The sequence below is a fragment of the Boleophthalmus pectinirostris genome, unplaced genomic scaffold, assembly GCF_026225935.1.
Source record: "Boleophthalmus pectinirostris isolate CB_2022bp ecotype Guang Dong unplaced genomic scaffold, ASM2622593v1 HiC_scaffold_2, whole genome shotgun sequence".
Classification (NCBI taxonomy): Eukaryota; Metazoa; Chordata; class Actinopteri; order Gobiiformes; family Gobiidae; genus Boleophthalmus; species Boleophthalmus pectinirostris.
The window spans coordinates 5,805,256-5,871,346 of NW_026571152.1; the positions used below are offsets into that span (position 1 = coordinate 5,805,256).

The following is a 66,091-nucleotide window of genomic DNA, read 5'->3' on the forward strand; positions in this document are numbered from 1 at the left end:
GAACAGTGACCAGCCAACGTACCACAGAACACACACTTCTCAATCCACGAGGCTTGACGCCGAGCAGCCGGGATGTCTGACAGTAGAACCGACCGAACAGTGAAGAGGGGGTAACAGCGGCACTTGTAACGATCAACATCAGATACACGCAGGAGCTTTACATGACGGGCCACAACTCAGACTCTAGGAGTAATGGCACTATAATAAAGCCAAACATTAAATTATAAACTCACAAATTGTGATTAGAGAACAGCGGTTGTTTACCTGTGCACGACAAGATGGCAACCTATCCTCGAAGTGCGCTGGAGTCAGAGAACGAGACGCTAGAGAAACAGACGCGCACTGCTACATTTAGATTTACAGTCCAGTTTAGTCCGATTTTTCAGTCAGTCAGTTTCCTAGATTTTTTCAAGTCAGGTCAACTTATCAGATTTTACAATGTTGTGTCCTTAGACCCCGTTTACACTGAAACAAATCCACGTATCACCGTATCAGAAATGATCTGCGTCCAGACACATTGTTTCTGTGTCTGCGATCTTTCCTTATCCACACAGCTTTGAGTATATTTTTTTACGTTTTACAGAAACAAAACTTACAACCACATGGCTAATTTGCAAAAACTGAGTGCTCAAAACAGCTCGTTATTGTGCACTGATGCGGTTCATCTTATGATTGTCGGACTAAAGGACATGACTCAGTAGATTATAAGTGTTCTTTCTGTGACAGAGGGGTGTTCTGCTGATGGTGAGTCTGTTCTGTGCTTCTATCACGTTGGAGATGGTTCATGTTAAACTTTTCAGAGATTATATGTCTACAGGTTGTACACACAGACCGTTTATATGAATGAACATATATGTTAGCCTCTTAGCGTTTTGGCAGTGAATTACTTCGTGGCACATAGACCCACATCAGCATATCAGCTTTTTCAGTTGTTCACATGGTTCATCTTACATTCGTCGGACTAAAGGACACGACTCAGTGGATTATATGTGTTCTTTCTGTGACAGAGGAAGTGTTCTGCTGATGGTGAGTCTGTTCTGTGTTTCTATCGCGTTGGAGATGGTTCATGTTAAACTTTTCAGAGATTATACGTCTGCAGGTCATATGCATACACCGGCACTCTGGGTTCCACCATCAACCCAAAACATGCTACAGGTCTCCAGAAAGAACAGTTGATAGTCAAGGTCAGTCAATGAACCTGCTCAGGGACAACAGGTGGACATTAACACTGGTGCTAGTGGCAATAGCTGTGTCCTTAGGCAAGACACTTCACCCACATTGCCTAGTATGAAAGTAGTGTGTGTGTGAGTGATGGTGGTGGTCGGAGGGACCGATGGCGCCGATTGGCATGGCAGCCGCGCTTCAGTCAGTCTGCCCCAGGGCAGCTGTGGCTACAACAGTGTCTTACCATCACCAGGTATAGAGTGAATGAATAATGCTGAATAATGCTCTGTAAAGTGTCTTTGTGACAAAATGTCTGTGGAAAGCGCTATATAAATAAAGACTTACTCACTTACCGTATATATATGAATATATTCTAGGCTCTTAGTGGTTTGGCGGTGAATTACTTCGACCTACATCAGTGTATCAGCGGTTTCAGGCGTCCACACAGTGTTGGATCAGATCCGTACACAGATAAATTCGCGGGAGCTTTTGGTACCAGATCGTTCCGTCTCTGGAGCCGTTTTCAATCGGATTAGTGTGAACGAACACTGCATCCACAACCTCAACGAAAATGGCTCGAATACGTACCAGTGTGGACGGGGCCTTAGGCAAAACACTTGTGTGAAGTACTCGGCAATGTGACTGTGCCGAGTATGAATGAATGTGTGTGGGTGTCGCTTGTGGTTGGAGGGGTTCATGGTGCGGACTCAAGTATCTCACCACCACCGAGTGTGGAGTGAATGAATGATGCTCGGTAAAGACATTTGTGACCAGCCCATTTGTCTCTGTAATAATCAGGTAAATAAATGATAAATAAATCAAGACAAGTTTATTTGTACAGTTCATCCAAAGTGCTTTACAGTAAAAAGAAATAGATTAAAATCACAAAACAAACAAATCAGAACATAAATAATCACCAGAATATGAGCCTGGTTACTTCTTGTTTATCCATTTCTGCTAATCTTCATCCTCCAGACTCTCCTTCACCTTCTTCTTCTTCAGACTGATGCTGGAGAACACACTTGTGGTTCTCCAGCTCCAGAAGCTCCAGGACGACACGCTTTAGCCTCCTCTCGACTCAATGACCCCCTCCCCGGTGCATGTCCAAGCCCCTCATCGACACAAACTAAACAAACCTTACAAAGCCACTGATTACTGTGCCCGTCACACACGCCCAGACCAGCAGATGAATGTTAATGACCAGAATGTATGCACAGGAGAGGAGGAGAGGAGAGGAGGAGAAGAGAAAGATGAGGAGGAGAGGAAGAGAGAGAAGAGAGAAACAAGGAGGGGAGAAGGAGAGAGGGAGAGGAGAGCGATGAGGAGGAGAGAGGGAGAAGAGAAGAGAGAGAGATGAGGATGAGGAGAGAGGGAGAAGAGAGAGACGAAGAGAAGACAGGGAGGAGAGAGAGAGGAGAGAGGGAGAAGAGGAGGGAGAGAGATAAAGAGAGTAAGAGAGAGAGGGAGACAAGGAGGGGAGAGGAGGAAGAGAGAGGAGGGAGGGGGACGAGAGAGACGAGGAGGGGAAGAAGAGAGAGGGAGAAGAGAGGAGGAGAGAGAGGAGGAGGAGGAGAGAGGGAGAGGAGCGAGGGAGGGAGAATAGAGAGATGAGGAGGGGAGGAGAGAGAGGAAGAGGAGAGTGATTAGGAGGAGAGAGGAAGGGAGAACAGAGAGATGAGGAGGGGAGAAGAGAGAGGAGAGAGGAACGAGAGACGAGGTTGGGAGGAGGAGTGAGGGAGAAGAGAGAGATGAGGAGAGGGAGAGAGGAGGAGGGAGGGAGAGAGAGAGACGAGAGGGGAGGAGAGAGGAGAGAGGGCGAATGGAGAGACCAGGGAGGAGGAGTGAGGGAGAAAGAGAGAGATGAGGAGGGGAGGAAGAGAGAGGAGGGAGGGAGAAGAGAGAGACGAGGAGGGGAGGAGGAGAGGAGAGAGGGCGAATGGAGAGACCAGGGGAGGAGGAGAGAGGGAGAGGAGAAAGGGAGGGAGAAGAGAGAGACAAGGAGGGGAGGAAGAGGGGAGGAGGAGAGACGGAAAGAGAGAGACAAGGAGGGGAGAAGAGTGAGGAGAGAGGGAGGAGAGAGTCAGGTCTCGGTCTCAGTCCCGCTCTGGTCCTGCTGTGGTCCCGGTCTGGTCCCGCTCTGGTCCCACTCTGGTCCCGCTCTGGTCCCGGTTATGGTCCCGGTCTGGTCTCGGTCCCGTTCTGGTCCCGCCCTGGTCCTGGTCTGGTCTCGGTCTGGTCCCGCCCTGGTCCTGGTCTGGTCTCGGTCTTGGTCTGGTCCCTGCCTTGTCCCTGCCTGGTCCTCGTCTGGTCCCGGTTTCAGTCCCGTTCTCAGTCCCGCTCTGGTCTCGGTCTCAGTCCTGGTCTGGTTCCGGTCTGGTCCCGGACCTGGTTCAGTCCTGGTTCAGTCCGTATGCGGCGCAAAAGTCCGGCATCGCAGTCACGGAAGTGGGAAACGGCCTTTATCCGTTTTTTCATTCTTCATTTAAACACAAAATCAAAAACTGAAAAAAACGAATCGTTACCTGAAAAACTGAAGAAAACTGTTGTTTTTTTGTTTTCTTATTTTTGGTTTTATATGATACATGGATTTTCCTGTATTTTTGTACTTTTATTCTCAACTTTGGCAGAAACATCTCAGTTTCAAAAACACTGTCCACATGACTTTGACACATTTTCTTTGTGGATCTCTCCTGAATGAAACTCCTGAATACACCATTATTTTTTTTATTGGGAAAATGATTCAGGTTTTAACAGGTTAAAATGCACAAGTCTATTTCTACATATGTGCGGTGAGAGGAACAGCTTGTGTCACTCATCGTCTGGATCACACAGCCTGATCATGTCGTATCATCTGAACAGCAGCAGGCCAACAGCTCATGACGCAGCTCAGAGGACATGATTACCAAACCAACCCATCAGATCAGTAATGACTACATACTGTACATATACTGCTATGGGAGGAGGAGGAGCAAACGTACTACTGTATGAAAAGTGTTATTTCAAAATATTATTACACAAACAGAGGAGAATCATTATGTACCATTATGTTTTGAGGGAGATTTCAAGTTTTGCTGCAGAAACATTTCCGCTGCACGTCTCAGTGGCCTTTGAGTCTCGGTCAAAGGTCTCAACAGGAGGATCAGCGGCAAGTTGGCTGAGTAGATAGCACTCATGCCTCACAGTGAGAAGGCTCCGGGTTCGGTCCCTGAGTCGCCTGGGCATTTCTGTGTGGAGTTTGCATGTTTCTCCCCGTAGCCGTCCTCTGGGCACTCTGGTTTCCTAGCCTGATTCATCAGCCAGGTTTCACTTCTTAGAAACCGTCTGACCTTGCAGTGTTAGAATTGCTTGACGGTAGGTGCGTACTTTTTCATTTAGTCAATCGCTGCTATTTGGTCGTGATGTATGTAATGCACCAAATCCTGTAGGAAGAAGGTCAATAACATCTGTCTCCTTGATAAAATTCACCAAACATTCTCTTTATTCTTGCTTTAAATCCTTGATCTCAGGAATCGTTGCAAAGACAGAATGTATGGCTCTTCGCTGATTGGCTGGACTCATACTTCCAGGGTTTTTGAAAACCTAGTCTAGTGTATTCTGATTCCTGACGTAGTCGCTGGAGAGAAATGAAATTGAGTAGAGGCACTAGGTGGCACCAGCCTGATTATTGGTTTCCCCCGTCAATCCAAAACATGCTACATAGGTCTCCAGGAAGAATAGCTGATAGCTAAGGTCAATTAAATACAATCAATCAATTAACATGCCCAGGGACTACATGTGGAAAGGAGCACTGGTGCTACAACCTGGTGCAATGCCATCCATCCATTCATTCATCCATTTTCTTCCGCTTATCCGGGGCCAGGTCACAGGGGCAGCATTCTAAGCAGGGACTCCCAGACTTCCTTCACCCCAAATATGTCCTCCAGCTCCTCCGGGGGTCCCCGAGGCGTTCCCAAGCCAGCCAAGAGACATAGTCCCTCCAGTGTGTCCTGGGTCTTCCCGGGGGCCTCCTTCCGGTGGGACATGCCCGGAACACCTCCCGAGGGAGGCACCCAGGAGGCATCCGGAACAGATGCCCAAGCCACCTCAGCTGACTTCTCTCGATGTGGAGGAGCAGCGGCTCTACTCCGAGCTCCTCCCATGTGACTGAGGTCCTCACCCTATCTCCAAGGGAGCACCCAGCAATGCATTTATTTATATTGTGCCTCTCTCATCAAATAAATAAACTAAAGTAAACTGGTCAGGGAGGATCAGCAGATCTGTGTCAGGGGGGACAAAACACTGACCCACAAACAAAGCAATGTGGTCTACTCTATTCAGTGTAGTGAAGACTGCAGTGTACGCTACATTGGCCACTTCACAAGAGGATGAACCAACACAGATGAGAGAGCAGCAGTGGACCTCAGTCTGCTGTACATCCACATAAAAGTCTTGCGCCACCCCTTTGAGGTACAGATCTGAGTCAGAGAAAAGAACTGGTTTGAGAGGGGAGTTAAAGAGGCTGTTTTTGTTAAGAAAGACAATCCATCCTTCAGACACCATCTATCTCCCATCTACAACTCCATCCTCAGAGGTGAGAAAACCCTCATTTTGGGCCTGAATGATTCTGCTAATATGACCCCTCACTCTGTACAGTTGAATAGGCCGAGCTAACAAACAGAAACTGTAAATAATAAAGTGTGTTAGTTTCAGAGTAGTTTCAGTGTAGTAAGCTCCTCCCTACAGGCAGAAATAAGGAAGTGTCCACCAGTGTCTGACCAGAACTGACGAAGCAGCTAGTCCAGGTGACAAATTGAATTTCTCCTTCGCCATTACTCCACTGTGATGTTTCAGTTTGTGATGAAATTGTTCATTTCTTCAAAGTATTTCCTCTGGAAGATCTTCTGCCATGTTTAGTGTAAGAAACCTGTAGCAGCTCAGAGGTCCATAAGCCTCTTGCAGGGTCTCCATGGATACAGAAAAAAAAAAGAAAGAAAAGAAAACAGTGGTAAATGCAAAATCTCAATTATCATTTTTTCAAGTAGAGACAAAAAGAAATAAAGAAATACAATTAAATATAATAATTGCTCAAATAAGGACGAAAGTTGTACTCAAGTAGAGTATTGTTCATGAGGTACAAGATCGAGGATACAAGCACTCGAAATGAGTTTCCTTCATGTCCCACCGGAAGGAGGCCCCGGGCAAAACCCAGGACACACTGGAGGGACTATGTCTCTGGGCTGGCCAGGGAACGCCTCAGGGTTCCCCCGGAGGAGCTGGAGAACGTGTCTGGGGTGAAGGAAGTCTGGGAGTCCTTGGTTAGACTGCCGCCCCCGCGACCCGGCCCCGGATAAGAGGAAGAAAATGGATGGATGGATAGAGTACTGTTCTCTTTAATATAATATTACACAAGTAGAAATACAAAATAGAGGTTCAAGAAATTACCCAAGTAAGAGTAATTATAAGAGTGCAAAACGGTGCAATAAACATGTTTGAATCATTTCCTACTGCCAACACAAAGCTTTTGTCACTTGTAAACTTACTCACAGTGGAAGAGAATTACAATTTTTACTAGAGTACTGTTACATTATTACGTAGAAGTAAATGTATGATATCTGAAAGCCACTCAGATAAGTACAATTGTTCTAAAAAATAAATGTAACTGAGTATGCCCACATCTGCTCAAAAGAGTCACAAAATGAAAATAAGTAAACTTTAGTATTTTTTATGCACTGCTTCCTCAAAATGACCCATGTAATTCATATAGAAGTAGACTTTATTCAGTAGACTGTACAAAAGCAAACATAAACATGGCTCTCTGTTCACAGCGGTACGTGCTCGGTTCTGTCTCGTTGCAGGCCTGAGTCTCGGGAGCGCTCGTATCTGCAGCCTCATTATTCTTCATACACACTTCATTTTCTCCTTTTCTTCTGGCGGCCTCAGTACACGGCGCTCCGCTATAGGCCCTTCCCTGGGATCCACAATACGCACCTCTTCAATACTTAATACTCACTTCAAGTACTCGCCACTCAATCTCCCGGTTTTCAGAGGTGATTGACAGGCGGATGAGCCAATCAGGGACGTGTGATTGAAACAAATATAGCGGCTTATGAGGAAAAAAGAAAGAACAAAATATGACAAGGGACTGAAAACACTGTGTTCCAGGTCATACACAAAAGATTTGAAAATGTCTTGTTACCGTTTTTTCAATCCAATCCACTTTATTTCTATAGCACATTTCATAAACAAAACAGTTTCCAAAGTGCTGCACAATACAAACAGAACATATCCAATAGAAGTTAGAAAATAAAGCTCTACTTAAATTAAAAGGTAAAAAAAAAAACATTAAAATAAAGACAAACAAGACACAGAGGACCACACATGCACACGGTGTTAAAAGCCTGAGAGTAAAAGTGGCTCTTAAGACGAGATTTAAAACTCTCCTCTGTGGGGGCTGTTGGACGTAGGGGGGCAGAGCGTTCTACAGTTTGAGGCCATACAGAAGGTCTGGTCCCACCTGGTTTTAAGTTTTATCTAGGCACCATGAGCTGGAGCTGGACCTCGGACCTCAGAGCACACGCTGGCAGGAGTGTAGTGGGCGTGGTACGTGGGGGTTCATCGTCCACACACTTTTGCCGACATATACAGAGATATAAAAAAAAAATAACAAATATAAAATGGCTACAACTTTAATGTCAGGTCTAAACCAGAACTAAACCAGGACTGAGTGTCAGGACGGGCCCAGCGGTGCGCCTGCGTAGACCGTCGGGTGCCCACAGACGAAAGGACAGAGCTCCACGCCCCATGGAGCTCAGCCCAGCCATCGCCCGATTGTGCTTTGCGGACACCTTGCTCTACGGGCTTGAGGTTCACTCGAATCACATGAATCGTTACATGTTGAGGGAATATTTTCTATGTCCCTTTAAAAACATGAACGTTTTAAAAACATGAGGTTCTCCAGCAGGCTGTTCCATAGACGAGGGCCATTGTACTGGATAGACGCCTCTTCTCTCCGTGAGTGTGTCACTTTGGGAATGACCAGGAGCCTGCTGCCAGAGGAGCACAGTGTCTGTAGGGTAATAGTAGTTCTGAAAGATAAGAAGTCCCCAGACCATTAAGACATTTAAAAACCAGTAAAAGAACTTTAAAATCAATCCTGAAACTCACAGGGAACCAATGCAGTGATATTAAAACCAGTGGAATGTTGTCCCGCCCTCTGGTCCTAGTCAGGACACATGCTTCTGAATTTTGTAATAATTACAAACTTGAAATACTATTTTTTTGGAAGACCAGAGTGCAGGGCATTACAATAGTCTGTTCGACTGGTGATAAAAGCATCAGTGTCTCCGTCATGATGTGGTAGTTTTCACGATAACAGCTACTTTTTACCTTTTACAACATTGAGTGCATATACATGCGCATCAGTGTTTCGGTTATGATAGGGTTTTTTGAGTATCCTGGTTTCGTCATGGTGCATGAAATACACAGTATCCCGGTTTCAGTATCCAGAATAAGGCAATATCCCGGTTATTAGAAACTGGGATACTGTAGCTAGTATACTCTGATAGTAACTGGGATACTGTGACATGTAAACGCAGTATCCCAAATACTAGAACATAAAGTTGAGTGGTATGCGTCCAAAAGACAACAGTAGAGGCAAAAATAAAGTGACCAACATAAATAAAGTGACCACACGAGTGAAATGACTGTGCTAAACCTGCACTTGTATGACCTGCACACGTATGATCACTGAGAAGTTAAACATGAAACATCTCCTATATGATACACGCACAGAACAGACTCACCATCATCATCATCATCCCTCTGTCACAGAGAGAACACTCATATTCCACTGAGTCATGTCCTTTAGTCCAACAGAAGTTGAACCACATCAGCGCACAAAGAAAGTGCTGTTTTTTTTTTTTTCAGCACTTATAGTTTATGCAAATGAGTCATGAGGTTTTAAGTTTTGTTTCTGTAAAATGTAAACAAATGTGCATAAAGCTGCATTACATTATCAAACCTGCTGATGTGGCTTTATAGTGGTCATGGTTTATATGTTGTGTTGAGTTTATTTATGCAAAAGATTTTAATTAAGAATCTGATTAAGAATCTGTTGCAGTGTGTTTGGAAACGGTCGGTTTGATCTGCGTAGTGGATCATAGCTCCTCACTGCTGAGTAGAAACCTCCTGAGCTTCCTCTGCTGAAGGAACTCATGGTTGTTTGTATTTTCCCTGGTTTATTAAATTAAGTTAAGTTCATTTCTGTGCTTGCGCATTTATACGATTGTGTCAGGAAACCAGGATACTTCATTTGATCATGTATACAGGGATATGAGTGTCCCGGTTTCTCAGCGTACATGTAAAAACAGTATCCCGAATACTGACAGAACCGGGATACTGATGTGCACATACATACACACACACTCATTGATTTAAAATGGTGTAATATGGGCCTTTAATACTGAATAGTAGAAAAAAAAAATAATAATAATCATGAAACTTTAAAATGTATCAAAATAGAAAGTTGTAAATTTCAGTCTAAGTCAAATCTACTGCAGTATAGTCTTTGTACTGCTCAGGGTGTTAGTCCTATCAGATTGGCCCTTGTTGTGACGGAGCCCTGACAGGAGCAGAAGGTGCCCTGACAGGAGCAGAGGGCGCACCTGTCTCTGTTTGAACTCAGAACCTGTGAACGCGGCGGTGTCTGGAGGTGTTTGGAGGTGTTTGGCGGTGTGAGGTTACCGAGGCGTCAGTCTAAAAACAAACACGGGGCTGCGTGATCAAACAAGCTCAAAGTGCATGACAGGGTTTCATGCTTCTCTAATGATTACTTTGTTTGGTTGGATAGAACCTGTGGTCAACTTTTAAATCATTTTTTTTTATTAGTTTTATAACAGTTAAGTGTGGAAAAAAGTTGAAAAAGAAAAAGTAGAAAATACAGGAAGCAGCAGTACAGAATCCATCCAAAAACTATGTCCAAAATGCAGGGACAATTTATGTACAAAGAAACACATTTTTCTGAAATTGGCTCCCCATCAAGCACACACCTACACAAAAGCTATGTCAATTGTGTGTGCTTTGATTGTGCTGCAAAAGTTTCATTTGTGCTGCTTTAGTTTTGGAGATATTAACGATTCTTTTGTAGATCAAATTGGGGTCAGTCAGCGCCCAGGAAGCTTCAAAATGCTCTAAACCAGGGGTGCTCACACTTTTTCAGCATGCGAGCTACTTACAAAATGACCAAGTCAAAATGATCTACCTAATACAAAGCCAAGCAAACTGCACTGAAACACTCTGTGGCCCTTTTTTGGACCCTCACCCACAGTTTGAGAACCTCTTCTTTAAGAGAACTTCTTCTGGCACTTTACACAAAACTGTGAAAAAAAGTGAAGGAAGATTTTTAAACCTGTTTTTTAAAGTTTCCAAACTGGAGTTGCATTCTTTTCTGGTTTTGCAGTGATATTTACCAGCCTCTGCACGTTTACCAAACCAAACGCACATCGTGACAAACACAGATGCATTTGTGCACTTTTGTTAGACAAACTTCAGCCAAATGTGGCAGTAGGTCTGTTCTGTAGATCTGCTCTATGCTGTAGACCTGCTTTGTGCCAACAAAATGTAACACAAATTTAGACTCGTTTTTGCTTCACGTTTGGTCTTGCTCTTCTAATCAGCCGCACTGTGGGAGGGGCTTGTGTTCGCTGTACGCAGGAAGGAGCGAGAGCGTGAAAAGGCGAGGGGCGGCGTGCTGACGTGAGGCAGATGGACAGGTAGGATGTTTAGGAATTTGAACCTGCCCTGTGATGCACGCTGGTACACGAGGGCACACGCTGTTGCAGACGAGCCGTGCATAGGGAGCGTGTGTGTTTGTGATGTGTCGTAGAGTCTCCGCGGGTTTCAAATGAGCGCACAAGCTGCACTGAGACGCCCCACACGCTCCTGCACCCGGCAATCTACCCACATGACCTTGGCGATCGACTGGTAGATCGCGATCGACGTATTGAGCACCCCTGCTCTAAAACAACACAAAATGGAGTCAGTCATTTGTGCTGCTTTGTGCTGCAAAAAGTTACTACAGCTACAGCTTCATGACATCACAAGGTGGAACAGAGCATTTTGAGCTTTGGAGATGTAGACTGACTAATAATAAATGATTACTCAAAATTGTGTGAATGAAACAAAACAGGAGGTAACAACATTAGAACATGAAGCAGTTGTGTTTAATATAGGACCTTTAAGGAACCTGCGTGAAGTTGGCCCCGCATCAAACACAAAACCTACACCAAAACTTTGTCAGTCGTTTGTGCTTCGTTTGTGCCATTTTGTGCTGCAAAAAGTTCCGTTTGTGCTGTTTTAGTTTTGTAGATTAATGTTTCTTTGGTCAAAGTACGGTGGCCGACAGGGGCCAAACGCACTGCAAACAAAAAACGTGGTGCAAATGGAAAAAACGCGCTGCAAGAAACAAAAACAAATGCATCATCATTAAATGCGCTGCAAATGGAGAAACGATGCAAAGCACAAAACGACGCATACCAAGAAAACACCTGCAAAAGAAAAACGCTGCATAAAAAGTCACCACAACGGAAGTGCTCCAAACCTGCAGGGGGCGCTCTCAGTGTAACAGCTCAATGGAGAGACACACCGGCTGGAGAGAGACAGGTACTCCTTATGAGAGAGACGGAAAACGACTATAAATTACAGCGGGAACAAATTATTGTTACGGTAATGTGGCTTTTATTTTATTATATTCATGTATTGTGTTTATAAATAATATAAATATCGCTGTACAACGCGGTACTTCACGTGCCGGTTATTTTATTGTATTTCACACCAGACTTTACAAGGCGATACATTAGCATGTCGATTAGCTTGTTTGCTAATAGCGATCAAATAAGAATAAGATAAGATAAAAAGATTAGAGATTGATACAAAACACCTGTTTTAATAGTACAGTCTTCTATACTTAAACCCTTTCCTTTTCTTTCCCCTTGCAGATGTACTGTCCATTTTGTGGATCTGCGCTTACAGCTTCACCTGCCTTTTGCCGTGCGTGTGGCAAAAACGTCACTTTTTTTAAAACGCGTCCAGGAGGAGACGCCTGCAACTCACGCACATATTGATGTTGCACAACCTTCCACCAGTCAAGGTAAACAGATTCATGATTTTGTGACAAAAATTATCAGAAGGGAGCCTGAGAGGTTCAGATCTTGTTCTTGTATATACAAAAAACACTTTTCTCTTCACTACCCTGGATTAGTAACTGGCATTAGAGGTATATTGAAATGCCCTGCAGAAAGTAATTTTATATGAACATAACTATGAACTCAGTAAGAGCATTGAATCAGTATGTAATTCCTATGTGTTTTTTTTTTAGCAGGAAGCATAGAAACATTTCTGAGGTTTAGGGCAGTTAAAGACAGGGAGAGAAAGTCATTCTTTTCAAAGAAACGTCAGGCCTCTCAGAGTGAAAAGCAACAGAAACCAGTGAAGGTATGATATGTTGTTTACATAGGGTGTTGCATAGGCTGTTCAGATTTGGCTGTCAGTGCAGATCTACACCTTGTTAAGTGACATATCATATTGATTTGTCATGTTGTATTTCTGTTTTATTTACTGTCATTTGTTATTTTGCAGATTTATGTTGGAGTTATGAGGTTGACAGGTGACTCCTTAAAACCTGTAAGAGGGAAATCACTGCCTCTGGACATTCAGCCTCACTGGTCATCAGAGCAGCTATTGGCTGCTGCTGTTAAAAAAACACATGGATTTTAACCAGGACATGCAAGATGTTGTCCATGTTTTGTTGTACCCTGATGGCAGACAAGTGAGAAACATCCCAGGAACAAATGACCCTTTCACTGTTCAGAAGTACAAGGAGGCAATTGGGAAGGCCTACCAGAGGATAACACTCTACATTTGCACTGCAGAGGATTTTGAAACCAGTTGTAAGTGTTCCATTTTGTATTAATTCATGGTTTCCTATTGGTATCTTATCTGTGCAGGATAAAGTCTGCAAATTATTCAGAACATTATAGTCATTTTTGTTTAAATGCCTTTTTTGAAGGCTATACTGGACAGTCTTCTAGTGAAGATGACAGTGTTGTCCATGTGAACCTGCCATCTGTGGAAAGTGAACTCTCTGACACTGTGGTGAGTGTATATATGTAAAAGACATAGCAAATTTGCCTATTGCCAGGTACATTACCATTTAACTATCAGTTAAGTTATAAAATTACATTTAATCTAATGTGTTATATCTGTATATTTATATTATGTGCTGCACGCAGGTCTGGGACACTCCAGATAATGTGAGCACCCCAAAAACAGACAACATTTTGCAGGGGTAAAAATTGCCTTAGTCAAGTGATGTTTTTCTTCATAAACAATTAGGAAGATTAATTATTTATTTGTTATTCACAGACCCTCCAGATGCCAACAACCAGAATCTCATCAAGTAAGATTATATCCAATAGTATTGATTGTCTAACATAAAATTGTGAAATAGCAGTAAATAATTTTGGAAATTAATTTAGTCATCCTAAGTCCTTTGTATCTATCCTTTTATGGCTTGCATTAGTTCTAAGCAGGTAACAGTGCTAAATGATTAACTTAAAAAATGTATTATTTTTAAATAGGATGGACAGCAATCAACTCCCCAGGATCAGTTAAGATCTTCACAGAATCTGAATACCTGGTATAGGTAAGCTGGTGGACAGTTACAACCTTAACATTTTTGGTTAGTGTGTGTATGTGTTAAATGAAGAACATAATACATTAGCGTATGCCCTGCAATTCCTTCACATTTTTTATACTTCTATGCTTTCTTTCTTGGAATATCCAACTATTTATTGACATTCATTTTTACTGCTATATTGCAACATTACAAAAAACTTACTAAAGACCAGTCAATCTACATTTCTCAACCAGCTACCCCAATTCACACCCAAAGTCAAAATAACATTAGAACTCCAACAAATATTTTTAAATTTTCTGGGAAGTGTAAGAAATGTACTATGTATATAGGTATTGTTGACTGACTGGAATCAATGAACTTTTTCCCTGCAGCAACTACACCACCATGTATGCACCTATAGTAGTTGACAGTGAGTCTGAGACAGATGACCACATAGACTACCCTGCAGAACAGTATGATATATTACTAGTTAGTACCTCATTGTTATTGTTGGCTCATATATTGGAACTCATGTACTGATATTCTCTTGCAGTCCGCAGGTTTTGAACCTGACTGCTGAAGACATTGTTTCAGACCTGGCCTCCAAGATTACCAACACTTCATACAGCAGGTTCAACATAAACAGGGCAAATATATGGGATGGAGCAATCAGAGGCTTCAAGCGACCATCTTATGACCCATCACATGAAATTTTGGTTAAATTCACTGATGATGAGGGGCGAGCAGAGGATGCAGTGGACACTGGTGGTCCCAAACGAGAGTTCCTCACCCTGCTGATGGACTGCCTTAGATCAAGGAGAATATTTGATGGTCCAGACGATAGGAAATTTCTCACGTTTGACTGTGCAGGTAAACATCTTATTGTTTCAGACTTAAATTACAGGTACATTGCATTTCTGAAAATTCATACTGAAAATTCAACATCTGGTTTTAGCTCTACACTTGGGTTCAGTGAAATTAACTTTGGTATGCATTTTCATGTGAACTCAAAAATGATTTTAATAGTGGACTAATGGATGGTAAAATGTTAACAGCTGCCAGAGATGATGAGTATTTTCATGTTGGGAGGATGATCGCTACATCCATAGTCCATGGTGGTCCAGGCCCTCGATTCTTGTCAGAAATGCTATACGACCACCTCACGGGAAAATCAACAGCTGATTTTGAGGCAAGGATTGAGGACATCACCGATGACACCATGAGAGCTTCCTTGCTTGAGGTTTGTGGTCAAATCAAGAAAGCTCACAAATTTGACTAATTGATCCCCTGAATTCCATTTTTAAAACCGGTTTAAAACTCGGTTCTCAGGTATTGTTCCATCTTTTTTAAAAACATGGAATAGTGAATACTTGTAATCTAACAACCCAACCATTTGTAGTAAAAGCCAGTTTGCACCATCTCAGAACATTATCTGAATTAAGCCCCTCCTTCCTATTTTATGACATAGACCAGGATTTTCAAATTGGGTAAATGTGAGCCTCCTCCTCCTCCTTAGAGTAGGTAAAGACAGGTAGTATCACTGAACATCAGTAGCCTGACACCAGTCCTGGTTCAGTGCTAGCTTAGTCCTAGTTTAGTCCTCCTGATTCAGTCCTGGGTTCAGTCCTGATTTAGTTTGTGTGTGTCGCGTCTCTCCAGTGGCTCTTTGGCACCTCCCAGGGGAGGCAGGTCTCACCTATTGAAAACTGCTGGCATAGACAATATAAAATTGTGTGATTTCTTTCCATCTTTATCTTTCAGTATGGGAAGTTAGTGGCATTTCACTTAAATGTATGGTTATTGTCTTGCAGATATCCAGTGCAGCAACACTGGTTGAACTGCATGCAGTGATCGACAAACATTCAAGTCTGTTGCAGATGGCTGGTTGTCTTCAGTATCCAAAAGTTGTATTGGACAAGAAGATAATAATGAAAGACTTCATGCAGTGGTACTTCATTTACCGCAACCATTTCTCAATTCAAAGGTTGTTGTTTTTTTTTGCATATTCATTGATTAAATGAATTTTATTAGTTATAAGTTGTAAAGTCTTATGTTAATTATTAACTGCCAAGTAATTAGTATGCTTAAAGGAATAGTTAAACATTTTGGCACCGATAAAAGGTAATGTACGTATCTCTATGTTTATAGGGATTATGGCAGTAGTCCAATTTGTTGAACTATCCCTTCTGATACTGCTATTGTTCTAAAGCATTTGTGTTTTTTGCTCTGTTGATGTTTTGTAGGTTCAAGGATGGGCTTTCAACACTTAACATGATTCATGCTTTGGAGCAGCATGCATCTATATTCAAGACATTTATGTGCTCAAGTGTGGAGCAGCTGACATCCACAATACTGGAAAATCTTTTTGAGGTTCAACTCAGTGAACAAGGCACCACAAGACGCCAAGAAGAAACCAAAGTATTAGCATTCTGGAGAGACTATCTCCTTGATACAGAAGGTTTATTATGTTTCTCTCATCTTGTATGAATAACAACTTTAATAAAACACATTTTAAGAACATGATCAATAATGCTTTTTTTTTTTCCTCCCAAGATAAACAAACAGGACTCTCCCTCCCTGACATCCTGATGTTCGCCACAGGACTCTGTTCTCTGCCCCCATCTGGGATTAAGCCAAGACCAAAGTTGGTGTTTCAAAGGGTGTCTCGCTTCCCATGCAGCAGAACCTGTGCAAACACCATGGAAATTCCATTGTCAACAACTTATGAAGAGTTTCAAAAGGACATGGACTTTGGAATACAAAACTCTCCTGGTTTTGGACTGTACTAATTTTTTTATTGTATAACTGATAGGTTGACCTTTAGTGTCTGAAGTTCAACAGTTATTACCTGTATTAGTGATGTTACAACTCAGCCATGTTCTTCAATCTAATATAAAGTTCCACACAGGTCTCCCAGGTCATTGGCTGCATTAGACCACTCTGTCTTTGTAGATCCTCAAAGTGTGACTGGAGATGACGATCTCCACATGAACTGTGTGTTGCCTCAATCTGAAATGGCCCCAGTTCCTCCAGTGAAACCGGAAACCCACAGTCAGTTCCACCAAACCTGGGAGTAAAAATATGTTACGTGTAGCTTGGACTCAACTAGCTGAGCGCAAGACTGTTACCATATGCAATACTATTAAGTGCAAGGGTTTTTCACATCTTTTCTTAATGTACTTCACTTCACACCTGTTGCTCTTTGTTATTATATTGTGATGTGTGGGTTACTGTATCCAAGTAATTTCCCTTGTGGATCAGTAAAGTTTGTCTAGGTCTATTGTTACATTTTATCCAGTTATTTCAATTAAGGTAATAAATAAATACATAAATGAATAACCTGTGAGGTAGGCTGTACATGACCTCTGGTTTCCCAGATGGACAACGAGACTGTTTAGCAGGTCTTATTGTATGAGTGTTCCACTTTTTTCTGCATTCATCAAGGTCATGTTGTAGCATATCCATAAATGCAAATCGCAGGAGGCATGTGTGCTCATGACTGCTGTTAAAGAGATTTCGCTCTCTCAAATCATTCATAAGGTCCATCCAAAATTGAGACCTGAAAACACAAGCTGGAATTAGGGCAATGCATTTCAGGGAATGTTTTTGGATTCTAATGCAATTGAAAATGTTTTAATTTGTTGTTCAAAAAAAGCAAGAAACTTTCAAGGACCACAATGGTCTATTTTCTATGTGTTTTAAAGACTATTTTAGAAATGTGCTTCTAGCATGTAAAACACTTAAAGAAATCCATAATAACACCTTTGTTTGCGAAAATAAGACCACCAGCTTTCAATTCTTTGGTTTGCCATTGAAGAGCCATACAAATGACTAGCAGCCCCAGCATAGTCGTCAGTGTGAGATGATCTTAAGGCACACTGAATTGCTGCCATTGTGCCATTTTCAGTGCCACAGTCAGTACGAAGTCGCATTGGAATGATTCCATATTCTGTCAGGCAGTTCATGTAATTCTGGGCAATGACCACTGGGTCATTGTTGCTTGCTCCACATTTCAACCACAGCACCTTTCGCGAGTATCCATCTATGCAGCCACTGATTCCAAAACCGTATGGTTTCAACTTATCGTATCCATCCACATGCCACACATGGTTCGGTCCATCAGAAGTGTAAACTCGCTTAACAAATCTTCTGCTTGCACGATGTTGAATTCCTTGTGGATCCAGTTCTCTCATCAGGGCCATAACATCATCCCTCCTAACTGTCAGCGAGTATTTTAGGCGCAATGTCTGCCACATTGAACGGTAGCCATAGTGTTGCCCTGGACCCTTTAACTCCTCCTGTATGGCCCCACAAACACTGGCAAGAGTAGAGTAGTTCTTTTGTCTGAACAAAGACAGCATATTCAGCTTCCTCTTCAAGGAGCGAAGGCTCATGTGCACATTGTGTTTAGAAGCTAAAAAATCCAAAATCTCCGCATTGCTGTAGCTCTCATTAAAATATCTTCTTATTAGGTCATCTGTGAGGACATCTGATGCTGACCCTATAAACATAAAGTGGGATAAAGGCAGACATTTTATTAGAATTATCACAAGCCAAATATACATGAATGCATTTTACATGAAAAAGTGGCATTAACATCATTGATCATATCAATGTTATTTAAAAACTGGATATGAGTCCACTTACCGTCTGCATATTCTGCTAAAAAATGCACACTGGAGCCACATGAGCCACAGGACATTGGTACATCGGTAGTTCCCAGATCGTGTCCGCAGTAAGGACAAAACATATTGGCCTGGAAAAAGACGATAGATCAGTATAAACTAGAAAACTGAAATCAGAAACGTGATAAGTAACGTCACTGATATGGGTATTTATACACTACCTCTTAATATACACAAACAGCGGAGATCATAAGTGTATAAGTTAACTGCTGGCATAATAAGCATAATACTTAATGTGCAGCGTTGTATCGTATGGAAGACTGCGATAAGATGGCTTTTAAATGTACTATTAAAACGGGTGTTTTGTATCAATCTCTAATCTTTTTATCTTATCTTATTCTTATTTGATCGCTATTAGCAAACAAGCTAATCGACATGCTAATGTATCGCCTTGTAAAGTCTGGTGTGAAATACAATAAAATAACCGGCACGTGAAGTACCGCGTTGTACAGCGATATTTATATTATTTATAAACACAATACATGAATATAATAAAATAAAAGCCACATTACCGTAACAATAATTTGTTCCCGCTGTAATTTATAGTCGTTTTCCGTCTCTCTCATAAGGAGTACCTGTCTCTCTCTCCAGCCGGTGTGTCTCTCCATTGAGCTGTTACACTGAGAGCGCCCCCTGCAGGTTTGGAGCACTTCCGTTGTGGTGACTTTTTATGCAGCGTTTTTCTTTTGCAGGTGTTTTCTTGGTATGCGTCGTTTTGTGCTTTGCATCGTTTCTCCATTTGCAGCGCATTTAATGATGATGCATTTGTTTTTGTTTCTTGCAGCGCGTTTTTTCCATTTGCACCACGTTTTTTGTTTGCAGTGCGTTTGGCCCCTGTCGGCCACCGTAATTGGGGTTCAGACCCAGGAAGCTTCAAAATGCTCTAAAATTACACAAAATGGAGTCATTGTTTGTGCTTCATTTGTGCTGCAAAAACATTTTCATTTGTGTGATTATGTTTCTTCAGATATTAGTTTTATTTTCAGCCTTTGACGTCATCCAGCCCCTCAATATGTTAAATAGCCTCAAAAAAGGCAGATAATTATAAGAAATGTTTGTATTTTGTTTGTGCTTATTTTGTGCTGTGATTATTTTCATTTGTGTGAGTTTATTTCTAAAATTTCATCACAGAGAAGACCCTGTACCCTCTGGTTTTAAGTCTCATTTTAGGCCCCACGAACTGGAGCTTTTGTGAGTCGATGCTAAACTAAGATGTACGTGGAGGATAAATTATTTCAATTCTCTTACAAATGTCAGTAAAGTAGAGTCATTTACAGACTTCGCTTATCCCGTGTGAATTCACTGCAAGTAACACAAAGGTGGGACGGTTATTTGTAAATTACCAGACGTTCCCAGGTTGTATTTATCCCGTGCAAATAGAGCTATAGACAGGGTTGGGAAGGTGACTATTAAAACGTATTCCCCTGCAGATTACAGATTACATACCCCAAAATGTAGTTTGTAACAGAATCCATGAAGTTACTTAAAGTGAGTAACGTAATCTGAATACTTTGGATTACTTGTATTGTCATTTTAAAACTTCATGAACGTAGCAACCACATCCTGAAAATTCTTGTTTTTTCTCTTCAAATTGTCTGTAGAGCCCAAGTCTCCGTGAACAGACAACTGTTTGCTGTAGAGAAGCAAAGACAAGGATACATTTACATAAGATGTTTTGTCTGCAAAAGACAATAAAAAGTCTTTCCATAACCATGATTTTTATATGAGATCACTGCTGCCTTAAATCATGTCCACCCTACTGCTAGCTGTCATATTGTTTATAAAAAAAAATAATAATAATAAATAAAAATCACTTTCAGTACAAACATAAAGATGCCAGCCCAGTAAATATCTGTAATATTGGATGTTTTTAACTCAAAATGATTCAGAATTAGATTATTTACAATGACGATTATTAATGACCTCGTCCATTTTGTGACTGACGCCACCAACGTTAACAAAACATTTACAGAACTCTTACTGCCGCGTTCTGTTTCCGGCAATGAGTGGAATGATCTCAATAAAATTTAAAAACATGGGATATAGCCCAAAATGTGAAAACAGGAAATTACCACTGTGTAATCCGTTTATTTCAACAAAGTAACTGTAATCCAATTACCACTCACTGAAACAGTAACTGTAACCAAATACAGTTACTCATAATTTGTACTCTGATTACGTAATGCCGATACATGTAATCCGTTACTCCCCAACACTGACTACAGAATAAATGTGTTTTCAGTTTGAGAGAAGAACTCATTTTAAATATGCAGTATGTGTGTGATAAACATGTGTGAATGAAACAAAACACAACTCCAGGTACATTTATGATGAGGAAACATAGTAAAAATTATAGAAAATATTGTAATATGCTCTCTTTAAAGTGCTCTAGGTTATATTCTAAAAAGAAATCTGTCTCTCACCAATACACAAAAGTTCATCCAAAGTGAGTTGTGTGGTCCTCTGTGTTTTTGGTAACACTTTATAATAACTACACCTTATTTAGCCTTAATAAAGCATGAACAAAGACTTAATTAATAATCACGCTTAGTAACTACTTAATTACTCCCTGAATTAGCACTTAACTTGCACTTAATTCGCCTGTGCTGTAAATAGTTACTCAATACTTCTTAATTACTCATGAACTAACCATTTGCATGTTTATAAATGCATATTTAAGTTCACATTTGAGCATTTATTAATGATTAGTAAGTTATGAGAGAATGATTTACTAATAATGCAATGCAATGATCATTCAGGCAGCTGTTATCTGTTAGTTAAGTCTTTCTGAGAGCCGAATTATGTTTATGAAGCATTTGTTAAGGTTGGTCAAATTCCAGAGAAACAATAATGCATTACTAGTAAATCATTCTCTCATGGTTTACTAATCATTAATAAATGCTCAAATTTGTACTTAAACATTTACAAATGCAAACACAAATGGTTAGTTCATGAGTAATTAAGTAAGAAATACTTATGAGTAACTATTTACAGCACAGGCGAATTAAGTGCAAGTTAAGTGCTAATTCAGGTAGTAATTAAGTAGTTACTAAGCATGAATCATTATTAATTAACCCTTTGTTCATGCTTTATTAAGGCTAAATAAGGTGTAGTTATTATAAAGTGTTTTTATTTATTTTTATGTGTTTTTATTGGTTTTATTGATTTAATTTATTTATTTGTTTATTTATTTCTATTCTATGATTTTGTTTTTATTTTTATTTTGATTCTGGTTTTATTTTATTTTACTAGTTTTATTATTTTAAGACTAGAATTATTTTAGTAGTTTATTTTATCATCTTATTATTGCTGTTATTATTGTGTATCTGTGCAGCACTTTGGAAACTGTTTGTTTGTGAAATGTGCTATAGAAATAAAGTGGATTGGATTGGAAAATTATTTATGTGATTTAGGCAAAAGAGAGATGATTTTCTGACAGCCCTGGGATTAAAAGTAAAATAAAAGGTAGCTTCATGACATCACAAGGTGGAACAGAGCATTTTGAGCTTTGTAGATGTAGACAGACTTATGCAACATTATTCATATGTGCGTGAAAGAAACAAAACACAACTCCAGGTCTGTTTTTGATGAAGTAACAACATTATAACATGTCTAAAAGCCCACAAGAGTCAATTTGTGTGATATAGAACCTTTAACACAAACATTTTCACATGTTATAGTGACATTGGAAACTAGAGTGTTTGAAGAAAGCGCAGTGTAAATTGGCGGCGGGTCTGACCGGCGGTTAAATGATGACGGATGAGCTCGCTGGAGGGACTGGGTGGTACCAGCAGGAGAAGCAGAAGCAGCAGGAGCCCTCACTGTCGGGTGAAGTAACCGCGTCGGCCTCTGGGGGGAGCTGTGGCAGTGCGGTACGCTCGCCGGTCTCCTCTGGTCTCCTCCTCTCCTTGTTTTTTCTCCTCCTTCACTTTCACACTAACAACACACGTGGCAACAGCAGGCGGAGGTGAGGTATTAATATCTTATAGCTCAGATGGAGACATAGCAAAATAGTGTGGATCAGATGTTGGGATGTGCGCCAAAAAAACAGAGAGGCAGGTTAAAGGAGACGTGTTTGATTATCTTTAGTATGTTTTAGTATTTAGTAATAAACTCTAAATATATGTAAAATAAAAAAAATCTTAGTAATAGAAACAGCTTTATTGACTTGGCTTCAGAATAAACCTTTCACCACAAGCACTCTCATTTGCTCTTAAGTGTTTTTATTGTTGAAACAAGGCTAAACTACATTTTTGACCTTACATAATAATAATAATTATGAAAATAATAATAATAATAATAAATCTAGTGTCTCAAGCAGAAGTGAAATCAAGTTGTTGTTTTGTCAAGTCTGAGTCAAGTCTCCAAGTCGTCTGCTTTGAGCTTCAAATCATTTCATGTCTTTAAACCACAGTAACTAATATAGCTTTGTTTTTTGCAATTTACCTAATGTTTAATGACATGGTACATTTATATAAGAGTATTTACATAAGAGTTGTAGAAATGCATTTTTTTACCTTTTTAAAACCACTTACCATCCACCCGCCCGCTGGCGGGCGATTTTCCAATAAAAAATGTTTGCTCTGTATATTCACCTTCATTATTGTTTTCACTACTGGCATGCCATACATCGTTTGAAAGCTTAATTTCTCAATAAAACAACCATATCATTCATTTTATGCCATACAACGAGCCCAAAACGCGATAACTTAAAAATTCACATCATAATCAAAGAATAAGATACGCGTTTCTTACCTTTGAGCCGGTTCTGTCGGTCCAAAACGCGTTCAATCCATGAAAAGTTGTACTCAATAAGTCCGTAATAATCCACAGAAAAAGAATATCAAGTTGTTTTTTCCATAAAATAATTCCATGTGGGTAAATAATACAGAAAATCCTCGTCCGTATGAATGGATGAATGCGTGAATGAAAATATATATGTTGCTTTTCCGAGCCTTCTCCCTCTCTGAGTTCCATTTCTCTCCCGCTCTTGGGTGCGCTTGTTTTCCTCACACTCTCAGCTTCAAAATGAGACCCTCCCCGCTGTTGTCGGTGGCGGGGTTTAGGTGGGACAAGCCGCTGAAGAAGCTAACGCACTCACGTACTTTCTGGCTTTACGCACGCGTCATCAGTTTGTTTACGGGAAATCTCTTCAGTCATTGGATCTTCCAGAAAGTGATTGACATATTGTTTTAGCCTATCACCAGAGCTTTCAAACGGTGGGTGGGACATGCAGACAGTCTTTGAAACGGACGCGGTGTTTACAGGCGCCACAGAGAGGGACACAAGAAGTGGTTCGGGAGGGGCCATATTGGGCAGATCTGCCACTTGGAAGACAATTTTGGCTTTTAGGTTTTTTTCTTGAGAAAACATGCCTAAAGCTCAGAAGAATTAGTATTATAATAATAACAATTATTATTATTATTATTATTATTATTTTGGCACAAATTTGGCAATCTTGTGCCGAATTGTAATGTTGTTTACACAAAGGCTCACAGCATCAAAACCCTTTGTCGTAGAGATCTGAAATTCTACACAGTTATTGCCAACAACTTGAACAATGAGTGTAGTGAGTCACAAATGCCTAGCATGAAGTATGCCCAAGCTAAGGCCTTTATTTTTTTCAATTGTTTTTTCGAAGCAAAAAAATAATTATTTTAATTGACTGTACTGTAGGTTAGGCAGCACTCACAGTCTTCATGTACATATCTACAGAAACTAGAAGGCCTAAGCTTTCAAATGGTGCCTCACACAAGCATGTGGGTTCTAAGGTTTTCTTTTAATAAGCTATGGCACTTGGGTATGTAGTGCTATTGTGCACACACCAAAACAGGTGGATGGTAACAGATTGTCTTGATAACAATGTGAATTATTATGGTCAGAATAGAAAGAATTCAGATTCAAAAGTACTAAATATTTCATGTAGTATGCACTGAAATGGAAGGATCATGTTCTATGTAGTTCCTCTGTTTTATTGTGTTGTTCTGTATATTACTGTAGTACATTTGAGGATACCACATCACAGTACTTCAGTTCCATCCAAAGTAACAAACAAAAGTTGGAGGGACATGTTCCAGTCCCAAGTCACTGACCTTCAAGTCCAAGTCCAGTCCCAAGTCTTAATCCATTTTATTAAGTCAAGTCTCAAGTTCTAAAAATAGTGACTCAAGTCTGATTCGAGTCCAAGTCACGACTTGCAAGTCCCCACCTCTGTCTAAAGGTTTACAAAGTGCTGTACAAGCAGCAAAAAAACAATAAAAATAGCATTCAGAAAGCATAAAATCAGACAATGAAGCAGTTGTATGGGACCATACCAGTTTGTCAAATCCTGATCTCATCAGATCTCAGAAGTTCAGCAGGGCGGGTCTGGTCAGTACTTGGATGAAGACCACCAGGAAAATCAGGTGCCACAGGGGGGCACCAGTGGCAAAAACTGATGTTGTGTCCTTAGGCAAGACACTCCACCTACATTTCCTAGTATGAAAGTGGTGTGTGTGTGAGTGATGGAGGTGGTCAGAGGGGCCAGTGGTGCAGATTGGCAGCCTTGCTTCCATCAGTCTGCCCCAGGGCAACTGTGACTACAGTAGTAGTTTACCACCACTGAGTTCTGAGTGAATGAATAATGAACTGTAAAGGGCTTTGGGTGTCTTGAAAGGTGATATATAAATGCTATATAAATTAATTAATTGATTAATTAATAATCAACTCAATTTATTATAATCATTAAGTTAATAAAAAAAATGAATAAAAATAATAAGGAATAAAATCTTGATCTGTTATTTCCCATAATCCATGAGTTATTTGGACAGTGCAGCAGTGGTCATGGCCTGGACCCAAACCCTGATTCAGATTCCAGATTCTTACGCACGAAGCAGCGTGTATATGAGTCCCACTGAATCCACTACCATCTTCATTTGTGTGCTTCCGTCTGCAGCCTGCCTCTGGAGATAACACACACACACACTCACACTCACACACACACACTCACACACACACGCACACACTCACACACACACACACACACACACACACACATACACACCAAAAACACTGGCCCCTCCCCCGCACGACTCCAATCACTGTGACTACTGTCAAATGCAGCGCTCAAATTGGTCGCTTTGAGATCCATATGCTCCTTCAGATTAGAACGGGATAAGACAATGTAAATTTGCTCGTGTTGATTTGAAATTCCCCAAAGCGTGAAATCTTCATGTTTGATCTAAAGCGAAGACACAGCAGCCATCTTTTGATAAGGCAATGTATTTAAAATTTTAATGTGCATTGTGTTACTTTTCTGGTCAGAGTGTCCGTCAAACGCTTTGCTCCACAGAGATGTTATTGCTTTGTCTGGAATGTTTCGGCATTGTGGAGACCAAAACCAAACTAAGTTACAGGTCAGATCTGTGGAGAGGCGGCCCTGAATGCCTGTTTCTTCAAGGTATTTTGGAGCTGTACAACTGAACTGATTGAATAACTGTAAGGTAGAGCTGTCTAATGTCACAGTGAGTGCGTATACATGCACATCAATAACCCGGTTATTAGCCATATCCCGGTTATGTCAGTATTCGGGTTACTGCGTATACATGCGCACTGAGAAACCGGGATACTCATATCCGCGTATACATGATCAAATGGAGTATCCCGGTTTCTTGACATAATCTTACAAATGCGCAGGCGCAAAAATTAACTTAAATCAATTTCATAAACCAGGAAAAATACAAACCGTGAGCTCCTTTAGCATAAGAAGCTAAGGAGCTACGAGATCTCCCACAATCCATTGTGCAGATTCTTCATTAAAATCTTCTGCATAAATAAACTCAACTTTACAACATATAAACCATAAACACTATAGACACATCAGCCCGTTTGATCATATAATTCAGCTCTGATCACATTTGTTTACGTTTTACAGAAACAAAACTTAAGACCGTTTGGCTAATTAGCATAAACTGTTAGCAGCGATAAAAACAACTCGCTCCTTGCGCCGCTGATGCGATCAGTTTCTTTTGGACTAAATGACACGACTCTGTGGATTATGTGTGTTATTTCTGTGACAGAAGAGGCGCTAATGATGGTAAGTGTTCCGTGCGTATACAGTATAGGAGATAGTTCATGTTTTAGTTTTTCAGCGTCACACGAGTGCAGGTCGTACGAGTGCAGATTGTACGTGTGCAGGTTTAGCGCAGCTCTTTATTTTACAGTCATTTCACTCGTTTGGTCACTTTATTTATGTTGGTCAATTTATTTATGTCACTACTGTTGTGGTGAAAGGCTGGAAAGTGTCTTTTGGACGCATGCGCACTCAACTTTATGTTGCAGTAACCGGGTTACTGCGTATACATGCACCATCAAGAAACCGGGATACTCAAAAAACCCGATCATAACCGGGTTATTGATGTGCATGTATACGCACTCACTGTGGAACATTCCAGGTAGAGCAATGACATCTCCATAGAAACAAGCAGGTGATGGGCCATTTACACAGCGCAGTGGTCCAAAGTTCTTCCTCACTTACGTTCTTGCATTCTGAGCATCCTAATTATTCATCTTGATGAGTTTAAAATCGCTTTCCACAACTTTCAGAAACCAAAGTGGAGTTTTGTCATCAGGGCAAAGCTGATAAGAACTAGCATGCTAACACACACATCCTGATTATTGGACAGTATTGATACTTTGCAGTGACATCATGCTGGAGGTGTTGTACATGTGTCACTATTGTTGAATGTTCGTCAGTTACCACAGTGACACAATGCGCACAAATAAAGACGAAAAAAAAAGTTCGAAGACAGCTCTTTCTGGTCAGGCTGTGTTAAAATAAAGCTCAAATTAATTCTAATTTGAGTAACAGAGCTCCAGACAGACCTTCTGACCATGTGGTGCAAAAACAACAACCTCCAGCTGAATGTCAGCAACACTAAGGAGATTGTTGTCGACTTCCAAACAGAGCACACCCAGCATCCACCAGTGACCATCGATGGTGCTGCTGTGGAGAGAGTGAGCAGCACTTTCAGTGAAGACCTCTCCTGGACCAACACTGCATCACTGGTGAGAAAAGCCCAGCAGATGTCCAGCAGCTCAAACTCAAACGGCAAGTGCCTCATCACCATCATGATCACATTCTACAGAGGAAACACTGAGAGCATCTTTCAGCTGCATCACTGTGTGGGGCGGAATCTGCACTGACCACGACAGGAGACCTGCTGCACCACCCGCCTCACCCACATATACACCACCCGCCTCACCCGCATATACACCACCCACCTCACCCACATATACACCACCCACCTCACCCACATATACACCACCCACCTCACCCACATATACACCACCGCCTCACCCACATATACACCACCCACCTCACCCACATATACACCACCCGCCTCACCCGCATACACACACCCACCTCACCCGCATAGACACCACCCGCCTCACCCGCATATACACCACCGCCTCACCCGCATATACACCACCCGCCTCACCCGCATATACACCACCCACTCACCCACATATACACCACCCACATATACACCACCCACCTCACCCACATATACACCACCCGCCTCACCCGCATACACCACCCGCCTCACCCGCATAGACACCACCCGCCTCACCCGCATATACACCACCCGCCTCACCCGCATAGACACCACCCGCCTCACCCGCATATACACCACCCGCCTCACCCGCATATACACCACCCGCCTCACCCGCATATACACCACCCGCCTCACCCGCATATACACCACCCGCCTCACCCACATATACACCACCTGCCTCACCCACATATACACCACCCACCTCACCCGCATATACACCACCCACCTCACCCACATATACACCCCCCCTCACCCGCAAAGCCATCATAATTGTAAGTGATGCAAGTCACCCCGCACATAATCTGTACAGCCCCCTGTCCTCCTGGAGGAAGTAGAGGAGCCTCCGTTCCCGCACCACCAGACTCACTGACAGCTTCATCCACAGGCTGTTAGGATGCTGAACTCTCGCCCTCTATAACCACCAGGCGACCAGGAACCAGGAATCTGCATCTCCCCAAAGAACAGAACTCCCCAAAGAACACATGGACTTTTCCTTTTATTGTTCTTTATTTATACACTTGGGGGTGAGGGGGATCGGCAGTTTGTTTTGCCACCGGCTTGAGAAGTTGTTGCTTTGCCCACAGTTTTAGATTGAACTTTTATTATCTGCATGCATTAAATTATAGTGGATTTTATTGTTTTGAAAAACATACATACTTTCAGTATGTTTCAGGGTCACTTATCTGTAACTGTACATGTAACTTGGCCTAGTAGCATCACCTGCTGGACTCTAGATAGACGTTTATTATTAACAATTACAGTTAGGTCTTTTTATTGCTCAAAAACACTGTTCTTGCCTCTAAAAGTTGTGAAAAGCACTTCTAACCCCACAGCAGTGTCTAATTAGGATGCTTCGTATGTGTTTGTGGAATATATTTGGACCACTGCAAACAGTTTAAGATGAATACACTAAATATTCACATTTGTCAAGGTCAAGGTCAAATTAAAAAGCAGACAGTATTGCCCCAAAGTACTTTACATTATCGATAAAACACAGACATAATAAAATCAGTCAAACTAATTTAAAGAAGACATATTGTGCTTGCAGTATATATTGCAATATTGATTTAAAACGACTTCATACAAGAAACAAGTTTGTTGATTTCTGTGTTAGAAAACTGAAGTGCCCAATCTTGCTATCAAAGGTTATACAAACATGCACAAATTACTCTAAACACAGCAACTAGAACGTGGTTAAAAGCTCTGAAAAGTCATTTTTGCAGAACAGGTCTGCTTTAAGAACACAGATCATAAAACTATAGAAAATCAGCTTGAATTAAAAGTCTGAAAAGAAATAGTGGTTGTTATAGTAATATATGGCCCTATTGTCTCCCATTAGAAATACATTTTACACTATTATTTGACTTTTGACAAATTCTATCACATCTCGAGTCATTTTCAGAATTTGGTAGAATAATGTCAGGATTACTTTGTCTGTGTGTGTGTGTGAGACCATTAGAGTTGGATTGGGACAAATTTTTCTGTCCTAGCCCGGCCCACGACCAACAGAGCAGTGATCGAATCAGACCTGAGCCCAATAGGCATTACGATATTTGTGTTCGAATCTGACATAGTTAAAATCACAGTATTTTCATAGGCCTAATGACACAAGAAGGATATTGTTTGTGTAGCAGAAGTGCAAAATACAAACTCGGGCAGCATCTCATCCACATTATCCATAGAAATTGTTCTTCATAAATAATGACATCCAATCCACAAAACCACACTGTTAATCCAGTTTGGCTATTTAAAAGTAAAAAGGTGAGAGTAGTTCCTCAAGTGTGTCTGTTTACATTCACACAGCGCACAGATCGAGGTGAAGCTGCAGATTAGTGACAGTGACTCTACTTCCTGTGGACTTTATCAAACTTTTATACTTAAAAAATCCTGTATCTGAAGTATTGCACTACACAAATAATAATAACACAGTTTTGACTTGTATCTAAACTAAAAGTGCAGAGCTCTGATCTTGTGAACACTTATGAGTCTTAACAGTGGTTTCACTGTAGACAGGAAACAACTGAGGCGCTGATGTGTCCCAGTCCGACCTAAGCCTGAAGATAAGTTCTAAATATTTGTCCGAACTCGTCAACTTGTCAAAACCTGATCCCGTCAGATCTCAGAAGAGTGAATGAATGATGGTCTGTAAAGGACCTTGGAGTGTCCACAAAGTTCTATATAAAACTGATGCATTGTTATTAAAAAGATTTAGTTTGAATTGTTTTTTTTTGTTTTGTTTTTTTTCAGGTTTGTGTAGAGCATGTTCTCAGTGTATGGTTCCCCCCTCCTATTATAATATCCTGAACTTCTTAATAGTCCTTGAATCTCTATTATAACCACCGTTGTATTCTGTATATATTCGATATTCACAATTTCAATGGTAATTTGGTTCATTGTGCATAAAAATGCATTGTGTAACTTCTGGTGGAGGGTCTCTTAAATGCTTTTCTCCATGGGGATGTTATTACTTTATGTGGAATGTTTCACAGTATTATGGAAAAAAAGACCAAACAGTCCAAGTTACAGGTCAGACCTGTGGAGAGGCGACCCCGCTCACAGTCAGAATGTCTGTTTTTCTAGGTATTTTCGACCTTTAAATCCACCTGTAACTGAATAAATGTAAAGTCGAGCCGTTTAATGTCACACTGTGGAACAAACTGAGCAATAATATATCCAAAGAAACTGAATCTCCACCAGAAAAGTTGCACAATGCACGTTTAACAGTTCAATTACAAAGCACTATTTTTACATAGAAAATGGCACAAAGCGGTGGGAAAAGTGCCTCCCACACACATGAAGTCCAGTGTTCAGGTTCACTCGTAGAAACACAGGCCACTGAAACAGGCCACTGTCCGGATGGTCCTCCCACTCACCAACTGTGCAACTCCAACTCCACTCAACCGTTTATGGGCTTCAGAATTATGTAAAATGAACACTATTGCTATAGCGATTAACATTTTAAAACAAAATAGGGTTTTATATCTTTTGAATAGGAAACAGTCCTCAAAATGTTGCATGTAACAGAAGTCCAGAATTGATAGGCTAACTTTGCATTGACATCACGCTGGAGGTGTTCCACATGTATCTCTAATGGTGGAATGTTTAGCAGTTACCATGGTGACACAACACACACATTTGTGCCTTAGAAGTTGTTTGTCCCACACGCTACACGGCTATTCAACGCTTCACTATAATATGATGCATTTATATAAACTGATGTTATGTGTATATTATGCAATGCAGGGGTCACCAGACTTTTTTCTCTGGGGGCCACATTTTCGCTCCTGACTGTGATGGCGGTCGGGGTCGGGTTGTCGTATGACAGAATTGTACGACCCTGATGACACAGATTATATTCTTTGGAAACCTCCACACTTTCTTTACATATCAGACAAACTGCACACTCCAACACTGAACAAAAAAATAATCAGTCATCCAACTGTTCTTTGAAAACTCGACACACTCTGTCAACTTTTCATACTTAAACACTAATCATTTTACTGTCCTTAACTGTACTACAGAACTCTGTGTGTGTGTTGACTGTCACTGTTTGATCTTGAGCTTGTCAGGTGATGAAAATTCAGCAGCAAATGTAAATAAGTCACATATTATTTAAATATAAATATAAATACTTCACATCAATATCATTTTTTAATTGAAAAAATAAAAAATAAAAAATCAAGACAATACAAGATGCAGATGTGTTATTATTTACCAAGTAAGTAAAAAAAAGAAAAAAGAAAAGAAAACTTTTGAGGATTGCTGCACTGGGTCAGTTCAAGTGGTGGGGGCAGAGGGACTGTTGACCCCCGACCCCCGATGTACTGGATTATGTATTGTATCATGTGCTGCATTATGTATTGTATCATGTGCTGTATTATGTATTGTATGCTACCTGAAACATGAATTTCCTTTGGGATAATAAAGTATTGATCTATCTATCAGTTAGCAAAAGAGTTTTTAAATTATCTGAAAACTCAAGAAAAATGGTGAGTGTGACTGAAAAGCTGTTGACTAATACTAGCTTGTTTGTATTTGTCAGTGTACGTGTGAGAGACTTGTTTAACAGCACAAACAGCTCATCTGTTGTAGTTCCAGCTAAATCAGTTCTTTAGGGTCAGATTGTGTTAAAATAACGTGTAGATTAAAGAGTAATACAACCTCAGACAGAGCAGAGTCTACAGTCAGCATCGGGAGCTTGCCTATGTTCCCTCACTTCTAAGATCTTTTTTTTTTTTTTTTTCCAAAATTAGGCCCTATGTTCCCACATTTCCTTTATCATTGATTTGCATCGGAATTTATCCCCATTTCTCCCAGTCTGGGCGGTCAGGTACATCCAACCTCTTCTCCAGCAGCAGATGACTACAGATGTAATGTAGAGGTCATGGTGCAAACTCTAGGTTAAAATGACTCTGAATCATCCCTTTAAATGCAATATAAAAAATAAAATGAACTGACTTAGAGTTTAACTTTAAGAAAAATCTTAGAAATAAGAGAACATAGAGCTATGGGAACATAGGCCTGACCCGTTAATGAAAAAACTGATAATTCGTTTTTTCAGTTTTTGAATTTGTTTTTAAATGAATAATGGAAAAAAAAAAACCAAAAACAAATAATGACCGTTTCCTATTTCTGTGACTTTAAACTGCGATGCCAGACTGAACCAGGACTGAACCAGGACTAAAGTAGAACTAAACCAGGTCTAAACCAGGTCTAAACCAGAACTGAACCAGGTCTAAACTAGGCCTAAACCAGGATTGAACCAGGACTAAACCGGTCTCAATCCTGGTCTGGTCCTGGTCTCAATCCTGATCTTGTCCTGATCTGGTCCTGGTCTCAGTTCCGTTCTCAGTCCTGGTCTCAGTTCTAAATCAGGACAAAACAAGGACTGAACCAGGACTGAACCAGGAGTGTCTGGATGGGCCCGGAGGTGTGCCCGCTTAGACTGTCAGGTGATCAGGACTGAGACCGAGACCAGTCCGGGACTGAGACCAGGACTGAGACTAGTTTAGTCTTAGTTTAGTCCTGGTAGACCTGGTTTAGACCTGGTTCAGTCCTGGTTCAGTCCGACATCGCAGTTTAAGTCACAGAAGCGGGAAACGGAAAACGATATCCGTTTTTTTTTTTTTTTTTTTTTTTCATTATTAATTTAAGCACAAAATCGAAAACTGAAAAAAACTAATCCTTATCCGTTTTTTCATTTTGGTTTTGGGAGACAAATCATGAAGAAAATAGTTTTTTTTTTTTCTTATTTCTGTTTTTATTTTGAAATGATACACGGATTAGCCTGACTGCAGCAGTTACAGAAAGTCAATAGAAAGTGAATTGGAGTCAGAACCAATGGAGACAGAAGCGTAGCCATGCTCACTTCCTATTTGGAATGCAAGGGTTAGCTGTGTCCATTCCATCCAACAGTCTACGTCTGCAAACCAAGTCAACAAATCTGCAATCGGACAGTTAAACAGCAAATTCCACCGTAGAATTCCGACCTGTCCTGTGCTCGATTTCCACCGTACAGCACGAGGTTTCTTCAGCCATTTGGAGAGGACTAGATGTTCTGAGAGTGTGGGGCCCTCACAGGTACACGGACTGTCCTCCTTTTGCCCGCATGCTTTTGGTAGCTTATATAACAGAAGCAATGGGATTTGATGGGGGCATACAAACATCTATGGTTTTGTGACACCTGTAAAACGGATTATCACATCAAAATGTCTCAGGTACACTGTGTTTGGTGGAGATGTGCCGTGAACGTTCTCTAACTAATTTTCCCTTTGGCGGTTTCACGGGGATAGACAAGACTGCTCATGCTGTATCCACACACAGGAAAAATGAGTGTCGCGTGAAAAATGAATTGGAAAAACACAGCGCTGGTTCTGTAAATGTGAACATGCAAATGGACCTGTCGAAACGCTGAAACCCACTGTAATACACACACCAGGCCTGCGTGTGGAGCTGTGACGCTGCTCTTATCACTAGGGGTGTGCAAAAATATTGAAATATCGATATATTGTATTGTTTAATTTGAGTATTGACATCGTGGGCTGCTGTATCGATTGCCCAAGGTAATTTAAGATATATTTTACTAAATTATTTTGTGTAAGATTGTGTTGACATTTTCACTGTTTTGATGAGCATAAAGTTTACCTGATGAAGGCCGAGTGCCGAAATGTTTTACTGGTACTCGTCCAATGTGGTTGATTTGGTCTTCAGATAATTTATGTTATTGGGTTCTTTATTCAAAGCATAGTTTGTTTTCATACCTGACAGTTTCGATCGCTTCCTGTGCGCTTCCTCAGTGGTCACGTGATGTTGTTGTGTCCAGTCAGCTGATTTAAACAGGTTTTGGCGCTGTCTTCCTACCGGTGGAGGCAGGACGACAGCGCCACCTGCAGTCCCACTTCCTCAGGACAGTACCGCAGGTGTGTGAGAGTATAAACCGGGACAACGGGGCTTTTTTACTCTTATACATGTTAGGCGTGTTCTCCCAGAAATAACAACTGGAATCGATCAATTAAAAGCAAAAAGAATTTATTCCCTAAACAATACAATTCTAATACAGAGCTCTGGGTCAGATCACTACCTCTGACGGCCTACGGCTACACAGGTCTTAAATCAGGCAAATCTGGACGCCTCTGAATACCTCAAATCTGATTTTATAGACATTCATATGAATATGCAAATATGTTGAACAGGTAACGCCTTGGATCTTCCTTGGAGTTTGCATTCTGCATTCCTTCCCGGGTGGGGGGGATGACAGCAGCCAAGTGTAAGTCGTTTGTTTGGATTCGCTCCCGGCCGAACCATCTCCACTGCTGCTGCTCTTCAAGAATTTCCTTAAAAGGACACAACCTATATCTGCAAAAATGTACCTTAAAAGCATACATGTTTCACATAGTGGTAACTTTAAACATACATAAGATTTCAGTCGTTAAACATTAACACAATGTATAATAATCAAACAAATATATAAATTCAATGTTTAATATGCACATGTGATGCACTCAAGAAACTTTACCATTTGGTACAGCCTTCTCACACCAGCGCCAAAATCAGTTTAAATCAGCGACACATCAGAGATTTTGCTGCATTTGTCCTGATTTGAAGTCATTCCATCTGATAATATTGTGATCTACAGCAAAGTGGCTAAAATATCAAAAATATTTATTTGTAGAGTGAGTTTTATTTTATTGTAATGCATTTTACTGCTTCAATAAATTTAATTAAAATGAAGTTGCGGTGCATTGTGGGCGATTTCAGGCATCCCCGTGCATCCTTGAACGCAGAGGACGTGAGGCTGTGGGGGCATTGGAACACACTCGGCGGAGCTCTGATGACATGGATCTGTCCAAAGTGATTTAGAAGTAAAGGATCTTGCCACTTGGGAAACACCCATAGACTGTTTCTGTAAATGGACACAGCTAACCCACCAGCCGCCATGTTCCAAATAGGAAGTGAGCATGGACACACTTCCGGCTCCAGTTCACTTTGTATAAAAAAAAAAGTCACCCTTCTTTCTGCTCCTCGTTTTGGTCTTAAAATGTTTGGATTAACCCGCTCTACATGACCCTGTGTATTTTCCGGGCTATTAGGGATTATAAGGCGCACTGTCATTAAATATTCTATTTTCGAACTTTTTTCACAAATAAACCGCACGGGACTTTAAAGGAAACACAACAGTTGGATGGGTCAGTGTTTGTTTGTGGCGTTCACGGTGACTCTGGGCTTTGTTCAGTTGTGGCGTGTAGGGAGGGTGCTGTCTGGGACCACTGGATTGTTGGCGTGTTCGCAGTGACTCAGTTGTTCAGTTGGGTCTAGAAGTGGCACATTGCACTCGCTTTTTCGGTTCGTTCCTCCGTTCCGTTCCTCGTCGGCGTGGAGTGATGAGTGTGTCTGTGGGTGTGTTTCGCCGTGCGGTCGCTGTCTGCTCCGTGTGTGTTTGCGTGCGCTGTGGGTGGTGCGGCTTTGTAGTTTACTGAAGTTGTGCTGGGACACTCGAGTGGACTTCGTGTATAGGGCGCTCTGGATTGTGGGGCGTGGCCATTTTTTGATGGGGTTAGATGTAGGGGTGTGCAAAATATTGAAATATCAATATATCGTATAGTTTAATTTGATGATACAGTATCAATATCGTGGGCTGCTGTATCGATATATCGGAAAGAGTATTTTTTTGGTATATTTTGCTCAATTATTTTGTTACAGCTACAGTTTTGTTGCTTGTTCAGAGGAAGGAAACTTGTTTATGCAACATATTTGACATTTTCACTAATTTGATGATTACAATGTTTGTGTTTCATATGAACTTTGTACAAGAAGTGGTTTAACAAAGACTTCTAGTATCACAGCCATGATTTATTCTTTATTGAACCACATTGAATTGATTTGAAATATATTGTATCGAATAGAAAGTGCACTGTATTGAGATATGTATCATATCGTGGCCTATGTATCGAGGTATGTATCATATCAGCAACTTCTTAATGATACCCAGCCTTAGTTAGAGGCTTAAGAGTACGTCTAATAGCCCAGAAAATACGGTAATTTCACTATTTTGTCCTTACATAAAGATACTAACATTAATAACAGACAAATCAGGCCCCTTCTGTCTCTGTTCCTGCTCGTATTAGAAACAGGTTTGATTGACAGCGTTGCTAAGCGCCCGCTCCCTGTTAAATCAGCGGTGTGGGCGGGAAGAGGCGGACACTGCCTTATATCTGTCTTATTTCCCTCCTTCAGGCAGATGTAAGGCAGTGACCACCAGCAATCTGACCAGAACTAAAGAATCAGCTTCTTTACTCAAAAAACATTTGTCCAGTTGACAGAATTAAATTTTTCTTTTGCTGTGCTAACTTTACCGTCATGGCACAACTCTGAAAAGTGCTTGTAAACTCATCACAGTGACTAATCCGGATGTTTAAAATGCATAAGGTAAGTGAGGAATAAATTTGGACCACTGCAAACCGTTTTAAATGAATTCTGTTTTTCATGTTTTTAAGACAGGTAATTTAACTCTCAAACACGCACTTATCTTAACAGATTAAAAAATAAATAAAATAAAAAACTTGTGAGTGGATTTTCACCTCGGGTCAGACCAATGCACCAATTAAACCAGTGTTCTAAAAGAAATAATCATGGATTAAATTAAGCATTTATTCACGTTACTGAGGCTCAATTTCTCCTGGCTTCATTTAATACAAGATCACATGCTCCACTGGCCAAGACCGAGCTGTTTCTCTGAGCAAGACAAAGAAAATAAAGTGAATCATTCAAGTATAAAAAATTTAAATAAAAACGAAATAAAAATGAATGAACACTTACTTAAAAAGTCCATAACAATAATACAACATTGAAGGTGCACTGTGAAACTTTTCTGCTCCACCTGCTTGTGTCGTTGAGATTGTCTTAACTGTCTTGCATTTATTCAGTTAGAGGTGATTTGACATTGTGTGGGAATAATACAAGTAAACATTTTCATGAGACAAGCCAATTTCATTTCTCTCCAGCGACTAGGTCAGGAATCAGAATACACCAGACGGTTCAGAAAACACCCGGAAGTGTGAGTTCAGGCACCAGCCAATCAGTGAAGAGTCATATATTCTGTGTTGGCAACGATTCCCGAGATTCAGGATTTAAAGCCGGAACAAAGAGAATGTTTGGTGAATTTTATCAATGGAGCCTTGTGAAGCATTGACACCTCAGTCGCAATATTGTCTCAAATGGTTCAACGTGTCTGAGGCCTCGGAGAAACACTGACCTCTAGTGGACAAATTTAACAATAAGACAATACTTGTGTGCAGAGCGACACCGTACCTAACAACAACAATAATAATGATGATTTAAAATAATATGTAAGATAAAAAGAGCAACATAAATAGCAGCTGTAAATAAGAAAAGAGGTGATCTTGTTAGGTGGAATTAGATCAAAGTGATCCCAACCCATGGATCGCTTTTTTACACTTGTAGATGCCATCGAAAATGAAACAAATGCCAAAAGTTGCCAAAATCACCACCAACATCACACAATACTCCTCACTACCCAATATTTTTTAAGAAATATTGGTGCATCTTTTATACTGTAGCAGTTTAGCGCTTGTCAAACCACGGAAGTGCACTGAACACTCTGAAGCACTCTGAACCAATCACAAAGTGGAACATTCGCTGAGCCAATGAAACACTTCGATATACTGAAGCAATTGACACACAGAGTGAAGCAGTAGGGGGGACCGACACTTCCACACTTTGGTCACGTGAGCGGCTGCTGCGAGACGAGCTCCGAGGCATTATGTTTCAGAAAGAACGAGGCGTGCTCCGGCGCTCCGTCTCATTTGCCCATCAGTAGGAAAAATATTATTGTCCTTCTTCCTACGGGATTTGAGAAAAGCTTAATATACCAGTTAGCTCCGTTAGCGGTGCATTACATACATCATGACCGAATATCAGCGATGGATGAATAAAAAAGTACCTCCCAACCGTCGAGAAAACAAATTCTAATGCTGCCAGGTCAGACGGTTTCCACGAAGTGAAACTGGATGATGAATCAGTTTAAGTGAGAGTAACCTGTTTCTCGCCCAAACTCATATGTGTAACATGTGTTGAGTTTTACATATACACATCAGTCTGAAATGTGTCATTTGAGCTACCTAGCTCTACTGCACATGCGCACAACCCCAAGTGCTGTTATAGTTTAAATGCCGTCGATTTGAGCTCCCGAGGCAGAAGTGGAGTAACAAGTCACATTTTAAAAGTGTATTGGTTTTATTGTCTGTTTTGACCAGTTAAGTGTATAAGCACCAACGTGTGTGTTAGATTTGTGGCACAACACCTACATTAGATGATTTAGTATTTGATTTTATCATTATAATTTTCATTAAATCATATTTTATGTTTTCCATGTGTAGAAAATGTTGTAACTTTGTTTAGAAAGGTGCTGTGTAAATAAAATATCACTATATTATAATAAATTTCTTATTATAATATAGTGATATTACACTACACTGTAGCCTATGATAATAGTGTTAAATATTAAACATTTAAAGCAATTTAATTTAAAGATTTCAGTGCTTCCAGTCATTTTTTTGTCTTATATAGTGGGAGCCTTATTTGATAGAAGATACAGGCCTTTTGAAATGATCTCCTCTGCCCCAAACTCATCTAAATGAGTGAATAATGGTGATTCTACAGCGGGAGAATTACTCTATGACTAAATTGTCCTGTTGATATGTGCTCCCTTTAGTCGGAGCCCTATTTGAGCAGAATACAACTGTCCAAATGAACTACACAGATTCATATAATCTGTAATAATGAGTACATATAATGAGTTGAAATTGTATATAACAAAGGTATAAAATGTGATCAGCATCTGCAAACAGCATCAAACCTATGTCTCTAATCCAAAGAAATATATTGTAAAACTGGGGAGGTTCACTTTATTGGATCAACACAACTGGGAATGGAAAACGTAAGGTCGCTTGTTTCAACAGGGTAGCGTGAATCGTGAGACGTCACTGTGGATTTAGGCTGCAGGGAGCTCATTTCGATAGGGCAGCCTATTTCGACAGAACAATGGCTCTCACTTAAAGAGATCGGAAAACGCGGAACGTCATAATGACTGTTTGAATCTGATTTGTCAAAGCGTCACACCAGTGAAACAAGATGAAAACTCAAACTTTAGTTGCATTCTTTTGAGAGAAAAACTCATACATCTTCCTTGTCCACAAATGCACAAAGCTCTTTACCTTTTTCACTTTTTCCACAAACTAAATAGTCCATATTGACGCTAAAATAGGCTGAAGTTTGTTTGTCGCCATGTTGGTTTTGGTTTGTTTCAGCGCTTCACCTTTGGCTTCTGCACAAACCTAAAAGCTACATCGTGATTGGTCGCCAAACAGCTGTCAGGTCCTATTGTGAACTTATAAATATCAGAAGAATCCATCTTCTGCACAAGGTTACGGTGAGAGACCCTCCACCAGAAAGCTTACAAATTCTATTAGACCCAGAAGTAGACAACCTTCAGTTATTCGTAATAAACTCATTTACATTGTATTCTGAGGTGGTGGTCCTTGTAGTGAATCAAAGGTGAGGCAGTGTCATGAGTACAAGTACATGTTTAAAAATCTACTACAAAAAGTGCATTTACTCTTGTCCAAAGAAGTCCAGACAGACTGTCCCCACTTCAACTGCTTTGTCTCGAGGAAAACACGTCCGTCCAATCGGATCTGTTTGTTTGACACAGGTGAAACAAAAAACTCATGAGTAGGGATGTAACAATATCCAAATCTCTCGCTACGATATTTATTGCAATATTTTGTGGAGGCAAACAAAACTGAGAATACACTTCTCTTCCTTAAAATGTCTTAACAAGACTTAACCCAGGGGTGTCAAACATACGGCCTGGGGGCCAGATCAGGCCCTTCAAGACCTTTAATCTGGCCCTCGGCTGATTTTCTACTAAAATATTTTTATTATATTTTCTATTAAAATATTGGTAATTTTCTGCGGTGTTTAACACAGCAGCGTCTCCATTGCTTCTGTACGTGGCCCCTCCCACCAGAGCAGCACAAATGAAGACTTACCTCTTTCCAAACGCTCTTAAAGGACGATCGTTTTGACTGTTGACCGTGACACCCTCATCAACAAAATGTCAAAACTGAGAAAAATGGAGCCGAGTGCAGGATTTTCCAAGAAAAATTTGCTTATTTCTATTTGTATACAAGTTAATGTTAAAACACTGTGTTGAAATTGCATTTTTCTTAAAGTTTCAGGTTGTACATATTATAATATTTTGTAAAAGAAAGAGTTCATCAATTAAAAAAGATTTCTGAAATAGATTGGCATTTCTCCGTGCAAATATTTGAACTTATTGCTATTTTTGGGGTTTATATGCCATGAGTTTTCTGATACGGACCCCAACCAAAATGAGTTTGACACCCCTGACTTAACCCAAAGAACTAAGTGTTAAAAAAACTGCTTATAACTGTTATTTCTTCATGTAGTCTGCGCTGAAATGGAGCAAAAGATCATGGTCTATGTAGTTTCCTTTGTTGTTGTTTTTTTAGCTATTGCTGTACCATAACTATTATTTTAAGCAAAAATTCATATTCTGATAATCATAGTCAAGCATACTCTGATTACCACAAAACGGTTCAAACACTGAATCTTCTCACCAACTTTTTTGGAGGGGACCCATATTTTAAAAGTAACAAACCTTTGCGACCCAAGTCAATAGACGTTATTCATAAATCACAAAATAAAGGTAGATTTGACCGATAATGAGGATATTTTATTGTTGACAGAGTGATCGTGTGTCTCTGAACAATTAGTATTACTCAAGTTTTTTTTTTTTCTTTTCAACATTTAATTGAACCAGCAATATTGGAAGAAAATAGTCGAATAGATCCAGTCTTTGGGAAACAATGTCTTGATGTATATGTGGGTGGCACTGTGGCTTAGCTGGTCAAAGTGCCTGTCTTGTAAACAGGAGATCCTGGGTTCAAATCCCAGCGGTGCCTTTTCACGTTCTATTCTCTTCTTTAAACATTCAAAAAAAAAAAACACTGAAGGGATTCAACCCCTCAATCTTCAGATTTGAAGTCAGAATATCCATTATGTTCGTGGTCCTGGTTGACTTTGATTTCTTATCTTGAGAATAGAGGGTCATTTGTTAGACCTTTATTTACAATATGTCAAGTGCTCAAATTTTAGCTTTCTTTCCTAGGAACACTGAAGACTGTAGGTGCTCTGGCATAGCTGATTCAAACTCTTGTCTAGTAAACAGCAGATCCTCGGTTCAAGTTCCAGCAGTGCCTTTTCACATTCTGTTCTCTGGGGGTAACATTAAAACAATCAAGCATACTCTGATTACCACAAAGAGGTTCAACCCCTGATTCTTCTCTTCCAGTGAATGTAATGGATGATTTCTATAACTGGGGCCTTTTTACACCATAACTGATAATGCATTTTCATCTGTGTGCATGTGCTTTATATATGTGGCGGTGGAGCTGTGACTTAGCTGGTCGAAGTGCGTCTCTTGTAAACAGGAGATCCTTGGTTCAAATCCCTGCAGTGCCTTTTCACATTCTCTTCTGTAAGCATTCAAAAAACAAGTATGCTCTGATAATCACAAGGGATTCGACCCGTCAATCTTCTAATCTGAAGTTGGGCGGATTATTCATAAGGTCATAGTCACCTTTCATTTCTTAGCTTGTGAATGCGCATCATGATTTGCCGGACTGTTATTTATAATAAGCCAATTGCCTTCGCTGGTCAAAGTCTCTTGTAAACAGGAGATCCTGGGTTCAAATCCTAGCAGTGCTTTTTCACATTCTCTTCTCTTCTGTAAACGTTCAAAAACAAGCACATTCTGATAACCACAAGGGGATTTGACTCCTCAGTCTTCTGCTCTGAAGTCAGACAGTTTATCCATTATGCCACATGGTTATGGTTGGTTATCTTAGCTTGCTAATGAGCAGGATCATTTGTCTCTGTTATTTACAATATGCCAAGTAGAGCTCTGCACACAAGCCCGACGCAAAACTTTGAGGTGCGGAAACATTTTGAAAGCTCATTGCAGGAATGAAAATTACAATTCTTTGCACAGACCTCTAATGCCAAGTGCCCAAATTGTAGCTTTCTTTCATGTTCACATTAAGAAGTGTAGGTGCTGTGGGCTTAGCTGGGTGAAGTGCCTGCCTAGTGAACAGGAGGTCCTGGGTTCAAATCCCAGAAGTGCCTTTTCACATTCTGTTCTAAAATTCAATTAAAAAAATGTAATAAGCAATCAACCATACTCTGATTACCACAAAATGGTTCAAACTCTGAATCTTCTCACCTGAAGTCAGATTCCTTTTCAGGTCACGTGGTCATCAAAGTGCTATCATGGTCTATTTTTGAATGTACTGGATGATTTGTATGACTGGGGCTTGTTTACACCAGGGATCTCCAACCTTTTCTGTCCGGTGAGCTGCCCTTACAAACTGAAAATGCTGGAGAGCTACTCACTTTAGAGATATAAGAAATAGCTAGATATAAGATATAGTGATATAAGAAATGGAGTCGATGTAAGAGGGCAAGTCTTTGATGCTGTAGTTAGATAAAACTTTAAACCATTATCCATTTATTAGTGCACAAAGTTCAAACTAACACATTTACAGTAGTAATTAATCAAATTTGAGTCATTCAGTACAATACGTATAATTCAGAAATCCTTCGGCGCTTTGAGGGGGTGGAGAGCGACTGGTGGCTCCCAAGCTAAAGGTTGGAGACCCCTGATTTACACTGTACCTAATACTGGATTTTTGTCTGTGTGCATGCGCTTGAAAAGTTCTTCGATATATTGTGATGGTCCAACAAGATTATTATTGTGAGACCTTTGAGGATACAATATCACAATATTTTGGTTATTATTACATCCCTACTCATTAGTCACCCACCCTATAGGGCACATTTACATGATGTTTTTAAAATTCCGATTTAATTATTCCGAATTAATACACGCATCAAGAATCTCGCACTTCTGGTCATTGCGCAATTCATACTGGGAAGGATTTTCCGAAAAAGTGAGCATCAAACTGCCATGTTTGATTTTACAGTGGGATGTGGCTATTGACAAAGCCGTTCTTTTCAAGTCTTTTGAACCATGTCACTTTTGTTTTTGGTTCTGATATTGTCATATTTTAGTTTTGGGATTCGGACATCGTTAATTGTGTGGTTGTTGGATCCTAACAGTGGAAAACAGCTCCATAAATTTGTTTACGAACTCCATAGATGCAAAAGGGATTCAGATGTGTGTGTGACTGCAAACCTCTGTTCAAACTGTTTCCCATCAGAATTGAAAAATAGTGAAAGGTGATGGGCAGTATTGATCCACAGGAAGGATGAAAAAGGAATCCTTTGACTTCCTAAATCATTCCGTGTTTGCAGTGAACATTTTGTATGTGTAGCACCATCAAAGCAGTCACACACATCTGAATCCCTTTTGCATCTACGGAGTTCGCAAGCAAATTTCTCAAGTTCATTTTCCGCTATTAGGATCCAACAACCACACAATTACGATGTCCGAATCCTAAAACTAAAATATGACAATATCAGAACCAGAAACAAAAGTGATATGGTTCAAAAAGCTAGAAAAGATCGGCTTTGACAATAGACACATCCCACTGGGAAAACAAACATGGCGGTTTGATGCTCACTTTTTCGGAAAAATCCTTCCCAGTATGCATTGCACGATGACCGGAAGTCCAAGATTCTTGATGCTTGTATTAATTTGGAATTAAACTATACTCCTTTGAGTTTACATGGAAATAATAATTCCGAATTAAGGTTTACATGGAAAACACATTAAATCGGCTTTAATTAATTCCACCCAATGTCTGGCGGGAGGGGAGGCTTCTGATTGGACAGGAACACTAATGTATTTACGTCGACCGGAAGATAGCACACACTTCAGCTGCTACTGACTTTTATGTCATCTCGGTTTGTTGTTCCCCAGTTTGTATGAGCGGGGAAACAGTCCGAACCCAGACTTCTGAACCAGCGGGAGCAGCTCCGGTTCAGGTCAAGCCCCGATGAACTGGACTGGGGAGTGGTGTTAGGTGCCTCGGCCTGAGAAGCACTTTCCGCGGAGAAGAACTAAGAGCACGAAGGACGGACGCCCAGAACAAGATAGAAGATAATTAACCAAACGGGATTCGCGCTTCTGTCCTGATGTTTTGCACCGCCTCGGTACCAGCCGAGCCCCTCGTGGACAGAGGATAGGAACAACCACAGCGCATTTTCACTTTTGCCGCATGGATCCAGTGTGTGGTGTTGCTCGCCCCCGTCTGGACCCAGCACATGGACGACGGAGCCTATGGACCTGCTACCGTGCCTTTACCCCTGTTACACGGACTCAGCGCTTCTGCTTCGGGCTGATGCGCAGTGAGTTGTGTAAAGTTCTTGGCTACATGCTGCAGTTTTATGAGTTCATGGTGACACTTGGGATGAGGACGGCTCGCGGTGTTAACGGGGAACCTCGGTACCTTTAGCAATTACATAGGCAACGGGAGACAGAGCTACCGGGACACAAATATGATACAAACACCATATCACAGTGCATCATCGCGTCAGACGTGTGATCCAATGCGCATGTGCTGAACGACCGGAATTATTTTTTAGGTGGAATAAACGTTTCCATGATCGTGGAATAAATTAATTCCGGAATAAACCACCCACTTAAATCAGATTTAAGTTTAATTCCAAATAATCATTAAGAATTAAGTGTTTACATGGTCTTTTTAAAGTGGAATTAATTTGTATTCGGAATTAAATTATTTTTAATTAAAGCTCTCATGTAAACAGGGTGATAGACATGTTTGTTTTGTCATAGACGGACCATGCTTGTCTCTGATTGGTTAATCCAGCTGTCAATCACGTCCACATGAACTGAGATTCAGCAGTGACCAGACTCAAATATTCAGAATGTATTAAAGAAGTTTGTTTTTCTGGATCCCAGGCAACAATTACCCTCACAAATCTTTCCAAATTCCTCAATAACGTGTCACTTCCACCCCTGATCTCACTCTGTTCGTGTCCTAAACGGTGAGGGCTCTGGTGAGGAGCACAGATGTGACCTGCTTTGTGTCTTCATGCTTTATTCAGACATTCCTCATCCACAGAGCAGTGCATCTTTAACACGTCTCCTCTGTCAGATACACTGCCACACTTTTATATGAGGTTTTACAAGTCCTTTTCACACAAACACGGGGCCTTGGAGCATGGAGAATCTGCCGCTCGGTTCAGCCAGGTCGCACTCTTATCTCCGAGCTCAGGTGCACTACAATATGATACAGCCAAAATCCAATCAAATGTATTTTACAGACACAGAATCAGACAAAGGAGATGGTGAAACATGGAGGAATTTGAAAAGAGCATTGCAGTACGTTTTAGGTATGTCTTTGAAGTCTTATGTAACCTTTCAGCTACGTTTAAAGGTTATTTGCTGTAAGCGGCGTCGCCTTTTCACAGAGCTGACCCGTAACTTAGCCTGAAGACATCGCCTGCTTGTCTCCATGACGATAGATATGCTTAAAGCGGACCTAAAAGGGACGAGGCGAGACACAATTTCTTCAAAACGAGACATGATACGAGAATCGGCTCACGAGAAATGTGATCTAAGTGGTGATGGGCAAATGAGACTTTCTTTCTTTCTTTCTGAAACAAATTGCTCTGAAGCTCTGCCTCGCAGCAGCCGCTCACGTGACCAAAGTGTGGAAGTGTCGGTCCCCCCCCTACTGCTTCGCTCTGCGCGTCAATCGCTTCACTATATCGAAGCGTTTCATTGGCTCAGCGAATGTTCTGCTCTGTGATTGGTTCAGAGTGCGTCAGAGTGTTCAGCGCACTTCTGTGGTTTGACAAGCACTAAACTGCTACAGTGTAAAAAATGCACCAATATTTCTTAAAAATGTTGGGTAGTGAGGAGTGTTGTGTGACGTTAGTAGTGATTTTGGCGACTTTTGGCATTTGTTTCATTTTCGATGGCATCTACAAGTGGAAAAAAGCGATCCATGGTTTGGGATCACTTTGATCTAATTCCACCTAACAAGGTCACCTCTTTTCTTATTTACAGCTGCTATTTATGTTGCTCTTTACATATTATTTTAAATCATTGTTATTGTTGTTGTTAGGTACGGAAATACTTCATCATGGGTTGTGTGCTGGTTTAAAATAGTTAAATTTGTCCACTAGAGGTCAGTGTTTCTCTAAGGCCTCAGACACGTCGAACCATTTGAGACAATATTGCGACTGAGGTGTCAGTGCTTCACGAGGCTCCATTCGCCCATCACTAGATATAAGTTTTGAATTGTTAATGAACTGTGTTATTGAGTTCACAATTTTGACTTCAGAATTTTAGTTTTATTTCATTTTATAGTTTTGCTGTCATTGTAACAATCCTTTATGGAATTACAGCTTCTCAAGAGAAGTTAACCCGCTTTCTATCTGAGGCAAATGTAAATGCTGCGGCTTAGCTGGTCAAAGTGCCTGTCTAGTAAACAGGTAGCCAGGCTGGCACCACCTAGTGCCTCTGCTCATTTCATTTCTCTCCAGCAACTAGGTCAGGAATTAGAATACACTAGACGGTTTGCAAAAACCCCAGAAGTGTGAGTTCGAGCACCAGCCAATCAGTGAAGAGCCATATATTCAGTGTTGTCAACGATTCCCAAGATTGAGGATTTAAAGCCAGAACAAAGAGAATGTTTGGTGAATTTTATCAAGGGGAAAGACGTTATTGCCCTTCTTCCTGCGGGATTTGGGAAAAGCTTAATATACCACTTAGCCTGAAGACATCGCCTGCTTGTCTCCATGACGATAGATATGCTTAAAGTAGACCTAAAAGAGACAAGACAAGACACCATTTCTACAAAATGAGACATGATATGAGATTCAGCTCACAAGAAATGTGATATCATTTTTGAATTGTTAATGAACTGTGTCACTGAGTTCACAATTTTGACTTCAGAATTTTAGTTTTATTTCATGTTATAGTTTTGCTGTCATTGTAACATTGCTTTTTGGAGGAGTTAACCCCCTTTTTATCTAAGGTAAATGTAAAAATATTTTTCCTGCCATCATTTTGACTTACTTTTTATTTAAATAATTCTTGAATAATATGTAATACCCGCATAAGAGGAGATTTTGTGCTTTTAATTTAGGCAGTCAACACCTAGGAACTGTTGCTGTTTTGTTCAGTTCCGCTGGACCCTTGTTAGAGATGCACACCTGGTTGAGAAGCAGTATGTGGCATGTCACAAACCCAGCCAATTAAAGTTAAAATAAAGGGAATAAACTAGTTTAAAAGTCATTCTACTTCCAAAGTATGGGTATGTTTTTGTAACTGTTCATGTCTTTATTTTATGTCTTATATTATACTTTTCTGTAATTTATGTTAATTATTTTAGTTCGACGGTGGTGTTGGTGATGTTGGTGGCATCAGAGGCCTTTAAGTCTCAAGATTGTACAAGCCACAATAAAGATTAATCAAGCCATCAGTAAAAAGAACTCTTTATTGACAACACGAGGAGGTGGTGTGGTAAATATGATGAAAAAATCTCATGAGATCATTTTCCACATGTGTGCTCCGTATTGTGGCAATTTGGTCTTGCGAGATCTTATTCCATCCCTTGGACCTATTATACAAAAGTGACGTTTTAGATCATTGCTCTAATTGTTTCTCCTTATTTGCCCTTTCACAGTTGTATTTGGAGTGATTCGTGCATGTTTGAGTCATCTTTATTCTCCTCTAAAGTCTCTTTTTCACGCTTACATCACAAACCAGGAAGATGTACGGAAAGATGTGATTTCAACTTCCCAGGCCCAGTTTTCTTCATCTCCATGTCATTGTAGTTATGTTCAGCTCATCAACAATATCTTAGTTTTCATAATTTCCCCACTGACACACAGCTCCCAGCGTACTGGGTACATGTGATTAGAAGAGATGAGGCGCCAAACTCAAGATGATTCCAAACAGCATATGGGCCCGGTCAAGCAGAAGTAAACAGCAAGGCCAAAAATTCAAGTGAATTCATCCAATATAAAAATGTATTGAACAGATACATATGTACTCTAGTTCATGAAACTGTTCACCTTTTTTCTGTACCATTTTTGGTTCTAAAGTTACATACGTTTTAAACAGACCATGTATGAAACATGGAACAAAAATTATTTCCCAGATTTCAAAGACCTGCAAATCATGTAAATAAATGGATGTATTTCATCATATCTTGTGTTATTCCATCTTTGAACTGTTGATGAAGGTACATGATTTTTCCAAAAAACTTTATTTAAAATTATAAAACATTTGCTTGGAAGGACTGACATATTTTATAGAAATAGTTTCCTTTCATTTTGAAGTAATATTAAAGTATTGGGAAGAAAAAAAGATGTCAAATTATGCAAAATCATGCACCTTCTACTTGCTTGAACAATTTTCCCTTTGTTACTTTTCCCTCCGTTACCATGACCTTTCTTAATAAAAAATCTCTTGACTCTAAAAGTAAGAGGTTTTTCAACCTAATCTTGTACCATATGATAGAAAACTATATGAAGCAAATATTCAAACCAGTTTGTTAAGGATATGGTAAGTGAGAACCAAGAGTTATCACTGTTTGTATTTATTGTCCAAAAAGTGCTGCATATTTCATTCCCTCCGTTACCGACATGAGTTTTTTTATTTTTTGTCAACAACTTGAAAGAATATCACAGGTTTGACTTTACCCTGTTGGATGTTAACTTTTTCCTACATTCTGATACTTTACTTATTTCAATAGTCCCTCTAGTTTCTGAATAAGAGACATTTGAATGTAAAAAATCTGCCCGCTTCCCTCCGTTACCACTTGACCAGACCCACATATGTCTGCAGTCTTCATTTTACCTCTGATCACATTTACTTCAGTGGGTTTGATCACAGTCGGTATTAAAAGATCCATGTCAGGCGAGCCCAGTGTCAGGAACTACACTGGAAGTTGTGATCGCATCTTTCCAAACGTCTTCCTGGTTTGTGACGAAAGCGTGAATAGAGCTTATTCAAGACGCCATTGCTCTAATCAACACCAGATTTCACCGCCACCTGCACACGCCCACTGCAACTGTCTTGATCCTCCAGTTTCTCCCTTTTCCCAACCGACACCAGCTGCCGTCTGTCTCGACTTTACACCTGACTGACCTTCCACCCCTCTACAATCAAGTCCTGCCTATATAAGCCTGGTTCGTCCTTGACTCCCTTCTAGTTTGTCAGTTAATCCACAGTCATAACTAGCTCTTGGCTCCTTTCCTAAAGATCTTGTGGGATTTTTGTTTTTGTTTTTTTTTACCTTTTTGCTATATATTCTCCCTGACTTCATGTAATTTTTCATTTTGCTCCCAGTGCTCCTCGGATATCTCCTGCCCATTACCTACCTGTTAATAAACCTCTTAATCTTTACCTGTGTTGGTTTCTGCTTTTGGATCCAAAGCCTTCTGTGTCTCCCAGTGCCTCCAGTTTTATTTATTTCATTGGTGATATAATGTTTGGGCCATGGATAGAATCAGTTTCCATTTCTTGCTTCACTTTGTTGACATATTAGATATTAGAAAAAATATAAATCACATTGCATATATTTTTCTTTTAGTTTTTAAGTTAACCAGGTCTTGCCAAAAACTTGTGTATACAATATAATAATTTCCCTTGTGGATTCCAATCCATAATTTCCCTTGTGGATCAATAAATTTCGTCTAAGTCAGTATATTCAAATGTTGCGTATAGTTTTGGAGTTAAAAATTAACTCCAAAGATGAACAGTAGCTCAGCTGGTAGAGTTTTGTCCACTGATCCGAAGGTTGGCTGTTTGAATCCCACTTTTGACATAAACATCATTGGTTGAGAGGTGAGGTCCACTGACCCACAGGTTGGCATGTGATTCCAGCTCCCACAGATGAATGCTGTCTTTGTGTCCTTGGTCAAGACTCACCCCCCAGTGTCTGTGTACACAGGTGTGTGAAGGAGTGAGTGGTTCCTTGCTGTAAAGAGCTTTGAGAGCCTTGAATGTGGAAAAGCGACACATTTACCATTAATACAATTACATTAAAAAGAAAAGATATTGTTGAAGGGACAGTCTGGAATTTTTTATACATAAGGCCTCATTTCCTAGTCAGAGTGTTGGACACGTGTGAAGACACGTTTTTTTTTTTTTTTATATTCCATCCAGTCCTTGTATTTGCAGAGGTGGCTGGTGCCACTAAAAACAGTCTTAGGCCCTATTTGAACGGGATTAGTTTTACCTGTGGACCTTTGGTGAATTGTAATAACTGCAGAGGATTCCTGAGATCTTAATCCCGTGCGAATGCGCCATGTCTGTAATTTATAAAGTAAAAATTACACCGCAAATGACCTACTATATTTTACTAAACACAGACGTCCGGTGATAATACTAGTCCCGTGCAAATCTGCATCTCAGTATTTGTTGTGGTAATTGCGCCTTTTCTATCTCTTTCCGGCTTGAATATGGAGGCTGCAGTAGAAATTTTGATTAACAGTTTTGAGCTTTTTAGGGGCAAATTCTAATACGGCCCCGTACCACACTATATGTAAACTGATCTGCAGAAACAAGAAGAGGTCCAAGAAGAGAGCCAATTCTCGCAGGATGATGGCCTGGGTGACATGTGGAGCAGCAAGCGGTAAGGAACATTTTAAATAATATAACTAGCGAATAACTAGCTAGGCTATATCCTCCATATCGGGGGCAGGGGGTGATCTAGTGCCGCTAGATCCACACTGAGAACCGAGGGAGGGAAGCGATCCGCGCAACTCGGCCGCTAGATTGACACTGGTTTAGTCCTGGTTAAGTCCTGGTTTAGTCTCGATTCAATTCTATACCAGTCCTGGATTAGTAACAGTCCAGTCCTTTACCAGTCCCGGTCTACTCCTGGTCCAGTCCTGATCCAGTCCTGGTTTAGCCCTGGTCTAGTACTGGTCTAGTCCTGGTCCACCCGCCTTTATACTAACTGCCCTTACTAATTTTATAGCTGATGTTACGACATATCCGTCGTAACATAACATAACATAACCGACTTCACTTATCCCGTGCGAAAGCGGTGCAAGTAACACAGACGTGGGGCCTTAATTTACAATTACCACACGTCCCCAGGTTGTACTTATCCCGTGCGAATAGGACTATACCCACTCTACAAAGTACCCAAAGCAAAACAATTATTACACCAGACTGCCGATGTAAATGTCTGTATTGATAGAATAATGTTTGAAATAAAACTAACCTTGCACTGCACATGTTGAGGGACTATTTTCTCATATATCAGTCCGTCGCTGCTGAACTTTCTATCAGGAAGTACAACTCGCTGCTGCTGCTCAGACATAAATCCTTCAAATACAAGTTTGGTATTACTTCTAAAGTTATTCTATCGACACAGACATTTACATGGACAGTCTGATGTAATAATAGATTTACTTCGGGTGTTTTGTGGAGTGGGTAAGACTGTTTTTAGTGGCAGGATAACTATGGCCATTGACATGCACTAGCCTAGCACCAGCGACCTCTGCAAATACAAGGGTTGGATGAAATATTTTTGAAAAGTGTCTCCACACGTCTCCATCACTCTGGCTCACAAGGAAATGAAGCTCTATGTCCAAAATTCCGAACTGTCACTTTAATCTTTGGCACTTCTATATATTGGTGTGGATTCGCGCAACATGATAAATTAGTTGGTAAAAATCAGAGGCAACTTCCCGCTGAGAAAAGTGGCACTTTTAGTAAAACTGGTTAAATTCAAATTGGACTCAGTGCACTGCCAGTCCTCGGTCATCTTCTGTCAATGAATGTACCTAATTATAATGATGACATATGCCACGAAATGGATTCCACTGCTACAACTCTGTCCCTCCAGCAGTCCACCCAAGCAAAGATTATGGATCACTTTTGGTTCACTAAATAAATGACTAAAACTGGCTGACATTTCAAAACTAACTGAACAAACTGGAAAAAAAAAGTTAACTGATGGTGGGTCTGCAACTTGCTTGTCTCCATTAAGATGTTATTGACAAATGTCCACAGTATGGCATTAGTAACTGTATCTAACTCCATGGAGAGAGAACTGGTGGTGGTACAAGTCAGATCTGTGGAGAGGCGAGAATGTATACTGTATGAATGAAAAAAAAAAAAACAAAAAAAAAACATCGCTCTTCTCTGTAACTGCTGCTGTCAGGCTCCTCATTTTGGTGTTAAAATGTTTGTATTATCTCACTGTACATGATCCTAGTGTTTTTATTTCAGTTTTTTTTTTTTTTTTTTCGTGAATAATTTCCTGTTTCTAATTTATAAAAGGACAGAGGAACTCATTTTCCAACAGGCTCCTACATCTCCACTCAAACAGTGAGAGATACAGGACTACAGTCAGACTACAATACTCCCTACAACTGTACAACAACTCACCCTTATGTCACAGATAATACTCCCTACAACTTGTACTACAACTTACCCATATAGAACAGATAATACTCCTTACAACTGTACAACAGCTTGCCCATATGTAACAGATAATACTCCCTACAACTGTACAACTCACCCTTGTGTCACAGATAATACTCCCTACAATTGTACCACAACTCACCCTTATGGAACAGATAATATTTCCTACAATTGTACAACAACTCATCCATATGGAACAGATAATACTCCCTACAACTGTACAGTAACTCACGTTTATGAACAAATAATACTCCCTACAACTGTACAACTCACCCTTGTGTCACAGATAATACTCCCTACAATTGTACCACAACTCACCCTTATGGAACAGATAATACTCCCTACAACTGTACAACAACTCATCCTTATGTAACAAATAATACTCCCTACAACTGTACAACAACTCATCCTTATGTAACAAATAATACTCCCTACAACTGTACAGTAACTCACGTTTATGGAACAGATAATTCTCCCTACAACTGTATAACAACTCACTCTTATGTAACAGATAATACTCCCTACAACTGTATGACAACTCACCTTATGTAACAATAATACTCCCTACAACTGTACAGTAACTCACGTTTATGGAACAGATAATACTCCCTACAACTGTATAACAACTCACTCTTATGTAACAGATAATACTCCCTACAACTGTACAACAACTCAGCCTTGTGTCACAGATAATACTCCAATGGCTGAACTCTATCAAACACAGGGAAATGTCACCAATATGACTCTGATTCCAAGTCAAACGGAGGGAAGATATTAATACTTGGCTAATAGGAGTTCAGGAGGGCAGTTGGGCAGCAGAACATCTTTTGAAGTATCCAGTGTCAGAGCCCAAACTGAACTTTGCTCTTGTTCTTATCACGTCAAAAACAAGAACAATCAACTCATGTCCTCCAAAATACCTCCAAAAATACTTCAGAAATGAACAGTAGCTCAGTTGGTAGAGCTTTGTTTGCTGATCCAAAGATTGGCAGTTTAGATGAATGCTGTTGTTGTGTCCTTGGGCAAACCATTTAAACCAAGTATTTAAGAGCCCAAACAAACTTTCTTCTTGTTCTCATCACCTCAAGAACAAAAACAATCAACTTAGTTCTTCTGAAGTATGAATAGGCCTCAAGTCCTCAAAAATGCCTCCAAAAATACTTCAGAAATTAACAGTAGCTCAGTTGGTAGAGCTTTGTTTGCTGATCCAAAGATTGGCAGTTTAGATGAATGCTGTTGTTGTGTCCTTGGGCAAACCATTTAAACCAAGTATTTAAGAGCCCAAACAAACTTTCTTCTTGTTCTCATCACCTCAAGAACAAAAACAATCAACTTAGTTCTTCTGAAGTATGAATAGGCCTCAAGTCCTCAAAAATGCCTCCAAAAATACTTCAGAAATTAACAGTAGCTCAGTTAGTAGAACTTTGTTTACTGCTCCGAAAGTTGGCAGTTCAGATGAATGCTGTCATTGTGTCCTTAAGCAAGACATTTAACCCAACTCGCCCTAAGTATTTAAGAGCCCAAACGAACTTTCCTCTATTTTTTATCACCTCAAGAACAAGAACAATCAACTTATGTTCTTATGAAGTATGAATAGGCCTTAAATCCTCCAAAATACCTCCAAAAATACTTCAGAAATTAACAGTTACTCAGTTAGTAAAGCTTTGTTTACTGATCCAAAGGTTGGCAGTTCAGATGAATCCTGTCATTGTGTCCTTGGGCAAGACCTTTAACCCAACTCTCCCCAAGTATTTGAGAGCCCAAACGAACTTTCTTCTTGTTCTTATCAACTCAAGAACAAGAACAATCAACGTGTGTTCTTGGAGTATATGAATAGGCCTTAAGTCAAGTCCTCTTTATACATTCTACGCTTGAACGTCTCCAGCGGTGTGTCTGTTTTTGTGTTTGTGTGTTTGTACTTTTGCGTTATTGAAAAGCGAGAGCGGGGCCTGTTGTTTATGATGAATGGCTCTCACTCGTGGACCGTGCGGTTCAATAGCACGTAGCCTTTAGCACTTACAACAATAGATTGGCTACAGTTTCAAAACATCCTGTCCATGGAAAAAAAAAGCGCTTATTTTGCCGAGAGCGACCGCAGTCTCAATAGGTGTTGTCCCAGTTTGACCCAAATGAACGGCGGGTCACTTGAAAGCTAATGTTACAATGGCATTGATAGACCTGTGCTGTACGGTGATAGTCAATGGTGCTTTTGTTACGAGCTGTCTGTGTACACAACTGTTCTGTTTACAGCAGCGTTCTCCACCTAAAACTGGCTCCACTGAATAGTCATTGGGTAACTGTAGGTTTATTTTAGACATTTAGACATCAATATCATGAAACAATACAAAACAAAAAAAAAGCAAATCTATTATTACACCAGATTGTCAAAGTAAATGTCTGTGTTGATAAAATAATATTTGAAATAAATCTAACCTTGAATCGTCGCATGTTGAGGGACTATTTTCTCATATATCAGTCCGCCGCTGCCAAGCTTTCTATCAGGAACTCGATGCTGCTGCTCAGACATAAATCCTTCAAATACAAGGTTGGTTTTACTTCTAAAATTATTCTGACAACACAGACATTTACATGGACAGTCTGGTGTAATAATAAATTTGTTTCGGGTGTTTTGTGGAGTGTTTTTAGTGGCAGGCTATCTATGGCCATTGACTTTCACTAGCCTAGCACCAGCGACCTCTGCAAATACAAGGACTGGATGGAATATTTTAAAAAGTATCTCCACACGTCTCCAACACTCTGGCTCACAAGGAAATGAGGTCCTATGTCCAAAATTCTGAACTGTTACTTTAATGTTTTGCACTTCTGTATATTGGTGTAGATTCGCGCAACGTGATAAATTAGTTGGTAAAGTGGCAGTTTTGAATAGTTATTGGGTAACTGTAGGTTTATTTTGGGCTCCGTTCAGACTGCAGGGCTTAATGCGAGCTTGTTCACATTTCCAATTTAAATGCGACTTGCATGTGATCTCCAGTGTGACCATTAAACGGCCCGAAAGTGTCCCGCATGTGCACTGGAGGACACGATGACGTCAACCGTAGTAGGCGTGTTCTGTGTTTACGGAAGTTTTCCAAACATGGACGCGAGCATTGAGCACCTGGAGATTTTAAAGTTCCTTTCGTACTGGAGCCAGAACATGAACAACTTACTTGTTTTAAGGAGGAGATTGAGAAGGAGAAGGACGAGGTTTTTGGTCGTGGTGTTTTGTAGGACAGTTTTCGCCTACAATTTTCGCCTACTTCAGCGAAGAATAGTGACGTTTGTGGCTTGTTGATAACGTGTAGGTCGGATGAATGCGCTTTGGCCGTTCAGACTGAAGTCGAATGTCAAAAGATCGAATATGTATCGGTTTTAGGAGCACATATCTAAGTGGCCTGGGTCGCATGTGAAAAAATTGGATCTGTGTTGTTCAGACTGTCATTAAACTTAAACATTAAATTAACAACAGCTCACCTTTATGTGTATAGAAAGTACCTCATCTTGTTTCTCTGGTCTGTTGCATTTCCCTGTGTCTTTAGCAGCACACTCTTCTCTTTCTGTGCACAGGAGCTGTCCGTGGTGCTGACCCCTGCCTCGCCGCTGCCTCACCGCTGCCCGTTAGCTTTGGTCCGCAGGGGTCACGGGGTCACAACAATAGAGAGGGGCCGGAAGGTACATGTTGTGCTGCTATTTTACGGAGATGTGGAGTCAGCTCGCGGGCTAATAGAAAGAGCGGAGAGGGGCTGACGGGCCTTGCCGGACGGACCAAAGGCAGGAGCACAGCAGCAGAGGTCAGAGCTGTGGTGTGGGGGTTCTTGATATTGGCAGAAGAGACAGATTTAACTTTTGATCACAGTGAAGGTAAAATGTTGTCTGAGGGCCCATATTACATTATTTTCTGATCTATGTTATGTCATTTCTTCATCAGAAACAGACCTGAAGTTGTGTTGTTGTTGTTTTTGTTTCATTCACACATGTTCAACTCACAAATCCTGCATATTTAAGATGACTTCCATTTTGTGTTTAAACTCCATGCAACTTCACTAAAATCATTTGGATCATTTTAGCCACTTCTCAATCTCTACTGACCTAAAGGTAGCTCTAAATGTGAAAACAACCACTTGATGACATCACAAGGTAGAACAGATGTAGACAGACTAATAATAAAGGGTTACTCAAACCTGAGTCCTGCACAGGTTTTTGGAGACCCGCACCCGCCCACACCCGTTAACATCCCACCCATTACCTGCCCGCAATAAATCACACACAAATTAAAAGCATTCTAACTGAAGCATCCATCAGAATATGAACTGAAAAATTACGACTTCAAGAATTACAATTGCAAAATGAAACAGTTACATTTTCTTCAGTACAAGCACGAATTTCTTCAGAGGTTTATTTACTGAGCAGAAGAAAGATGCCGGACCTTTGCGCCACACATGCCATGGACTGAACCAGAATTAACCCAGGACTAACCTAGGACTAACCCAGGACTAACCCAAGACTAACCTCGGACTAACCTAGGACTAACCCAGGACTAACCCAGGACTAACCCAGGACTAACCCAGGACTAGGACTAACCCAGGACTAACCAGGACTAACCCTAGGACTAACCCAGGACTAACCCAGGACTAACCCAGGACTAACCCAGGACTAACCCAGGACTAACCCAGGACTAACCCAGGATTAACCCAGGACTAACCCAGGACTAACCCAGGACTAACCCAAGACTAACCCAGGACTAACCCAGGACTAACCTAGGACTAACCCAGGATTAACCCAGGACTATCCTAGGACCAGGACTAACCCAAGACTAACCCAGGACTAACCCAGGACTAACCTCAGACTAACCCAGGACTAACCCAGGACTAACCCAGGACTAACCTAGGACTAACTAGGACTAACCCAGGACTAACCCAGGACTAACCAAGGACTAACATAAGATTAACCCAGGACTAACCTAGAACTAACCTAGGACTAACCAAGGACTAACATAAGATTAACCCAGGACTAACCTAGGACTAACCTAGGACTAACCCAGGACTAACCCAGGACTAACCTAGGACTAACCCAGGATTAACCCAGGATTAACCCAGGACTAACCCAGGACTAACCTAGGACTAAACCAGGACTAACAGGACTAACCCAGGACTAACTAGGACTAACCTAGGACTAACCCAGGACTAACCCAGGACTAACCAGGACTAACCAGGACTAACCAGGACTAGGACTAACCTAGGACTAACCAGGACTAACCAGGATTAACCCAGGACTAACCAGGACTAACTAGGACTAACCAGGACTAACCCAGGACTAACTACTAACCCAGGACTAACAGGACCTAGGACTAACCCAGGACTAACCTAGGACTAACCCAGGACTAACCCAGACTAACCAGGACTAACCAGGACTAACCAGGACTAGGACTAACTAGGACTAACCAGGACTAAACCAGGACTAACTCAGGACTAACCCTGGACTAACCTAGGACTAACCCAGGACTATCCCTGGACTAACCCAGGACTATCCCTGGACTAACCCAGGACTAACCTAGGACTAACCCAGGACTAACCCAGGACTAACCTAGGACTAATCTAGGACTGATTCCAGAACTAAACCAGGACTAAACCAGAACTGAACCAGGACTCACTGTGGGGGTGTGCTCGGAGGTGTGCCTGTGTAGACCAGCACTGAGCACTGCGCCGCACGGAGCACAGCCGTCGCCCGATTGCACTTTGCGGACACCCTGCTCCACAGGCTCCAGGCTCTCCCCTCTCTCTCCCTCTCTCCCTCTCTCTCTCTCTCTCCCCTCTCTCTCTCTCTCCTCTCTCTCTCTCTCTCTCTCTCTCTCTCTCTCCTCTCTCTCTCTCTCTCCCTCTCTCTCTCTCTCTCGCTCTCTCCCTCTCTCCTCTCTCTCCTCTCTCCTCTCTCTCTCTCCTCTCTCCTCTCTCCCTCTCTCTCTCCCTCTCTCCTCTCTCTCTCTCTCTCTCTCTCTCTCTCCCTCTCTCCCTCTCTCCCTCTCTCTCCTCTCTCCCTCTCTCCTCTCTCCCTCTCTCCTCTCTCGCCTCTCTCTCTCTCCTCTCTCCCTCTCTCCTCTCTCTCCCTCTCTCCCTCTCTCCCTCTCTCTCTCTCTCGTCTCTCTCTCCCTCTCTCCTCTCTGCCTCTCTCCCTCTCTGCCTCTCTCCCTCTCTCCCTCTCCCCCTCTCTCGCTCTTTCTCTGTCTTAAGTCTGGTTAATCCTGGTTTAGTCCTGACCCACCAGTGTGGAATCACTACCAGCCCGCATACCCGCCCGTAAAATTAAAAAATCAGTTAAAACTCGCCTGTTTCAGCAACTATTTACCCATACCCGACCCGGTGCACGACTCTGACTCAAACATGTGCAAGAGTCAATTTTGCGTAATCTGGTTTTTGGTGTTTCTTTTCATAACAGTGAATTATTGCACATTCTGAAATTATGAAGTGATCATAATCTAGAATGTGAACACAACGATTTAAAAATGCTAACTAGTTCAATTAATGGATACAATTATACTTTGACAAACGAGGCACTTACACGGATTCTGGTGCAGCCTGATGGTAAACCCCAAACCAAAACACGCCAACAACTCTCCGAAATGACAGTCTGTATTAAAAGTTCTATTACTATTACTAATATTACTACTACTATTACCACTGTTACTACCATCGTTATTACTACAGCTATTACTACATCACTATTACTATTAGAACTACTACTACACGATAGGGACCCTTTAAATATTTTAGAATATTGTGATGTCAACTGAAACCCAGTTATTTTTATACTTATACTACAACATACTACTAATACTGTTACTACTACTACTACTACTACTACTTCTACTACTACTACTACTGCTGCTACTACTATTATTATTACTATTATTACTACTTCTATTACTCCTAGTAGTGCTGCTACTGTTACTATTACTACAACTACTGTTACTACTACTACTACCTCTACTACTACTACTACTACTACTACTACTACTACTACTACTATACTACTATATTATTACTATTATCACTATTACTATTATACTATACTACTATTACTACTAATTACTACTACTACTATTACTACTATTACTATTACTACTACTACTACTACTACTACTACTACTACTATTACTATTACTACTACTGTTACTATTACTACTGTTACTACTACTTTTATTCCTTCTACTATTACTTCATTACTCCAATTAGTATTTACTACAACTGTTACTAAAACTACTACTATTACTACAACTATTAATAACTGTACTGCTACTATTACTACATTACTCCTATTACTGTTACTATTACTATTAGAAGTACTACTCGATGTGGACCCTTTAAATATTTTTAGAATATTGTGTCGTCATCTGAAAGCCAGTTATTGATCACACTGAGTTTCCGTCTCAAATCTTCAGTATATCCTCCCGGCCAAGCCCCAACTCGAACACTCCAGTAAGTACACAAAAGCAGCTCACGATTTTCCAACAGATCGATACAACTAAAGTCATTACACTTTGGGGCCCTGAGCTGCGGTGACTTCTTCTTTTTCCAGACTGTACCTCGGCCTTGGTCTGTTTTGTGGCGGACACGGGAAATTGAGGAGTAAATAAGTCACGTTGGTCGAGCGGAGCAGTAATGTGTTTCTAATGACCCTCCAAAATGAGAAATCTGCTCGTATTAAGCCGGTGTAATTAATAATGCAACAGAGCAAACCAACACGGAGCCAGCGCGAGACCAGAGGCAGCTCCGCACACAAGTCCAAAAATATGGATTTGGTTTGAAATATGAAAATTACAGCAACATGCTCAAGGTGGATTGTAAATTCTGAAAAAAAAAAAAAAAAAAGACTAAATGAAAAGAATTGTTTGGCTTTTCCGTCATTTTGGAAGTTTGTGGTTTTCGCCTAAAACAGAAAAACAAGTGAAATCTCAGAAGTTTTTTCAAATGAGTAACCTTGTAAGTGTATGCTTTTTCTGTGGAAAGTACTTGTAAAGTATTAGTAGTACTACTAATACTAGTACTGTAGTAGACAGTTGGAAAAAGACAAATAAGAGACGTGTAAAAAACATAGTATTTGTTAGGCTACTACTACGACTACTACTACTATTACTACTACTACTACTACTACTACTATTATTACTACTACTACTACTACTAATAATAATAATAATAATACTATTCCTATTACTACTATTACTACTACTCTTATTACTACTATTATAGATTCACTGAAATGAAATTACAACTTCTACAACTAGACATCCTCCTCTACTACAACAACTACAACATCCACTACTACTACTACTTCTAAAACTACAACATCCACTAGTACTACTACTTCTAAAACTACACCATCTACTACTACTACTACTACTACTACTACTACTACTACTACTACTACTACATCTACTACTACAACTACAAAGTTTACTACTACAACTACAAAATGTACTACTACATCATCTTCTACTACTACTACTACTACTACTACTACTACTACTACTACTACTACTACATCTACTACTACAACTACAGCATTTACTACTACAACTACAAAATTTACTACTACATCTTCTACTACTACTACTACTACTACTGCTACTACTACTACTACATCCTTCTCTATTACTACAACTACTAGTACAACTACAGCATCCACCACTACTACAACTGCAACATACACCCCTAGTGCAACTGGAACATCTATTAGTACGACTACGACATCCACTACTACTGCTACTACAACTACAAAAACCACCTCTACTACTACAACTACATTCACTACTCCTTCTACTACTACTACTACTACTACTACTACAACTACAACATCCACTGCTACTACTACTACAACTACGACATCCTCCTCTACTACTACAATAATGGCATCCACTACTACTACTACAACTACGGCATTCACTACTGCTAGGACTACAACTACAACTATACCTACACCATTTACTACTACTACTACTACTACTACAACAACTACAGCATCTACTACTACTACGATTACAACATCCACTACTATTACGACAACTATGACATCCACTACTACTACTACTATAAACTACAACATCCACTACTACTAGTACTTCTAAAACTACACCATCTACTACTACTACTACTACTACTACTACTACTACTACATCTAGTACGACAACTACAACATTTACTACTCCAACTACAACGTCTATTACTACTACTATTACATCTACAACAACAACTACTACTACTACTACTGCTACTACTACTACTACTACATCTAGTACTACAACTACAACATTTACTACTACAACTAAAACATCTACTACTACAACTACTACAGCTACAACATCTACTTCTACTACTACTACTATTACATGTACAACTACTGCCACAATACTTACAACATCCTCCTCTATTACTACAACTAAGACATCCACTACTACTACTTCTAAAAGTACACCATCTACTACTACTACTACAACAACATCTACTACTACTACTACTACTACTACTCTATTCAATGTACTTTAGGACCGTATATGCTTTATTCCTTCTACTACCACGACCTCTGCTGCTGTTACTGCTGCTGCTCACGTCTGTGGTCAGTGGTAGTGAGGCGGATGACGTGGCTTGCCCAAGGACACAACACAACAAACTTTCATCCTCTATGATTGGGCCTATTGTTATAAGTCACATACATATCTCTAATGATGGACCGTATATGGCCCACTTCCTGCTGCACTGAAGCTTCGCCATGGCAACATTTCCTGTTCATTTGTTGACATTTGTTAAACAATGGAGCTTTGATGTCTGTAGCTTGGCTTTAGACCAGACTCATTCAGGCATTGTGCTCCTCTTTTATTATTTGTGTGCCCACGGTTCATCCTGGAGCTTTAGATCATGGACAAACTGAAATCATTTGTCAAAACACTGTGTCCTGTATCATTTATGAATGTGTATTAGGACTTACCAAACCTGTATGCAGATGAGCTTTGGAGCCACATTTTGATTTGTACATAATTGGTGTAATTTCCATGTTTTTCTCTTTATCACAAAATCTATCAAACTGTTTGTATAAGACAAAAGCCCATAGGCAGAGTTTGACTTTTGCGCTAGGGGGGCAAACAATTTATCATACACACTAGATTCAAGATTTAAAGTGTGTATTTCCATGTGCAGAGTAAGGAAACGCCTCGCCCTGTACAAAGAAATAATCGCTGTCCACACCGCTGTGCAGTAGAACTATCACTGTTGGGCAAGTTACTTTAAAACAGTAATGCGTTATTTATGACTTGTTACTGTCATTTCGAAGTAATTTGTTACATCACAATATTCCTGTATTTAAAATGTAAGAAATTACATGACTTTTGCATTACTTTTAAGTTACTCTCACCAAAATAACTGCAAAGATGCTGAACTTTTGCACCGTATATGGACTGAACCAGGACTAAACCAGAACTGAACCAGGTCTAAACCTGGACTAAACCAGGACTAAACTAGGACTAATCTTGGACTATAACTTGGAAGCGCCCTGCAGACAGTGTGTCTGCAAGGTGCGATCAGGGGTCAGCTGCGGTTCGCCCCGTGGAGCGTGGACTTCTGCACCAGTCCTTAGCTGACGGTTTACACAGGTGCACGTCCGGCTTTTCACCGCTGCTGATATTGCAGTGATTTTAGCGAATATGTATGAAGAAAAACCCACCACTTCAATCCAGGTTAAAAAAGCATTGTAACGCACGTTACTGACATTTGCACCAAGTAAAATATTACTATTTTTTCCCCTGTAATGCCTTACATTACTACATTACAGTAAAAAGCAATGTATTACAGCAATTCGTTTCTTTTATAACTCGTTACTCCCAACACTGATAACTATTCTGTGACATTACACAAATAGTTATAATGCCATTACACATACATACATCGGGGTGGTACACGGGGGTACAACGCCAGGACTGAATAAGGACTAAAACAATACTGAACCAGAACTGAACCAGAACTGAGTGTTGGAACAGGCCCAGAGATGCACCCATGTAAACTGTTGGGTGACTGCGGGAGAAAGGACCAGCGCAGAGCTCCATGCCCCATGGGGTTAAGCACATACACCGCCCAACCAGGCTTTGTAGGCTTTGTAGGCTTTGCCACCCCTGACCCCCGCAAACCCCGCCTATACAAAAGCTTGTTTAACATTTCAAGTTTAAAGGTCCTATATTACACAAACAACTTGGCCAAGACCGGTGCTGTCCGAGGGAGGCCAATAAGATAAGATTCGTATTGTTTGGGTTTGGGTCGAGCAGCTGAACCCATCTACACAACAGCTCTGATTGTCTCTGTTGGTCTCAAGGTCTACTCACTCCTCTCTGTAGAGCTTCAATTACTTCAAGATGGTCTCAGTACTGTGCTCCAAGGCCATAGTCCCAGCCTGTGGTCAGTGCTGATGTTTTCCAAAATGCGGAGTGAGGCAACCGAACCGTCCACGAAATGGCTCATGTCACATCACATTTTGAGAGTCTCAGTCCTGGTCTGGCCCAGGTCTCAGTCCTGGTCTCAGTCCCAGTCTGGTCCCGGTCTCAGTCTCAGTCCTGATCACGACAGTCCTCGGGGCCTGTCCCGACACTCAGTCCTGGTTCAGTCCTGGTTTAGTCCCAATTTAGACCTGATTTAGTCCTGTTTTAGTCCTGGTCTAATCCAGGTCTCAGTCCCAGTTTCAGTCTCAGTCCTTGTCCTGGTCTGATCCAAGTATCAGTTCTGATCTGGCCCCAGTCTCAGTCCTGGTCTGGTCCCGGTCTCAGTCCTGATCACCCGACAGTCCTCGGGGCCTGTCCCGACACTCAGTCCTGGTTCAGTCCTGCTTTAGTCCTAGTTTAGACCTGATTTAGTCTGTTTTAGTCCTGGTCTAGTCCAGGTCTCAGTCCCAGTCTCAGTCCCAGTCTCAGTCCTCATCCTGGTCTGGTCCAAGTATCAGTCTTGATCTGGTCTCAGTCTCAGTCCTGGTCTGGTCCCGGTCTCAGTCCTGATCACCCGACAGTCCTCAGGGCCTGTCCCGACACTCAGTCCTGGTTCAGTCCTGCTTTAGTCCTAGTTTAGACCTGATTTAGTCCTGTTTTAGTCCTGGTATGGTCCAGGTCTCAGTCCCAGTCCCGGTCTCAGTTTCAGTCCTCATCCTGGTCTGGTCCAAATATCAGTCCTGATCTGGTCTCAGTCTCAGTCCTGGTCTGGTCCCGGTCTCCAGTCCTGATCACCCGACAGTCCTCGGGGCCTGTCCCGACACTCAGTCCTGGTTCAGTCCTGCTTTAGTCCTAGTTTAGACCTGATTTAGTCCTGTTTTAGTCCTGGTATGGTCCAGGTCTCAGTCCCAGTCCCAGTCTCAGTCCTGGTCCTGGTCTGGTCCAAGTATCAGTCCTGATCAGGTCCCAGTCTCAGTCCTGGTCTCAGTCCCGGTCTCAGTCTCAGTCCTGATCACCTGACAGTCCTCGGGGCCCGTCCCAACACTCAGTCCTGGTTCAGTCCTGATTTAGTCCCAGTTTAGGCCTGGTTTAGTCCTGTTTTAGTCCAGTTTTAGTCCAGTTTTAGTCCTGTTTTAGTCCTGTTTTAGTCTTGGTTCAGTCCATATGCGGCGCAAAAGTCCGACATCGCAGTTTAAGTCATGGAAACAGGAAATTACCATTATCCGTTTTTTCATTATTCATTTAAACACAAAATCAAAATCTGAAAAAAAAAAAAAAAATCATTATCTGCTTTTTCATTTATGTTTTGAAGTTTACAGAAAATAGTTGTCTTTTTCTTTTTCTTATTTTTGATATTATTTTGAAAAATGAATGAGCCAATGATACACGGATTCGGGCAGCCAAGTGGGACGTTTTACCTTTAGTTCAGTAGAAATCGGCAATTTTCAGAGCTGAAATTACCCAATGGGCCACGTGGAGCCGGAGCTAATGATTCAAAAATCTGTTTTTAAGACAACTGAAGGATTTTGAGCTGAGAAAAAGCTTGTGATCTAAAAATAG

The 66,091-nt window shown here is 40.8% G+C and overlaps 2 protein-coding genes, 1 long non-coding RNA gene and 1 other non-coding gene across 4 annotated transcripts in view; 3 read left to right on the plus strand and 1 right to left on the minus strand.

Annotated features, from left to right (window-relative positions):
• Window positions 1-16,605, plus strand: part of LOC129409409 (uncharacterized) — a 19,487-nt gene extending 2,882 nt beyond the window's left edge. Inside the window, exons 2-15 of the mRNA XM_055155377.1 lie at window positions 12,138-12,289; window positions 12,518-12,633; window positions 12,778-12,872; window positions 12,964-13,088; window positions 13,208-13,293; window positions 13,431-13,486; window positions 13,564-13,597; window positions 13,779-13,843; window positions 14,209-14,289; window positions 14,370-14,686; window positions 14,872-15,056; window positions 15,628-15,800; window positions 16,060-16,274; window positions 16,370-16,605. Coding sequence (XP_055011352.1) covers window positions 12,138-12,289; window positions 12,518-12,633; window positions 12,778-12,872; window positions 12,964-13,088; window positions 13,208-13,293; window positions 13,431-13,486; window positions 13,564-13,597; window positions 13,779-13,843; window positions 14,209-14,289; window positions 14,370-14,686; window positions 14,872-15,056; window positions 15,628-15,800; window positions 16,060-16,274; window positions 16,370-16,605 — 1,936 coding nt within the window. The remainder of the gene's footprint in view (window positions 1-12,137; window positions 12,290-12,517; window positions 12,634-12,777; window positions 12,873-12,963; window positions 13,089-13,207; window positions 13,294-13,430; window positions 13,487-13,563; window positions 13,598-13,778; window positions 13,844-14,208; window positions 14,290-14,369; window positions 14,687-14,871; window positions 15,057-15,627; window positions 15,801-16,059; window positions 16,275-16,369) is intronic.
• A 73-nt stretch (window positions 16,606-16,678) lies between these two features.
• LOC129409355 (uncharacterized) lies at window positions 16,679-19,073 on the minus strand. The gene is made up of 5 exons (XM_055155087.1): window positions 19,014-19,073; window positions 18,464-18,572; window positions 17,579-18,317; window positions 17,157-17,375; window positions 16,679-16,883 (listed from the first exon to the last, which is right to left on the minus strand). The coding sequence occupies exons 1-5, from the start codon at window positions 19,065-19,067 to the stop codon at window positions 16,679-16,681; spliced, it is 1,326 nt and encodes a 441-aa protein (XP_055011062.1). The 5' UTR covers window positions 19,068-19,073.
• A 22,455-nt stretch (window positions 19,074-41,528) lies between these two features.
• trnat-ugu (transfer RNA threonine (anticodon UGU)) lies at window positions 41,529-41,602 on the plus strand. Its single transcript has one exon. It is a non-coding gene; the product is annotated as a tRNA-Thr (tRNA).
• Window positions 41,603-47,831: 6,229 nt separating this feature from the next.
• On the plus strand, window positions 47,832-48,453 carry LOC129409365 (uncharacterized). Its single transcript, XR_008632374.1, has 3 exons — window positions 47,832-47,947; window positions 48,026-48,156; window positions 48,320-48,453. It is a non-coding gene; the product is annotated as an uncharacterized LOC129409365 (long non-coding RNA).
• The last annotated feature ends 17,638 nt before the right edge of the window (window positions 48,454-66,091 follow it).

What these genes read in the sequence shown, in the direction of transcription:
- LOC129409355 (XM_055155087.1), bottom strand. Translation starts at nt 19,067, where the DNA reads ATGAGAGAGACGGAAAACGACTATAAATTACAGCGGGAACAAATTATT. An exon ending in GGGAACAAATTATTGTTACG is followed by an intron (nt 18,573 to 19,013) that starts GTAATGTGGCTT and finishes GTCTTTTTCCAG; the next exon opens with GCCAATATGTTTTGTCCTTA. An exon ending in TTTAGCAGAATATGCAGACG is followed by an intron (nt 18,318 to 18,463) that starts GTAAGTGGACTC and finishes TTATGTTTATAG; the next exon opens with GGTCAGCATCAGATGTCCTC.